This window comes from Neovison vison, chromosome 9, assembly GCF_020171115.1.
Source record: "Neovison vison isolate M4711 chromosome 9, ASM_NN_V1, whole genome shotgun sequence".
NCBI lineage: Eukaryota > Metazoa > Chordata > Mammalia > Carnivora > Mustelidae > Neogale > Neogale vison.
The window spans coordinates 26,218,422-26,290,510 of NC_058099.1; the positions used below are offsets into that span (position 1 = coordinate 26,218,422).

At 36.3% G+C, this 72,089-nt stretch overlaps 1 protein-coding gene across 1 annotated transcript; it reads right to left on the reverse strand.

Annotated features, from left to right (window-relative positions):
• Window positions 1–1,545: 1,545 nt before the first annotated feature.
• Window positions 1,546–57,178, reverse strand: TMEM38B (transmembrane protein 38B). The gene is made up of 6 exons (XM_044265206.1): window positions 56,955–57,178; window positions 46,710–46,866; window positions 33,182–33,366; window positions 32,321–32,408; window positions 28,177–28,294; window positions 1,546–3,483 (listed from the first exon to the last, which is right to left on the reverse strand). Exons 1-6 carry the CDS (start codon window positions 57,064–57,066, stop codon window positions 3,268–3,270), a joined length of 876 nt encoding a protein of 291 aa, XP_044121141.1. The 5' UTR covers window positions 57,067–57,178; the 3' UTR covers window positions 1,546–3,267.
• Between the last annotated feature and the right edge of the window lie 14,911 nt (window positions 57,179–72,089).

The window sequence follows — 72,089 nt, forward strand, 5'->3', positions numbered from 1 at the left end:
AAACATTATGCGGAGTATGAAAGCAGTCTTATGAAAAAGAGAATATATTGCCTGATTCGATTTCTATTCAGAATAGTTTGGGGGGGCAGATTTAACTGGAAGGGATCTTCCCAAGGTGCTGATAATGTTCTATATTTTGATAGAAGTTTGATTAGAATGGATTTGTAAACTATTTAAGTGTATACTTATAATTTGTACACTTCACTGTATGCAAATTTTACTCAAGAGAAAAAAATGCAAAAATAAAAACAAATTAAAAATATTAAAAACCACAAGAGTAAAATCATACTTAAGAAAAACAAATTCAAAAATTTTTAGGAAAAAATACATAATCTAACTCAAGTATGTAAAGAAACCAAATGACCCTCATACTTACCCAGATATCTGCCTGGCCTGCTCCCTCATGTGTTCTTCAGGTCTCTGCTAACAGAAAGGCCTTCTCTAACAATGCTATTTCAGCAAACACCCCCAAGTCCCTTTCTTTTTTTTTTTTTAAAGATTTTATTTATTTATTTGACAGAGAGAGATCACAAGTAGACAGAGAGGCAGGCAGAGAGAGAGGGAAGCAGGCTCCCTGCTGAGCAGAGAGCCCGATGCGGAACTCGATCCCAGGACCCCGAGATCATGACCTGAGCCGAAGGCAGCGGCTTAACCCACTGAGCCACCCAGGCGCCCAGTCCCTGACTTTCTATTCTGTGTCCTCCTTAATATTTATTCATAACGTTTCGTATCACAAGAACACACTTGTTTATTGTGAGACTCTCCACCAGTGGAAAGTAAACTCTAAGAGAACAGTGGGGAGAAGGAAAGTATTCTTGAACACATTATTCCAACATATCACTCAACTGCAATCCATTTGAGCTTTGAGGTAGATTTAAATGGAGTGTCTGGCCTCAAAGAGATGGAAAAGAAATACAGTAGGGAGGAATATCTCCCTCTTCTCTCATATCCACTTTTGGTCTCTGCCTAAAGGGAAGCTGGAATTTCCACTGAAATCCACCTACTCTACATATCTGAGCCCTCTCCTACCCTTACTCTCTCAGCGAAGAAGAGTGACTAATCTGATAAATCAAAGTTTGATATTAATTTGGCCACATTTCACTAGAAGGTGAAACCACTGAGCTAAGCCAGCCCATGTTCTTACCAGCATCTTGTCTCCTGTTACTTAAAGAGAACTACCAGGTCTTGACTTTCTCACTGCTACCTAGGACTGGCCATATGAAACAGGCCCATAGGCCTCACACATGCTACATGTTGGGAAAGAATTTGCTTTGCAAACCTAGTGAATTCTCTAGTCTAGGTAACATGAGTAGATTTGGAGTGGGAGGGTTTCAAGTCTAAGCCATGTTCTCCAGTAGCTTTTTTCTAAGAACCTTGAATTAAAAGTTCCAGGATGCACATCTAAATTAATAGTTTGTGCCAATATTCCATTTAGACAGTAATCAATGGATATATGCTGTATATCAGTCAAAATGCCAGAGGAGTTCTGAACTCCTAACTCAAGAAAAATATAAAACAAAAAAATAAAAATAATGTAATACTCCATTGGTGCTAAATAACTTATTTTAATAAATTTGTCTTTAATACAAGTGTAAAACAACACTCCTACCATTTCAACTATAGTTAAACCCACACTTCAAAGCTAATTCAATAATTAGTACCATGTTAATTCTGAAAAGTTTTTAACTACGAGAGTATCAAATATAATACAAAACCCAAATATTTAATGCTTTCTGATACAATACTGAAAATAAACTTCTTAGCATCCCAAGGCTATCAAAGGTCCTCCCCCTAAAAAATCTTTTTGATTTAACAAGTAAAAGCATAGTACCCTGCTGGTGTTTATATTAAAAAACATTTTTTTAAAAATTTCTAACTTGAGTATGATTTAAGTACTTCTATGCCATCCCCAAATGACTTTATGTACATACTAACTCTTTGCAGGTAGAGTCATTGTCTTGGTTGAAAAAAAAACGTGTTTTTCTCAGTGTTTTAAAACTGTAACTAGATTTTTAAGCTATGAAATAAAGCAAGACAGTTTAACATTACTTAGGACCCTTTCTTCTTTTTTTTTTGCCAGTAAGGACAGACTTAACATCATTCTTCATATGAGGTTTTAGTTTATGTTTCTTCTTGGTTAGCTGGTTAATATCAAATGCTCAAGGACAATTCTCATTAGAACTGAGCATTTCCACATAAGGGTAATTAGTTTCAATTTAAAATAAAATAATATACGTACATGTAGATTAAAATATAACAAACATATGCAAATTAGTAAGAGACATCCAACTAGAAAACTGAAAAGTACCCATTAGAAAGGAGACATAAGGGAAAAGTTTTAAACTGAAATGCTGAATCATTAAAGATACTACCATCAATGTATCCAGACCAGCTAAGAAAAGAAAAAAAGTTAAGAATATGTAAAATGCTGGCAATAATTTCTTTCACAGTTAAAATGAATGTGTTTTAAGAGAGAAAAAAATAAGCTCCTAAAATGAAACTTACAAAGCAAAACATGGGCTTAGTAATTTATTAAAAATTGTACCCCTGATTTTCTCTGGAGAAAGAGGAACACTATAAACAAGGGCATGAAACAGACTTCAGATTGAGACTCATACCAATACTCTGTTCTTGCTGAAAAATACTACTGTTTAAAAAATTAAATAAATTTCAAATATTTTCCACTTTATATGGGCTAAAAATTACAATGTTTATATCTGAAATAAAAACTAGTCATTTATTTTCATTCCTAATATAAAGTGGTTTAGGTAAGGTTTACTTTTCCCAGTTCTCAAAGTTAAATAGAAATTGTATTCCATATCTAGGAATTATAATAGTAATATTAAGTGTAAGTTTAATTTTGCTGAACTAAAGCTCAGATAGATTCAATTAAAAATGTGTATGAAGATACCTAAATAAAACAAAGGCTTTAATTTTTACTATTTTGCAATGATAGTAAGTTTACTTTTTCTAACATTAGGGAAAAAAATCTAGTCCCCTTTATCAATATAAAACTATTAAAATCATCACAACAGAATCTTTTATATATAACTTAGGAAAACAATTTCACATGATATACTCATAACACTAACGAATTACAATCCAGAAAGAGACAATCTCCCTCAAACAGAAAGAAGTTCTTTCTTTTTGTCACCTCCATTCCTTATATATAATCTTTATTTCACATCATTTACATAGAAATTTTATCACAATCAGACAGGTAGGTAAGAAAAAAAAATTTCTGCCTTTAGAGCTCATAAAATAAATTTACTCAGTCTTCTTAGTATGTTTCTTTTTAACAGTATCTGAAGCATCAGCTATAGGTTTTGAGGTCGATGAGCCAGTACCATTAAAAGATGATTTTGTTTCACTTTTCTTTTCACATGATGAAAATTGCTGCTGCCAGCCAAACAGCATCCGACTCACTGTATCCTCGAAAGAAGCAAAAGGCACAGTACCATTCTCTGTAATCATCATGGTTATCTGGAAAAAAAAAGTTCAATTTTGAATTGAAATACAAATGTTTTCTACTTCTCAAAACTGAGAAGAGAATGTAAATTTAAAAAGAGAGAAAGATTAAAAACACATTCTTATTTTTTACTCTTTAAAAAAATTTTTATTGAGTATAATTGACATAGTTCCAGGTGTAAAACATGATTCAATATTTGTATATATTGCAAAGTGATCACCACAGTAGGTCACCATACAGTTACATATTTTTTGTGTGATGAGAACTTTTAGCAGCTTTCAAATATGTGATACACTATTATTAACTATAGTCACTAGGCTGCACATTACATCCCCATGACTTACAACCAGACATTTGTACTTTTTGAGTCCCTTAATCCATTTCACTTCCCCAACCCTCTGCCTCCAATAGATTGGCAGCCACCAATCTATTTCTTATATTTAGTTTTGTCTTGTTTGTTCATTTGTTTTGTTTTTTTAGATTTCACATATAAGTGAAATCATGTAGTATTTGCTGTTCTCTAATTTCACTTAGCTTAATGTCCTCAAGATCCATCCATGTTGTTGCAAATGGCAAGATTTCATTCTTTTTATTGCTGAATATTCCATTGTATAGATATGTATATATATACACACACACATATAAATTACATCTTCTTCATCCATCAACTGACAGGTTGTTTCTATTATCCTGGCTAATATAAATAATACTGCAATGAACATGGGGGGTGCATCCATCTTTTTGAATTAATGTCTTCATTTTCTTCAAATATCCATAATGGAACTGCTAGATCATATGGTAGTTCTATTAATTTTTTTTTAAGATTTTATTTATTTATTTGACAGATAGAGATCACAAGTAGGCAGAGAGGCAGGCAGAGAGAGAGGAGGAAGCAGGCTCCCTGCTCAGCAGAGAGCCCAATGCAGGGCTCGATCCCAGGACCCTGGGATCATGACCTGAGCCGAAAGCAGAGGCTTTAACCCACTGAGCCACCCAGGTGCCCGTTCTATTAATTTTTTTTTAGAAACTTCCATACTGTTTCACACAGCAGTAGCACCAACTTAATACTCTCACTCACAGTGCACAAGGGTTCCCTTTTTTCCACATCCTCATCAACACTGCTACTTCTTGTCTTTTTGATAACAGCCATTCTGACAGGTGTGAGGTGATGTCTCTTTGTGATTTTGATTTGCATTTCCTCATTATCGGTGATGGTGAGCATCTTTTCACATACCTATTGGCCATCTGTATGTCTTTGGAAAAATATCCACTCAGAGCTATCCATTTTTTAATAGGATTGTTTGTTCTTTTGCTATTCAGTTGTATAAGTTCTTTATGTATTCTGGATATTAACCACTTATCAGATATATGATTTGCTAATATTTTCTCCCATTCAATAGGTTGCCCTTTCATATTGCTAACAGTTTCCTTTCCTTTGCAGTACAGTTATTTTTTTTTTAATTTGCTGTGCAGTTTTTTTTAGCTTAATGTAGTTCCACTTGTTTATTTTTGCTTTTGATGTCTTTGCTTTAGGCATCAGATCCAAGAAATAGCCAAGACTGATGTCAAGGAGCTTACCACCTATACTTTCTTCTAGGAGTTTTATGGTTTTGGTTCTTCAATCCATTTTGAGTTAATTTTTGTGTATGATGTAAGACAGTAGTCCAATTTCATCCCTTTGTATGTGGCTCTCCAGTTTTCCCAGCACCATTTATTGAAGAAACCATCCTTCCTCCATGATGTATTCTTGACCCATTTGTCACAAATTAATTGACTATATATGCATGGATTTATTTCTTAGAGAAAATACATTCTTTAATCTTTTGGAGAAACAAACTCAGCTAGATTCTAGAAAATCTCTGTTCTCTACAGAGATTTGGTTATACTTAACCAAAGCAAAAGAATATAACTCATTAATAATAATAATAAAAGGTACCATATTTTGGGGTGCCAAATGAGCAGTATAACCACAAAAATACATTTAGCATTCAAAGGAAACAGGAAGATAAAATAACATCTACAGTCTATACAAAACAACCAATAACAGCAACCACTACTATGCTCTTAACATGTGCCAGAACTTTGATAAGTGTTCTATATGATCTATCCTCTATATGATCTTATCCTCTTTAAACTTAACCCAACAATTATTCTACTATTACTCTCAGCATAGAGATGTGAACCAAGGCTGATAGGTTCAGTAACTTGCCCAAAGTCATAGAACTAATAAGCAGTAAAGCAGTTTGGAACACCCAGATTTTGAGCTCAATCACTAAATACAATGCATTCTATCATTATTTAAGGTCACAGACTTTCAGTAAATTGTAGAATACTACCCTTAGGAGGGAGAGTAGAAAGTCTCTAATCATCCAATATTTTCCACATGTATATACAAAGCATGAAGACATAAGAGGATGGAACATAAAGTGCTACCAATTTTTTTTTTCTAACAACTTTATTTATTTATTTGACAGAGAGAGAAAGATCACAAGTAGGCAGAGAGGCAGGCAGAGAGAGAGGAGGAAGCAGGCTCCCCTCCAGCAGAGAGCCCAGTGTGGGCCTCGATCCCAGGACCCTGAGACCATGACCTGAAGGCATGACCATGCTGAAGGCAGAGGCTTAACCCACTGAGCCACCTAGGTGCCCAGTGCGACCAATTCTTTATCTGGCAAAATGCACAGTGTTTAGAGATGTTCAGATTTACTCAAAAAATTAGACTGGTACCAAAATGGATCTGAGGGGAGAAGGTTAAAGACTAGAATGGTTCCGAAAAGCCCAAGAATTTCCAAAAGACAATTCCTCCAGCAAATCTAAGATAATGAATCAAATTAGAAATTTTTGGAATCAAATCTCCACAAGAGGACCCTACCGAATCCATTTGGTTGAGGAAAATGGAATCAAGAACAAAGTTCTTACTGAGGCCCCTGGGTTGCTTAGTCATTAAGCATCTGCCTTCCGCTCAGGTCAAGATCCCAGGGTACTGGGATCTAGTCACACATTGGGCTCCCTGCTCAGTGGCAAGCCTGCTTCTTCCTCTCCCACTCCCCCTACTTATGTTCCCTCTTTCACTGTGTCTCTCTCAAATAAATAAATAAAATCTTAAAAAAAAAAAAAAGAATAAAGTTCTTACTAACTGCAATACTGTCTAGTAGTGAGGAATTGGGAGACAGGTGTCCACCAAGAACACGTAAGTGAAATGTATACTGTGCAACTGTTAAAAGAAATACATAGAAAAGTAATACAGAAAAATTCTTAAAAATACTGTTAAGTGAAAATGAGACAAAGAACAAGAGCTATAATGTACTATCATTTAGATAAATTAAAAATGCACAACACACAACATTGTGGATGTACAAAATGTCACAGAATTGTATACTATGAATAGTTCATTTTGTTTTGTAACTTTGCTCTCAATAAAAACAAAATAACAAACTTTTTAAAAGATGCATGCTCATGGGGCCCAAGCCAGCCATCACTTTAAAAAATGCCTTCTATCAAACAAACCCAGTCTCTCACCAAAATCAATATAGAAAACAAATACACAAAACAACCATTAAAAAGGCAGTGGAGAATAACAAATCAGGTCAAACCTAATAGGGCTATGATTCCCCCTAAGAGAAAGTTAATTGAGTAAGATGAGGTCCACATTCAACCTTTTTTCTTTTTAATGATATGTGTCAATTCACAGCAAACCCAAGTCCAAAATGGGCTAAGGAGACAAAGGCCGCAGTGTGAGGAGGCCAAAGCATCTGGGACTTGAGGGCAATACAGCTCAAAGAGAAGAGAACCACAAAAAAGCCCAAAGATCCACACATAACTTGCCCTGGAGAAGTTCACCAATCCTAAACTACGCAAACACGGAAAGATTTCAAAAACCCAGCAGACAGCAACATATGGAAGCCTTAAAGTAGATCAGACACTTCAGCAGCCAGCTTAAGGTTGGAGTTCAAGACCAGCCAAAGTGGAACTGCCTAGGGATATACCTCAAGTTTAAACTGAGACCCCAAAAGGGTCACAATCTAGAAGGGCAAACCCAAAACAGAACAGCATGAACAAAACCTAAAAGCAACTACTGACAGGATTAAAATAATCTGCTTGTTCATTATACCTGGCTGCCAGAAAAAGACTGAATGTAGTCCCTGCCCTGAAAGCCCTTACACAGTAGTCAGAGGCTGGTCAGAGACAGAGTAAACCAGTAATTACAGAACATAAAAGAATAAATGCAGTGATGGAGATCTGGTCACAAATATTTAAGTATGAGATACAGATTGGAAGTCATTTCCAGATAAGTAAAAGGTAAGGGCATGAATATGAATGTGGTCACCTGGAGAGAGAAAGAAGAATCTAAATAGGGGTGCCTGGTGGCTCAGGCTTAGTTGTTAAGCATCTGCCTTCCGCTCAGGTCATGATCCCAGGATCCTGAGACTGAGCCCAGCATGGGTTCCTTGCTCAGCAGGAAACCTGCTTCTCCCTCTCCTACTCCCCCTGCCTATGTTCCCTCTCTGTGTCTCTCTCTCTCTCTCTGCCAAATACATAAATAAAATCTTAAAAAAAAAAAAAGAGTCCAAATATCATCTACAAATTTATGTCATTATTGGGTAAGATCTAAGAAGAACTTCTTTATATTAAATTATTCTTTAGAATAATTACAATAAGGTATACTAGCATGATAACCTTGGTCATAGCTTGACTTCATGGACTGCCAATAACAAATAAAAAAATTCCAAAAAACCACTGTCCACTGTCAGGAAAACAGCAAAGTCTTTTTACAAACACTAAAAGAGAAGACTGCCAGGATCTAAAGTATTTCCTGAGAACATGAACTACGGTATTTTTCAAAGTCGAGTGTTTTAATAGAATCTCCCCTCCCAGTAGACTCATCACTCAGCTGAGAAGAATTGCTGGCATCAGAAATTACCGCTGAGATAGACTTATGAGGTTCAAGGACAAACTTCTGTGAATTCAGCTTCTTATCAGGTCTTGATTCAGCAAGGTGACACAAATATAATGGTAACAAATGGAATGAACCTTTATTCTTTTACAAATAAAATATAAAACTGTCTCCTTATTTAGCAAACTATTAACAGAAAAAGCATAATCCCTAAATTAAATAGCATTTGATTTCCCAGTCTATTGCTTAAAAAGGGAAAGAAGGAAAAGAAAGTAGAAACCCTAAAGACAATCTCATATATACAACATATCCTAAAATATAAACTAATTCAAGTTAAAAAAAAAAAAACTATTAAAAGCTCTTCCACATTCTTTATGTAATATCTCATGTTACAGAATTTCAAAGATGCCCAGAAAAATGTGACATACAGTCTAAGTTCTTTAAGGACACAAACAGTACTTAATGTACTTCTAGATCCTCTACAGAGCCTAGCACAGAGTACAATGAATAAACCTAATTTCTACCTCACATGAACTGAATGAATCTATATAAGCAAAATTTGCACTATTACTCTCTCTTCACCCAGAACATACTTCTTCTTGTCTCTGAGTCCCCAGATCCAATTATTTGCAGGGCAACTCCTATGTCTACTCCATTAAGCCCTGAACAACCTCCAATAAAAGTCTCCTTGCCCTTGAATGAACTCCCAATGGCAAGTGGCATATTCAACCATGTTTTCTGGTCATCTATGCTTTCTTCATTGGTGATGTCATTCACTTAGGCATCAGTAATTTTTAACCTGATGATGTAAATTAACAATTTAAGATTTCAATTTTTGTAAATGTCCTTTTCAATAAACTGGGTAAATAAATTGTTCATTTCTGGTAGTACAATCTTAGATAAGTATGGAAGAATTCAATACAGAGAGACCTCTAAAAGAAGCTTTTGACCATTTATCAGTCACTCAAATATATATTTGAAATCTACTTGGGGCACCTGGGTGGCTCAGTGGGTTAAGCCTCTGTCTTCAGCTCAGTTCATGATCTTAGGGTCCTGGGATGGAGCCCCGCATTGGGCTCTCTGGTCAGCAGGGAGCCTGCTTCCTCCTCTCTCTCTCTGCCTACCTTTCTGCCTACTTGTGTCTCTGTCAAATAAATAGATAAATTAATTTTAAAAAATAATTTAAATAAATAAATAAATAAGTAAAATCTACTAAAATACTAAACAAACTGCCAGGAATACAGTGATAAATGAAACAAATGTGATCCCTATCCTCAAAGTTTAAAAGTACAATGTAGGGGCGCCTGAGTGGCTCAGTGGGTTAAGCCTCTGCCTTTGGCTCAGGTCATGATCTCAGGGCCCTGGGATCAAGCCCCGGATCCAGGTCTCTGCTTGGCAGGGAGCCTGCTTCCCTTCTCTCTTTCTGACTGCCTCTCTGCCTACTTGTGATCTCTGTCAAATAAATAAATAAAATCTTTTAAAAAAATAAAAGTAGAGTGTGTGTGTCTCATATTTCTCTTCATAATAGCTTAAGGATAGAGTCTGGGTCTTATTCCAAGTTGATATGCCCATATGTATCCCTCAAAGGGCCTAATAACACTGTCCCTCATTCATGTTTTCATTAACATACTATCTGAATACACCTCTCAACAGCATTCAACACAACTCACTAGAGTCTATTATTCCTAAAACTGTATCTTGGTTTTCCCCTTGTCTAACAACTTCTTTCCGGTTTCCCATTCTGAATCTTCCTTCTCGAAGTATTAAAGAATCTCATAGCTCTGTCCTCATTCGTCTCACTCTGTTTCTCTCTCTATGTAATATAACTGCCTTAATTTATAAATTAAATACAATCTCAATTTAAAAAATGCCAACAAGTTTTTTATAGAGTTAAGACAAATTACTATTTTTTTAGAAATTTATTTATTTATTTATTTGACAGACAGAGATCACAAATAGGCAGAGAGGCAGGCAGAAAGAGAGGAGGAAGCAGGCTCCCCGCTGAGCAGAGAGCCCGATGTGGGGCTCCATCCCAGGACCCTGGGATCATGACCTGAGCTGAAGGCAGAGGCCCCAACCCACTAAGTCACCCAGGCATCCCAAGACAAATTGCTATTAAATTTCATACTGATATGCAAAAATAGCTGGAAAAAAAGTGAAGAGAAAAACAAACATGAAAGAATATCCAAAAACACTGAAAGTGAAAAATTCCAAAAGTACCTGATTCTCCATAGCATTACAGATAGAACACAGAGCCAGACTTTTTAAATTTTGCCAGCCAGATAAATGAGAAATGATATCTGAGTGTTATTTTAATTAATTTCTCAAATGATGAGTGTTGCATATCTTTTCACATGTTTGAAAGATATCATATCTTCTCTGTGTGAATTGTCTGTTGACAGCTTCCTTTTAATCCTTCTATCAGGTTTTTGGCCATGTATCCCTTAATTTTTAAGAAGTTGTTATTATTACATAGATAAGCCTCTGTGATATATGTCACAAGTACTTCCATCACAATTTGACAGCTGTATTTTTTACTTTGTCCATGGTGCTTTCTTCCATGCAACTTTTTCAAAAAGTGTTGGAGTCAAACTTATCAACCTTTTGTTTATAGAAAAAGAATAAAGAAAGCCCAGAGTAAGTAAAAGGAAGGACATACTATAGACCTGAAATTGTGAAATATCAAACAGAAAACAATGACACCAAAGGCTGGGTCTTTCCAACAAACAATGAAATTGATGAACACTTAGTAGGACTGATTTAAAAAGAAGATACAAATGACCAATACCAGGAACTAAAGCAAGGACATTACTACAAATTCTACAGACATTAAAAGGGTAACAAAGAAGTGCCAGGAAAATTTCATGCCAATAAAATAAAAAATTTAAGCAAAATGGCAAATTCCTTAAAAAATACAACTTGCCAAGTGAACACAATAAAACAGAAAATAGTCTTATATCAAACACTGAACCAAGAAACAGTATCAAACCTACATAAATGCTTTCAGAGAATAGACAACTGAACACTTCTCAACTTATTTAATAAGCCAAATGTTACGCTGATATAAAAATCAGACAAAGAAATTACAAAGAAATCTGCAAACCAATATCTTTCATGAACACACTGGAAAAAAGTCTTTTCAAAGTATCAGCAAATTGAATCTAGCAATATATAAAATGGATACATCATAGCTAAATGGGGTTTTTCACAGAAATGAAAGGTTGATACAACATTTTTTAAAATCAACATCATCTAATATATTAACAGAATACAGGAGAAAAAAACATATAATCACCTCAACCAATCCAGAACAAAGCATTTAACAAAATTCCAAACCAATTCGTGATAAAAATTCTCACCAAATTAAGAATATAAAGTAATTTCCTCAACCTGATGAAGTATATTGATAAGAACTTACAGCTCACATCAATATTAATGTATGATGAATGTCTTCCCACTAAGGTTAGGAACAAGACAAAGATGTCTACTCTCACTAACCATTTCCATTCACCATTGTACTGGAGGTTCTAGCCAGGACAATAAGGCAATAAAAAGAAATAAACAGGGACACCTAGGTGGCTCAGTTGGTTGGACAACTGCCTTCGGCTCAGGTCCTGATCCCGGAGTCCCGGGATCGAGTCCCGCATCGGGCTCCCAGCTCCATGGGGAGTCTGCTTCTCCCTCTGACCTTCTCCTAGCTCATGCTCTCTCTCACTGTCTCTCTCTCAAATAAATAAATAAAATCTTTAAAAAAAAAAAAAAAGAAAGAAAGAAATAAACAGCATCAATTAAAAAGGAAAAGTAAAAAATTATACACAAGATTGCATTTGTAGACAATACTAAGAAATCGACACAAAATATACCAGAATTAATGCGTAAATTTAGAAAGGTCACAGGATACAAGAAAAACAACAATCAATCATAAATCTATATATAAACAATGTAAACTGTAAAACTGAACATTTTTAAATTACTATTTATAAAGGCATCCAAAAATATTAACTACTTCAGGATAAGTTTAACAAAATATATGTAAAACAATGAAAACACAAAAATTTAAGAAGACCTAAATAAATAGAGAAATATATCATATTGATAGACTGGCAGGTTCAATATTTTTAAGATACTATTTTTCCCAAATGGATCTATAAACACAACACAAGTCCAATCACAATCCTAGAAGCCTTGTTGGGTTTTTTTTGTATAAAGTGACATGCTAATCGTAACACTTAGATGAAAATGTAAAACACCTAAAATATACAAAGAAATCTTGAGAAAGAATAAATTTGAAGTACTTACACTATTTGATTTCAAGACTTATTATAAAATTATAGTTATATAAGATAATTTGGTATTGGTTAAAGATAGACATATAAATCAGTGGAACAGAATATAGTCCAGAAATAGACCCACACATAAAAGGGCAACTGATATTCAACAAAGGTGCCAAGATAATTCAATGAGGGAAAAGAGAGTCTTTTCAACAAATAGTCCTGGAACAAATTCATGTTCACATGGAAAAAATAAATCTGATCCTTATCTTAAACTAATCATAAAACTTAATTTGAAATGGATCATATACCTAAATATAAGGGCAAAACTGAATGAAGAAAATACAGGTGAAAAATCCTCACAACCCTGGGGTAGGTATGGAAGAATTACTTACATAGTACACCAAAAAGCAGGGCCATAAAAGGAAAATTTCCTAAGTTGAACTTCATCAAAATTAAAAACCTCTTTTCTAAAGACAATCTTAATGAAATGAAAAAGAAAGCTACCAACTAGGAGGAAAATATTTGCAATTCATGTATGTCATAAAGGATTGGCATCCTAAATATACAGAGAACTGTTACAATTCAATAAGAAGACAAACCATCTAAATTTCAAAAATGCGCAAAGACTAAACAAACACTGGTTAACAATAATAATATAAATGGCCAATAAGCACAAGAAAAGATGCTCAAATTTCTATCAGAGAACTGTAAAAAAAACAAAAACAAAAAAACCTACAGGGAGATACCACCACATATATTGGAAACAGCTAAAGACTGACAGTAACCAATATTGGCAAGGATGTAGAACAACTGGAACTCTCATACACTGCTGGTAGTAATGCTTGATGGGTACAACCATTTTGGAAAACAGTGTGTCAGTTTCTTTAAACATTAAACAAAACATATGCTTTCCATATGACCCAGTAATTCCACTCCTAGTTATTTATCCAAGAGAAATGAAAATACATGTCCACATGAAGTACATGTGTTCATAGCAACTTTATTCATAATAACCTTATTGGAAAAATAAAAAACTAGAAACAATCCAAAATCTGTCAACAGATAACTGGATAAACAAACTGGGGTGTATAATGCTACTCAGCAATACAAAGGAATATCCAACAATATCCAAATCTCAAAAATATTACGCTGAAGACGGGCACCTGGGTGGTTCAGTTGGTTAAAAGGCCAACTCTTGATTTTGGCTAGGTCATAATCTCAGGGTCCTGGGGTCAAACCCCATGTTGGGCTCCCCACTAAGTGGGGAGTCTGCCTGTCCCTCTGCCCCTCCTCCCTACTTGAGTTTGTGCTCTCTCTCTCTTAAATAAAATCTTAAAAAAATATATTATGCCCAACAAAAGAAGCCAGACACAAAAGATACACAGTTTATGATTCCATTTATATGAAACTTGAAAAAAAGATTAATCTATAGTGACAGAAACCAGGTAAGTGGTACCCTGGAGCTACAAGCAATAGTTGGGATTTACTGGAGTAATATGCAAGGACCTTTCTGAAGTAACGGACATACTCTGTATCTTGATTGTGATGATTACACATGTACATAAATTTGTCAAACTCATCAAAATGTAATCTTAGAATCAGTATATTTTATTGTATGAAAATTTAGTAAGTTAGGTTTTTAAAATTTTTTTTAAAGAGCTTATTCCTAAGTTTTTGATAAATGTAACAGCCCTTTGAAGTCATCCTTTGTATTTCTGGAAAACATACTGTCAATCAGTCAGATTAATTTTCTCTATAAGATCCTTTAGCCCAATTTTTTTCATATTTGACACCTTGAATAAAAGACCACATATAATAAGGATGAGAAATCAGAGTACACAAAAGAATGAGTTGGTGGCTTGGGTATTAGACGGATCTGAAAGAAAAAAAATGCTACTTTGCTAAAACATTTTCTAACAGAGATACTGATGAAGTTGGGCTCTGTACCACACACTGGGAGACCTATTGCTGTAGGTTATACCGAGTAAAGGAATGAACAGGTCACAAGATATGTGACTCTTCAGCTTTGTCAGATATTGGCAAACTGCTCTCCCAAGCTACTTCTATTTATACTCTCTCCAAATCCCTTTAAAATAGTTTATATGCTTTGTCTTCAATTCCTCTTATTCACCTCAGTCTATTATAATCACTTTTCTATTCTCTACTAGTCCACTGAAACTGCTTTAACCAAGGTCACCAAATACCTCTTCATTTCAAAATCCAACAGCCTCTTTTCAGTTTTAATCACTCTTAACCACTCAAGCCTCCCTGTGTTTTATTTCACAATAACACTATTTCACCATAACTCCTTATACCAAGGAGCCAAAAGATAATCCATGCCTCTCAAAATTTCTCTAATCATCTCTTGTGAAAGAAAAAGTGAACCTGGCAGGGCTCAAAACAAAGGCATGCCAAATATAAAACGTCGGATTTATCTCATCTTTAAAAATGTGACTTTGGGGGGCACCTGGGCGGCTCAGTAGATTTAAGCCTCTGCCTTCGGCTCAGGTCATGATCTCAGGGTCCTGGGATCCAGCCCCGCATCAGGCTCTCTGCTCAGCGGGGAGCCTGCTTCCCCCTCTATCTCTGCCTACTTGTGATCTCTATCTGTCAAACAGATAAAAAATCTTTAAAAAAAAAATGTGACTTGGGGCGCCTGGGTGGCTCAGTGGGTTAAGCCGCTGCCTTCGGCTCAGGTCATGATCTCAAGGTCCTAGGATCAAGTCCCGCATCAGGCTCTCTGCTCAGCAGGGAGCCTGCTTCCCTCTATCTCCCTCTCTGCCTGCCTCTCCATCTGCTTGTGATCTCTCTCTCTGTCAAATAAATAAATAAATAAATAATCTTTAAAAAAAAAAATGTGACTTTTGAATTCTATCCCATAATATATTCCTGTTTAACTTAAAAATGTTTATAATAAGGGCGCCTGGGTGGCTCAGTGGGTTAAGCCGCTGCCTTCGGCTCAGGTCATGATCTCAGGGTCCTGGGATCGAGTCCCACATCGGGCTCTACTCAGCAGGGAGCCTGCTTCCTCCTCTCTCTCTCTGCCTGCCTCTCTGCCTACTTGTGATCTCTCTCTGTCAAATAAATAAATAAAATCTTAAAAAAAAATGTTTATAATAATTAACACTGAGATCAACCAGTGGTACATAATATATCACATTTATAATGTGACTGTGTACAGTTACTGCCCCAAAAGCCATAGATCCCTTAGAATATGTATAACTCTAGCTTAAGAAACATAAATGACTTGCTCAAAATTGCGAAACCTGGATTTCACATGCTCATTCCAAAGCCCATGTGATTTTCCTTACATCAACAGTCTTAATTGGCATCTATTTCTTTAATCTGAGACTTGATTTTAACAAACATTAATGACTTGTGAAAGCTGGCAAAGTAGAGCTGAGTTCTCCTTGAATGAAATGAGGACCCTACAAGGGCTGAATATCATTGAATATTCAGTTTGCTTGGGCTATGGAATAAAGGAAAGGAAGGTAAGAGAGAGGGAAAGAGACAAGAAGAGGAGGAGGAAGAAGTTTAACACATTTCTCTCAGGAAGAAAGAAAATTAATAGATCAGACTGAAAAATATTAGTTGCTATATATTTGAAACATAATGAACAAGCATATGTATAGATATATGCAGGCTCCTTATACCTCCAAAATAAAGAATATACTTACTTTTCATATATACAAATAATTATAAAATCTCATCAATATTGAAAGGAAATGAAGTCTCAACAAACACAGTAACAGACAGACCCACATATACCATCTATAATGCAGTTAAAGAAAAGTTTTTAAAAGTTTAAAAGATTTTTTTTAATTTCTGAAATTTTAAAATACACTCTTAAACATTTTTGGTGAAAGAAGAAATTCTAATTGTAAGTTAAGAGGAATTTAAACTGGGGTGCCTGAGTGACGCAGTCAGTTAAGTGTCTATAAGTTTTGGCTCAGGTCATGATCTCAGGGTCTTGGAATTGAGCCCTGCATCATGCTCCTTCTTCAGTGAGGAATCTGCTGAAGTATATCTTACCCTCTCCCTCTACCTCTCCCCATACTTGCTTGCTCTCGTATAAACAGATAAATCTTAAAAAAAAAAAAAAAAAAAAAGGGAATTTAAACTGAATGACAGTAAAAGCACATACGTGAAAACTTGTGATGTGAGACACAGCAATGTAAAACAGTATGATTGAGAGGAACAACAAAACCAAAAATTGGTCCTCTGAAAAGATTGACAATACACAAAAACCTTTGACAAGACCGATCAAATAGATCCTTGATGACAGAATAATTGGTTCTAGACTCCAGGCATAAAAACCATAAACCTGACCAAAAAAAGAGGTAAGTACTTTTACGATCTGACAACAGAGAGTATAAGACTGATCATGAAAAGAGAGTAACTGATGAAGTGATCCATACATGTACCTCATTTCTGCCTCAGGACAGGTCTCAAGCAGAAAGCTTGAAGTGAAATTGAGGTGGCAGAGACTGATCTCAGTGAAGCTAAACAGACTTGGATCTGCAAGGCCACATATCAAATGGGAGGAAAATGAGTTAAGCACGGCGCAGGGGGGGCAGAAAAGACTTCAGATATCTGTATGGGATGGTGCCACAAGTCCTTGGCTTAGGGCTAGCCTGCATATGTCAAGAGAGAAACTTCCTGTGGCCTATCACAGATTGGCTGCTAGTGGGTTGAGATATCAAAAGATACACCACAGATTGAGCAATGGTAGGGGAAATTTACTTTCTGTTTCTCTTACAGAACACACAATTTAAATACTTGTGTTATAGCTTTCTATGTGTTTGTTTTACTTTTGTGGAGTTATTCTCTTTGAAAAGAGAAATCATATTTATTAGCATCTCTCTATACCAAAACACTAGATTATCCAAAACAGACTGCACATTTCCTGACTATACAAACAATACAGGAAAAGAGCAAAGCAAAGAAAAATAAATAATTACTGCCAAATTTTTCCCTATATATTCTATCAATTCATTTTTTTATATCTAAGAAATGAAAAACTACAGTAGCTACTCAGAAACAAATGAAAAGCCATTTAAAAATCGATATAAATCTAAATGGAATTTAGGCAAAAATATGGGTTAAAATGCACATTCTATTTAGAAATTGGTGGATAATTAGGAAAATGCTGGGAAATATTATGAGACAAGTTCAATACTGTATGTTATTATCACATTGCAATATGGTATTTAAGATTACGTTTTATATTAAAGAACTCCATGTCCAGCAATTATTGTAACAAAAACTCATTTTTATTGAACAAATTAAGCCTTCAACAAAAACTAATGCTTGTAATTAAAAAGTTCAAGATATGGGCACCTGGGTGGCTCAGTGGTTTAAGCCGCTGCCTTCGGCTCAGGTCATGATCTCAGGGTCCTGGGATCGAGTCCTGCATCAGGCTCTCTGCTCAGCAGGGAGCCTGCTTCCTCCTCTCTCTCTCTGCCTGCCTCTCTGCCTACTTGTGATCTCTCTCTGTCAAATAAATAAATAAAATCTTTAAAAAAATAAAATAAATTAAATTAAAAGTTCAAGATAATGGTTTACTAATTAGCCCATAATACACGTTCATTTTCTTTAAAGTTAGAAAATCTCAGAAACTATACAGTTCCCAACACTCTTTCAGGATGAAAACACTCAACATGTGAGGAATAGAAGGGAACTAACTTCCTCAATCTGATAAAGGGTAACAGTGAAAGACCCACAGTTAATATCATACTTAATAGTGAAAGACTAAATGGCAACTGAGGGTTGCCAGGGGGAGGGGAGGGTGGTGGGGTTATGGACATTGGGGTGGGTATGTGCTATGCTGAGTGCTGTGAAGTGTGTAAACCTGGCAATTCACAGACCTGTACCCCTGGGGCTAATAATACATTATACGTTTATAAAAAATTTAAAAATTATAAAAAAAAAAAAGACTAAATGGCTTCACCTTAAGATCCAGGAAAAAGACAAGGATGGTCATTCTATTTCTACTAAACACTGTATTAGATTGTCTAGTCAGGGCAACTACACAAGAAAATTAGATAGAAAACATGCAGATTGGAAAGAAAGAAGCAGGGGCTCCTAGGTGGTTCAGTCAGTTAAGCAGCCAACTGTTGACTTTGGCTCAGATCCTGGGATCAAGCCCTGCGTCTGACTCTGTGCTCAGCTGCAAGCCTGCCTGAGGATTCTCTCTCTCCCACTCCTTCTGCCTCTCTCCCACTCCTCTTCCTCTCTCCCTGCCTCAAATAAATAAATCTTTAAAAAAAAAAAAGAAGTAATACCTTCTCTATCTGAGGTTAACATGATCTTAAATATATAAAATCCTACAGAATCCACACCAAAAAAACCCACAAAACCTATTAGGGCTAACAAACAAATTTATTTGCAAGATTACAGAACACAAGATCAAAAATCAATTTTATTTCTACACATTTACAATGTACAACCTGGAAAACTAAAAAGCAATTACATTTACTACTGCATTAAAAACAACAGGAAGAAATTTAACAAAAGGAGTGTACAACTCGTACACTGAAAACATTTTGAAAAAAATATTTTAAAAGACCTAATAAAAAGGGGAAGGAGTCAAGATGGCGGAGAAGTAGGAGTCTGAGATGACATCAGGTAGCAGGAGATCAGCTAGATAGGTATCAAACCATTCCAAACACCTACAAATCCAACAGGAGATGGAAGAGAAGAAGAGCAGCAATTCTAGAAGCAGAAAATCGACCACTTTTTGAAAGGTAGGGCCTGAGAAGAAGTGAATCCGAAGCAACAGGAAGATAAGACTGGGGGGGGGCAGCTCCTGGCAGGCGGCAGAACAACGGAGCACAAAATCAGAACTTTTAGAAGTCTGCTCCACTGAGGGACATCACTCCAGAGGCTAAGCAGGGGTGGAGCCCTCACAGGGACAGTGTAGTCTCAAGTCCGGAAGGATCAAAGAAGGATCGGGGGTGTCTGAGTATAACAGAGCTTACAGGTATTAGAGCGGGGAAGCCGGCTACAGAGACAGAGCAGAGGAGTGAGCTCTTAGCTCCAGGTTACCTTAAACTGTGATCCGTGGCACAGTCAGGCCACTGCTCTTTGAGCAGGGACCGCACAAGTGGCATATCTGGGGAGACACCCCTGGAAGAGCTGCAGGGATCTACTGGGTTTGGGGACTCCAAACGAGGCTGTGTGCCAGAGACAGAAACGCTCCATCACAGGCCCGGTGAGCTCAGAGTGTAGGTGGAGACCAGGGAGATGAGAGTGATTGAGTGCTTTCTCTGAGGGTGCACTGAGGAGTGGGGCCCCGAGCTCTAGACTCCACTGAACCAGAGATTGGGAGGACACCATTTTCATTTCCATCCTCCAGAGCACTACAGAAACCGTTCAAAGAACAAAAGCTCCCGAGCGAACCAGAGTAGATTACTTAGCCCAGCCCCTGGCAAGGGCAGTGCAATTCCGCTTCAGGCAAAGACACTTGAGATTCACTATAATATGCCCCTCCCCCAGGAGATCAGCAAGAACATCCAACCAAGATCAAGCTCACTGATCAAGGAGAACAGTGGAATGCCAGAAAAGGGGAAAGCAAAGCACGGAATTCACGGCTTTCTCCCCATGATTCTTCAGTCTTGCAAAGTTAATTAAATTTTTTAAAAAATTTTTTTATTCTAATTTTTTTAACTTTTACTCTTTCCTCTTTTAATGTTTTTTTTATCTAGTTTATCTTAACAACACCTTTCTTTAAAAAAATCTTTTTGAACCTTTATTATTATAGTCATATTTTATCCTTCATTGTATCTAACTTTATCTTTTGTATATACATAAGGTTTATTCTTCTAAAAAATTTTGGGATACATATTCTTCTAATAGATCAAAATACACCCTAAATCTAGCACAGCCTGAGCAGTCTCCAGCCTGAGCAAATTCTCTCCACTTTCTTTTTCTTTCTTTTTCCCAACCAACTTATCTTATCAACTCCTTTTTTAGAATTTTTTTAAAATTTTCATCCTTACCATCATATTCCATCCCTTAATCATGTTTAACCTTATTTTTGTGTGTGTATATATATATATATACACACATATGTATATATATATATATATATATATATATATATATATATATATGTTTTTCTTTCTTTAAAATTTTGGGAGGTAGTTTCTTCTAAGAGACCAAAAAACTCCCAAAATCAAGTGGGTCGCTCTGTTCTAATCACCAGTCTAACATATATATTTTCTCTTTTCTTTCTCTTTTTTTTTTTTTAATTTCTTTTTTTAACTTCTTTTTACCCCCTTTCTTCTCCCCACAATTTGGGGTTTCTTCTGATTTGGTTAACGCACATTTTTCGGGGACTTGGTTACCCTTTTAGTATTTTATTCTCTCGTTCATATATTCTTATCTGGGTAAAATGACAAGGCAGAAAAACTCACCACAAAAAAAAAAAAAAAAAAAAAAAAAAGAACAAGAGGCAGTACCAAAGGCTAGGGACCTAATCAATATGGACATTGTAACATGTCAGATCTAGAGTTCAGAATGATGATTCTCAAGGTGCTAGCTAGGCTCAAAAAAGGCATAGAAGATATTAGAGAAACTCTGTCTGGGGAAATAAAAGCCCTTTCTGGAAAAATAAAAGAACTAAAATCTAACCAAGCTGAAATTAAAAAAGCCATTAATGAGATGCAATATAAAATGGAGGCTCTTCTGCTAGGATAAATGAGGCAGAAGAGAGAATTAGTGATATAGAAGACCAAATGACAGAGAATAAAGAAGCTGAGCAAAAGAGAAACAAACAACTACTGGACCACAAGGGGAGAATTCAAGAAAGAAGCGATACCATAAGACAAAACAATATTAGAATAATTGGGATTCCAGAAGAAGAAGAAAGAGAGAGGGTATATTGGAGCAAATTATTGTAGATATTTCCCTAATATGGCAAAGGGAACAAGCATCAAAATCCAGGAGGCACAGAGAACCCCCCTCAAAATCAATAAGAATAGGTCCACACCCCATCATCTAATAATAAAACTTACAAGTCTTAGTGACAAAGAGAAAATCCTGAAAGCAGCTCAGGACAAGAAGTCTGTAACACACAATGGTAAAAATATTAGACTGGCAGCAGACTTATCCACAGAGACCTGGCAGGCCAGAAAGAATTGGCATGATATATTCAGAGCACTAAATGAGAAAAACATGCAGCCAAGAATACTATATCCAGCTAGATTATCACTGAAAATAGAAGGAGAGATAAAAAGTTTTCAGGACAAATAAAAACTAAAAGAGTTTATAAACACCAAAGCAATTCTACAGGAAATATTGAAAGGGGCCCTCTAAGCAAAGAGAGAGCCTAAATGGTACATAGACCCGAAAGGAACAGAGAAAATATACAGTAAGAGTCACCTTACAGGTAATAAAATCACACTAAATTTATATCTTTCTATAGTTACTCCGAATATAAGTGGGCTAAATGCCCCAGTCAAAAGACACAGCGTATAAGATCAGATTTTAAAAAAACAAGAGGAAAATATATAGCAATACAAGCCTTTCTCAAGAAACAAGAAAGGTCTCAAATACACAACCTAATCCTACCACTAAAGGAGCTAGAGAAAGAACAACAAAGAAAGCCTAAACCCAGCAGGAGAAGAGAAATCATCAAGATCAGAGCAGAAATCAATGAAATAGAAACCAAAAAAACAATAGAACAAATCAACGAAACTAGGAGTTGGCGCTTTGAAAGAATTAATAAGATTGATAAAACCCTGGCCAGACTTGTCAAAAAGAAAAGAGAAAGGACCCAAATAAATAAAATCATGGATGAAAGAGGGGAGATTACAACCAACACCAAAGAAATACAAACCATTTAAGAACATATTATGAGCAACTATTTGCCAGCAAATTTGACAATCTGGAAGAAATGGATGCATTCCTAGAGACACAGAAACTACCACAACTGAACCAGGATGAAATTGAAAACCAGTACCATAACAAGGAAGGAGATTTAAACAGTCATCAAAAATCTCCCAACAAACAAGCGCCCAGGGCCAAACGGCTTCCAAGGGGAATTCTATCAAATATTTAAAGAAGAATTAATAACTGTTCTTCTGAAACTGTTCCAAAAAATAGAAATGGAAGGTAAACTTCCAAACTCATTTTATGAGGCCAGCATTACCTTGATCCCAAACCAGACAAAGACCCCTTCAAAAAAAAGAGATTTACAGACCAATTTTCTTGATGAACACAGGTGCAAAAACTGTCACCAAAATACTAGCCAATAGGATCCAACAATACATTATAAGGATTATTCACCACGACCAAGTGGGATTTATTCCTGGGCTGCAAGGTTGGTTCAACATCCGCAAATCAATGTGATATAATACATTAATAAAAGAAAGAACAAGAACCATATGATATTCCAGTAGATGGTGAACAAGCATTTGACAAAGTACAGCATCCCTTACTGATCAAAACTCTTCAAAGTGTAGGGATAGAGGGCACATAACTCAATATCATCAAAGCCATCTATGAAAAACCCACCACAAATATCATTCTCAATGAAGAAAAACTGAGAGCTTTTCCACTAAGGTCAGGAACATGGCAGGGATGTCCATCATCATCACTGCTATTCAACATAGTACTAGAAGTCCTAGCCTCAGTAATCAGACAACAAAAAGAAATTAAAGGCATCCAAATTGGCAAAGAAGAAGTCAGACTATCACTCTTTTCAGATGATATGATACTATATGTGGAAAGCCCAAAAGGCTCTACTCCAAATCTGTTAGAACTTCTACAGGAATTCAGTAAAGTGTCAGGATATAAAATCAATGCACAGAAATCAGTTGCATTTCTATACACCAACAGCAAGACAGAAGAAGGAGATGGCAGTCAGTGCCATTTACAATTGCATCCAAAACCATAAGATACCTAGGAATAAACCTAACCAAAGAGGCTAAGAATCTGTACTCAGAAAACTATAAAGTACTCATGAAAGAAACTGAGGAAGACACAAAGAAATGGGAAAATGTTCCACGCTCATGGATCGGAAGAACAACTATTATGAAAATGCCTATGCTACCTAAAGCAATCTACACATTTAATGCAATCCCTATCAAAATCCCATCCATTTTTTTTCAAAGAAATGGAACAACTAATCCTAAAATTTATATGGAACCAGAAAAGACCTTGAATAGCCAGAGGAATGTTGAAAAAGAAAGCCAAAGTTGGTGGCACTACAATTCCGGACTTCAAGCTCTATTACAAAGCTGTCATCATCAAGACAGTATGGTATTGGCACAAAAACAGACACATAGATCAGTGGAACAGAATAGAGAGCCCAGAAATGGACCCGCAACTCTATGGTCAACTAATCTTTGACAAACCAGGAAAGAATGTCCAATGGAAGAAAGACAGCCTCTTTAACAGTGTTGGGAAAATTGGACAGCCACATGCAGAATGAAATTGGACCATTTCCTTACACCACACACAAAAATAGACTCAAAATGGAAGAAAGATCTCAATGTGATAAAGGAATCCATCAAAATCTTTGAGGAGAACACAGGTGGCATCTGACCTCAGCCGTAGCAAATTCTTCCTAGAAACATCGCCAAAGGCAAGGGAAACAAGGACAAAAATGAACTATTGGGACTTCATCCAGATCAAAAGCTTTTGCACAGTAAAGGAAACAGTCAACAAAACCAAAAGCCAACTGACAGAATGGGAGAAGATATTCGCAAATGATGTATCAGATAAAGGACTAGTATCCAAAATCTATAAAGAACTTATCAAACTCAACATCCAAAGAACAAATAATCCAATCAAGAAATGGGCAGGGGGGGCGCCTGGGTGGCTCAGTGGGTTAAAGCCTCTGCCTTCAGCTCAGGTCATGATCCCAGTGTCCTGGGATCGAGCCCCACATCGGGCTCTCTGCTCAGCAGGGAGCCTGCTTCCTCCTTTCTCTGCCTGCCTCTCTGCCTACTTGTGATCTCTGTCTGTCAAATAAATAAATAAAATCTTTTAAAAAAAAAAAAAAGAAAAGAAAAAGAAATGGGCAGAGGACATGAACAGTCATTTCTGCAAAGAAGACATCCAGATGGCCAACAGACACATGAAAAAATGCTCCAGATCACTCGGCATCAAGGAAATACAAATCAAAACCACAATGAGATACCACCTCACACCAGTCAGAATGACTAAAATTAACAAGTCAGGAAATGACAGATGCTGGTGAGGATGCAGAAAAAGGGGAAACCTCCTACACTGTTGGTGGGAATAAAAGCTGGTGCAGCCACTCTGGAAAACAGCATGGAGGTTACCCTATGACCCAGCAATCACACTACTGGGTATTTTACCCTAAAGATACAAAGGTAGTGATTCGAAGGGGCACATGCACCTGAATGTTTATAGCAGCAATGTCTACAGTAGCCAAACTACGGAAAGAACCTAGATGTCCATCAACAGATGAATGGATAAAGAAGATGTGGCATATATATATATATATATATTACATTTCCATTATATATATTATATTATATATATGATATATATATTTTATATATATATATATAATGGAAAACTATGCAGCCATCAAAAGAAATGAAATCTTGCCATTTGTGACCTGGATGGAACTAGTAGGTATTATGCTGAGCAAAATAAGTCAATCAGAGAAAGGCAATTATCATATGATCTCCCTGATATGAGGAAGTTAAGAAGCAAAGTAGGGTTTTGGGGGGGTAAGGAAGGAAAAAATGAAACAAGATGGGATCAGGAGGGAGACAAACCGTAAGAGACTCTTAATCTCACAAAACAAACCGAGGGTTGCCGGGGGGCAGGTATAGGGAAAAGACCTAATAAATAGAAAGACATCTGTGTTGACAGATTGATAGCCTTAACAGTGTTAGGGTGATAATACTCCCAAACTTCCTTGCAGATTCAATGCAATCTCTAAGAAAATAAGAGCTGGCCTTGTTTGCAGAAATTATGACATTAAACCTAAAATTTATATGGAGATCCAAGTGACCCAGAATGGTCAAAACAATGCTTAGGAAGAATAAATTCAGAGGATTCACACTTCTCAATTTCAAAACTAAGTATGAAGCTAAATGAATTAAGACAGTATGGTATGAGTAGAATGGTGAGCAAATAGATGAAGGGAAGAAAAGTGAGGGAGAAAAAAATCCAGAAAATACCCTCACATTTACAGCTGATTTTCAGCAAGGGTGCCAAGACAATTCAATGAGGGAAAGAATAGTCCTTTCAACACATAATACTAGGATGACAAGATATCCGCAGAACCTGAATTTGAATGTAATGAATATGCATGTAAAATAATGAATGTAATGAATATGTATGTTAAAATACATATCCACAGAATAAAAGAATGAAGTTGAATTGAGTCCTTCCTCATACCATACTCAAAAATTAACTCAAAATAGATCATAGAGCTAAATATTAGAGATAAAACTTTAAAACTCACAGAAGAAAACATAGAGGTAATCTTTTTAACCTTAAATTTAGCAATAGTTTCTTAGATATGACAGCAAAAGCATAGACAACAAAAGAGTAAATAGGTAAACTGGACTTCATCAAAATTTTAGAAATCAGTGCTTCTAAAACATGACCAAGGAAGTGAAAGATAATCCACAGAATGGGAAAAAACATCTGCACATCAGAAATCTAGTAAGGGTCTAGGATGCAAAATATATGAGGAATTCTTACAACTCAACATTAAAAAGACAAATGGAAACAATTGAAAATGGGCAAGTAATCTGAAGAGACATTTTCCCAAAGAAGATCTATAAGGAACCTTATGAAAAGATGCTCAACATCATCAGTCATCAGGGAAATGTAAGTCAAAATCACAATGAGATGCTCCTTCACCCCCACTAGAATGGCTCTAATAAAAAAGACAAGAGTTGATGATGGTATACGAAATGAGAATTTTCATACACTACTGGTAGGAATGTAAAATGATGAAAACACCATGGAAAACAGTCTGTTAGTTCCCCAAAGGCTAAACACAGAATTATGATTATCTAGTCCATTTCTACATCACATACCCAAAAGAAATGAAATACATATCCACATTAAAAAAGTGCAATAATGCTCATGGCTCATTATTCCTACTAACCAAAATATAAAACAACCCAAATATCCATCAAATGATGGATAAATATGTGGTATATCCATATGATGGATAATTACTTGGCAATAAAAAAGGAGTAACATACTGATACATACTATACCATGGATGAACCTCAAAAACATTACAGAGAATGAAAGAAACATGTCACAATGCCACGTATTTATGATACCAACTACATGAAATCTTAGAACAGGAAAATTTATAAACAAAAACACTAGAGAATAGAACAGTGGTTGCCCACAGTTGGGGGGCTGAGGGAAAATGTGGGACTGTTAATGGGCATGATGGGTTTTTTTGGAATGCTGAAAATGTTTTAATACTGATTATGATGACAGCTGCACAATTCTGTGACTACACAAAAACAAAACATTGAAATGTACACTTAAATGGATGAATTTTATGGTATGTAACATATATCTCAATAAGCTGTTACAAAAAATACATACAGCTCAAAATGTGAGGACTGGAAGAGAAGGACACATATGAGAGAAACTGCCTCAGATATTTGCAGTACTTAAAATACAGCCACAGATCACATCCACTGCAGAAACTACTGGAACAAAAGGAAATGACCGCTGTAACAACTTGACTAAGATATAAATTTATATAATACATAATGTTTTCCTTTTAAGAATTCCATGGGTAAATTTTTAACCAAAAATACCTATAGAATTCCTCTACACTTAAATAATAATCTTATTTTAAAACCAACCATCTACTTTTGAATAGTGAACAATATCTAATAATGGTAAGAATAACAATAATCAGAATTAGCCTCATGATGCAAATAAAATTCGTAAGATATGTCACAGTGATAAGAAGGATATGCACCATCTCCAATCCTCTCAACAATCATACAATGAAGATGAGGAAATCAGGATTCAGAGATATTAAGTGACTTGCCTTATTCAGCAAAGCTAGGATTTGAACTTAAGACTACCTGTATCCAAAACCTATGATCTTACACCACACTATCTTCTATCATCAAGATGGAATAAAGCTTCCAACGAGGCAGTAATAATACAAGAGACTAAGCACAAGTATGTCCTACTATAAAATTTTGTAATGTTAAAGCTTAAAGGTACCTCAGAGAACATCTACCCCAAGTACCTAATTTTACAAATGAGACAATGCTATTTGCAGTCTCTGATCAGCTAGAGCTATTTCTCTACTCTCTGGTGTCCAATATACTATTAGACTATCTGCAAATCTTTCTTGATAGCCTGGCATAAGTCAAATGAGGAGTCAAACAAGAGCTGTGTTTCAGACGCTCATGGATGCACTGAATAAATAAGCCAAAATTTACCTTTTTAGACGGTAATAGTATTTAAAAATGTATGTTCCTGTTACTTGCGAAGTATGCAGTATTCTGGTCATACAGAATTTAGAATACTGATTTAAAGCTACTTTGAATTCTTACCTTTGTGGCCACAAGAAACATGGTATAAAGGAACATAAGGTTATGCCTTGATACCGCCAGATGCTTCGTGTGCTGGAAAGTGAAGATAACTGACCCCAGTAGGGTTACCTTCGCAGGGCTGAAAATAAAACACATTATAAGTCAGTAAGTAACAAACATGATCCATCTCTATATTTCTCAAAGAAATATAGAGATGGATCATGTCCAGATCACTCAGGAAAATATTAATTTAATGAGTTATTAACAGACAAAAATGAGTTACATAAATATACTTATAAAATTTTAGAAGTGCTAAGCTATATAAAGTATAATTTCACTCTGATAAAATACCAGAGATCTTAGAATGTTCATACATATATGATGACTCTCTGATAAGAGTTCATTTCTATATACAGTATTTCTGAAACACATTTGACCTTATAATAATTTTTCACGAAGATATGAAAGTCCCATGTTTCACAGCATGACTTGAAAAAAGATTAGTCATTATCATACACAACAAGCTCCTTCAGTTAGGTGGGAAAAGAAAAAGAAAGCCCTGATTTATAGTATTTTCACATTTCCATGATATAAATACTCCCATCACAGTAAATTTCAGGCTGCTATGCAGAGTGGAAGAAAAGACAGATACAATCAGCTCTCATATAACAGTATAAGCCAGATCTAGCACATTACTTTGCTAATTCCAGCACAGAATATTAGTGTTCACTAGTATCTTAGTAAATTAATACTGAAATTTTAACGTCTACAGTTAATCTACAAATAACATAACTTTCATATTATACATTTGCTACACATTTAAAGTATATCTTAGCAACAGATCATTATCTAGCTTTTGCTTACAACTAGAAAAGATAAATGATAAACTTTTAGAAGGCCACTTTGCAAAATATGACAAATTGCATTTCATGAAAAATTACCTATTTATTTATTAAAAGCTGAGGACTGAGTTCAAAACAGGATTAGCTTTGGGCAATGGGTATAGACCTTGTGTAACAGCTGACTGGGCAGCACACATGTTTTAGAACAGTGGTTTCTAAAATTTTTCACTGTGCATCTCTATTGGTACAAAAAAAAGTGTTTTAAGACACTAATATGTGTTTATCAATTAATTTATAAGTTATATATATGTACAACTGTATTATAAAAATGTACACCAAATTGACATTTTTAAAGGATGAGATTGGGGCGCCTGAGTGGCTCAGTGGGTTAAGCCTCTGCCTTCGGCTCAGGTCATGATCTCAGGGTCCTGGGACTGAGCCGGGCATCGGGCTCTCTGCTTGGCGGGGAGCCTGCTTCTCCCTCTCTCTCTGCCTGCCTCTCTGCCTACTTGTGATCTCTCTCTCTCTGTCAAATAAATAAAATCTTAAAAAAAAAAAAAAAAAGGATGAGATTAAGAGAAAAAGAAATTAGGCTTATCTTAATGTCATTTTGCTATTCTTTGTTTCTAAGTTTGGGTTCTGTACCACAGTGCCTCATCATGGGTTCCTCTTAGCACACTCACATTCCATTTTGGACTGCATTCCCTTAGAGCATAAATTCAGAGGCACTGAATCTGAAAAGCAAGGATTCTGCAGACAATAAAATGGTGCAGGGAGTTGGAGAAGGACTGAGATTTAGGAAAATGTCCATGAGACTGGTTTGGAAGATCAGGATGCATTTAGAAAATATTCTTATGTTAGTTTCTGATGAAACTAGAAAATGAGCTTATCTGCATCCAAAATACAATAGTAGAATAGGTATATGGTAATAGAGACATTTCCATTCCAAAAGGGAGAAAATGAAAGGTAAGGAGGGAAAAAAGAGATCACTAGTCCTATGCAATTTCAAAATCCAGCAGGGCAAATTCCATTAGGTTTCAAAGTTCCAAGGCCTAGGAATAATCCCCTGTGAAATTAGGCTCCATACTCTTGAGTCCACAGCTCCTATCTCTACACTCATGGCTCTGGACTCTGCACCTGGACTCTAACCTATGAGCCTGGCCTCAGACCTCAGGCCCATGGTTCCCAGCCAAAATTAATTTTTCCTTTTCTTTGAAGGGTAACACACGTTTGCAACTGAGCAGTTTTATCAGCCTGTTTCCTGCCTATAAATTTTTGGGAGTCTGACAGCCTCCTTTTATTTCACCTTATTTCTGTCCCTTTTAGTGAAAGCTAGCAGTGTTTCTACTGATAGAACATTTTCAAAAACCTTGTGAATCTCCAGCACACAACACAGGGATCCATGATATTAGTTAAGATGGTCCCTCATGTATCTTTTCTGGATAATCTCAGGTGTATTCCTGGCTTGTGCTGTGATGGCTGAATGCATCCATGAGTCACACACTTAATTTCTTTAACACTAGCAAAAGTTTTCCAGCCGTACCCTTTAATCTTTACCTTTAGAGTAAGACTTAGAAAGTCTCCACAACAGACTTTACTAAAAATGAATCTCCTAATTTAATCATCTTTTGCAATCTGGATAGGCTGAGTTCTTTCCAAATCGTCATCTTGTTTTCTTTGTTCAGCAGTTATTCCCTAAATTCAACTTTTCCTCTCTCACTTTACTAAAAGCAGAAAGGAAAAACCAGTCCAAACCTTTAACACTGCTTTGAAATCTCCTCAGCTAAATACCCAAGTTCACTGCTCACAATTATGCTTTCCATGTAACTGTAGCAAACAACTCAACTAAGTTTTCTCCCACTATTAACTATATCACATCTCCTCCAATTTCCAATATCATGCTCCTCACTTTCTTCTGAGCCCTCACCTTTAACATTCATAATTCTACCAACATTGTGTTTATGACAATATATGTATTCTCTAAGACCATATGGGCTTTCTCTACTATGCAAAAGTATTTGGTAATACATAAATGGAAATTTCTATATATACACGCATACAAAAAATACCATAACAAACCAGTGATCAATCTCGTCTGACCAACTGATAATTCTTTCATTCATCTAATATTTATTGAGTATCTACTACGTGGTATATTTATTCAAGAATACAGTGCAAATTCCCTGGCTTGCTCAAGGATACAAGCAAAAGAAAGAATAGTAAGAAATGAAGTCAAAGCAAATAGGGTATGGGAGAAAGGTAGATCTTGGGAGGATTTTACAGGCCATCTGGGCAGTCATTCCCAAGGTTTTGAACAAAGGAGAAACAATGTGATTTGGGTTGCAAGAGCCCAAGAAATGTTTTACAAAAGACATTTCAAGGCATATGCTCAAAATGAGAAAAATTTCCCTTGAATCTCATTAATGCCTTACTTACAACTTATCAAAGCCTTATTTGTTCTATTTCTAAACTACCTCATTCACACTTTAAGGGGTACTTTCCTTCTAAGTTAAATTTCCTAGAATTTATTGGTCCACAGAAACATATACGTCATCACAGACTGCTTCTAAACTTCATTTTTAATCTATTCTAATGAGCTTATTTTTAAATGGAGTCTTTCCTTACCTTGCTTACTATGACTACTATTCCCTAAGTACTTTCCTTCTTGAGCTGTGGAAATAGTAATTACATCTCTCTATTTCATTTTCGGGAGCATCAGGGATACATCTGTGAACTTACTTACGAATGAGTAAGTATCTTTAGATAACATTTAATGATCAGATTCTCTTAAATGGATGCAAAAGGTAGTCTCTGCACCCTACAATTATAGAGTGGCTTACTTTCTCTAACCTTATTTTTATGTGTAATTAAGCTCAATTCTCATCTTTAAAGCAACAATGTCTTATGATAACGAACTGATTTGTTCCCATAAGCTTAACATTTTACTACTATGTGAATTTGAAATCTGAGTAATGTAGTCATTAACGAAAATGTCAAGAACCTGCAACTGATTCATTTCCATCCCATGAAGTGTGTTCCTATGTAGTTTTTTCTCCATAAATACACAGTGTTCCCACGATTCTATAAAAATCCGAGAGTTCTGGTTTGGTTTTATTTTCTAAGGGGAGGAACCCACAGAGAAAAGAATCAATATTTATTTTAAAAACTACATTTGAGAGAGCAGACTTTTTGAAAGAGTAAGTTTCCTGATTCTCCTCCCATTATCATGACTATTTTTTTTAAGCTCCATTGCATCCATATTTAGAAATATAGTAAGATCTAAGGATAAAAAGCTGGTCTCAGTATAGATTACACCAACTCACTAGGACATCTTCAGCCATTCATCAGCTTCTGGTTTCCAACCTCCTTTTACCAACTGTTCAAAATTCGTGATAATGCTACCACCTGCACCTAAAAATAAAACAAGAATATTTAGCCAAATTTTATGGAGGAAATATTTGAAACAACCCAAGAAAATCCCAATATAATTTTGAGGAGGAAGAAAATAGTTTTCTTGTATACTTATGGTACTGAAACAATTGTAATGCCTCCCTTCGGTCAGTGTTGCCAACTGTCTATCGTATCACAATTAAGGTTAAAATTAAGGTTAAGGAGCCTCAAGAACAGAGATGTTCCTAAAGGTTTATTTCAGGCCTGAAAACTAAAATTTTCTGCTTTATCATTTCATTCCCTGATACTAGTTTTAGATGCAGTACAATACAATAAAAGATTAGGGAAATTTATTCAATTTCTACACGATACAGAGTAAAGATGAACCCATAATCAATAATATTTACTACTTCTAGTTATTTGGGATGAAAAAAAATTACAAAAAAAGAGCAAACTTTAATATAATCCTTTTACATAATTTCTTAAGTCAACTTATTTTATTTTTGGTGGCACTATACCTTAACTAACTATGAATCTCTCTGGTTCAGAGATACTAATCAAATCAATCAGAAGAATTTTATATTGTAAGGTAGTCAGGCTCAAAATAATGGCTGATAACTAGTGCTAGTGAAAGTGCTAGTTATGAATTAACTTTACTAGCCAAGAGAAGAATTCCTTCTTCCAAAAATACTGTTACTAAAGTATGTAATCCTCATTAATTTTACTAGACAATCCTTCAGTAGCAGTAATATATCAGTAACAGAATATTTACAAACACATAATGTTAATATTACCTCGAGCCCATCCAATAGCTATCATGACTATCCAGCCATTTTTGTAATAGCTATTAGCATGTGTGACTCCACCTACTATTTTCCAAGTTCTGGTCACTTCCTTCATTCCCGCAGCCAAGAGTTGAACAGGTAGGAAAGAATAGCCCTGGGAAACTAGGTCACATGGGCAAAAAAATATAATATACCTGAAATTAAAATTTAAATATTTTAATATATAAAGTATAAATATTTATAATAAAAGTATGTTAATAAATATATTATAAATAAAATGTTAAATATATTAAGTATAATGTGCATTAAGATATAGATATAAATTATTTGATGAATATTTAACATACACTCAATTTAGTTGAGTAAGTTAGTTTTTAAACCATTAAATCGCCGGACGCGTTGGCGCGCACCTGTAGTCCCAGCTACTTGGGAGGCTAAGGCAGGAGGATCGCTTGAGCCCAGGAGTTCTGGGCTGTAGTGCGCTATGCCGATCGGGTGTCTGCACTAAGTTCGGCATCAATATGGTGACCTCCAGGGAGCGGGGGACCACCAGGTTGCCTAAGGACGGGTGAACTGGCCCAGGTCAGAAACGGAGCAGGTCAAAACTCCCGTGCTGATCAGTAAACCATTAAATCACAAGAACAGCTATATAAAAAAATAAAAACCCAGCATATTGGCAATAACAATTTGGCAAAGCACAACGAACTGCATTCTCCATATAAATCAAGAATTTGACTTCAAGAAAACCACAGACTAGGTAGTCAATTTTTCTAAATCACAAAAGACATATATAATAATCTGCCCAAACTACAGGATCAAAGGGGAATTTCATCTCGATTGGATTTCTGAATATTCTATATATGCAGAAAATATTTACTGAGTTCCTAATCTGTGTCTATACTCTTTTAGAAGGTAAGTGCTGAATCCATTCACTAAATAAAGCAAATGTATAAGCCTCCTAGGATAGAGGCTTCTCTAACTGGAGTGTGTTTGTCCTCTAGGAAAAGGAATTAGAGAAGAGCCCTTAGTAGCTGAGAAGGGCTGCATTTCAACCCTTTCAAACATCTTTCCCTGTGCCCTTTTGTGCAGCACATAAACTAGGGCCTAGTTTACACAGAAAGGTGATAACTCTCAAGGAGACAGATTTGTGTTGAGGAAAAATATTTTTACATACAGGTAAAAGAATATGAAAAATGTTCTCTAAATTGTGATACTAGTTTAAAAAGAATTCACTCCCCAGGTAAATTATATTTTGAAACTTAATTTTTTCTCTAAGCATGTGTTCAAACAGTATACCAACTGCATTAACTGGAAAACACACTAGTTTTTTTTTTCTCCCATTTCTAAAATACTCTGGCAGACAATTTCATGCTTAAAGCAGAACATAATCTTCTAATGGAGTGATACAGAATACACCACATGGAAGAAGTATTATATGTCTTCTAAAAGAACTGCAACTCATGATTCATAAAGTCAGAATTCCCAAGAGTATTCATAGAATATGAAATTTATTTGTTAAAATACTACTTCAAAGATCCAATGCAAGATGCAATGGTTTGTTTAAGCTTATTAAGCACCCTTTCTTCATCTCCACTTACCTATTCCTTCCTATTCTTCAAGGTCCCCCTCAAATACTACCATGTATGTCGACATTGGGAGTTTCATTTTAATATTTTCAGTTCAGACTAAATTCTGATGGCTCTGTACAACTAAAACAATCAGTTCTTCTGCCACAACAGCTCTCTTTACATATTTTTCTCTAGGACATATAAAGAGTGTAAAGTTCATAATAAATTATAATAGTCCTTAGATGGCAGTAATCATTCATTTTGTTATCCCCTCATCTAAAACTCAGCATGAGGAAAAGTAGCTCTGAATTAAGCAATATTAGCAGTTAATCAGGAGACAAAATATATCAAATCAAAGAATCAGTTGATAATTAAAGAGTCTGAAAGAAAGGAATAAATTATCTGACAGTAATAAAAAGCATTGTAAAAACTCATATCATTTAAAAATTTTACATGTTCATATATTTTTGAGAGCCCCCTATACACCTTTCTCTTTAAATACAGAATAAGGTAGTCGACTAAGTGTTGGTAGGGGGGAAAGTTAACACTTAAAATAAGCAATTTTTTAAAATATTTTTAAATATAATAAAAATGCTTTGGTATCTACCACAGATCAGATTAAGGAAGGGGAATTAGGTTTCCCTTTAGCAGTAATGAATGCTCAAAAGTAAAATACTCAAAGAAACAACAAAAACTTAACAAATACAGCATAATGACTCCATTTTCATTTCCTACACCAAGACAATCTTTAACATTAGTTAAAAACCTAAACTATTGGAACTTTGACTTTTTAAATTCAACTATGTGACAATGTGACATATAGTCTAAAATTTGTTTATTGCTATTTTTAAATAAACAAGCCTTTATCTTATTTAATCAGATATTGCTAAAGTATACCAATAATCTAACATTTTAAACAGAAAACAATTCTCATTTCAAGTGTTAAATAGCCTCAGGGCAATAAAAAAAAACAATTGTGTATTGTTCTCAGTAGATTCACAAATAAACATATCAGACCAATGGTTCCCTACAGAGTCATTCTTGCTCTATAAGTTAGCTTTTTAAAATTTCCTTAATGAACCACTCAACCAACACTCATTAAACAGTCACCATGTCCCTCCTTTTATAAAGATTATATTTCTCTTCTTAACTAAAATCATCACATCTAAGTCAACCTTAACTTGTAAAGTGTCTAAAGAAAACATACTGGAAAAGAAGAGGAAATGGAAAATATCAGACAAGAAATAGAGAGAGAGGGCAAATGATTTCTCATACATTTTTAAGTCACATAGGTTAAAAGAGAGAAATAAAAAGCAAAGAAAGGTTCAAAATATAGTAGTCTAAAACAGGACACAAACAAGATACCAGGCCACTGACAAATGAAAGCTAAACCAGTTTAAGGAGGAAAGATGAAAGTAAAATTTAGGTTAATACGAAGAACTGAGCAGAGAGAAGCTTCCCACGGTTAGTCAGAAAACCCTTATTTTTACTCCATTATTAATTCTATTCCTCTGACTCCAAAAGACAGTATTACTTAACTAAGCCAAAGCAGAATGACAAATTAAATATACTTCATATTAGTCCAATATGACAACTTTGCTCTTCCTCCTATTACTCTAATAAATTAATAAGTTTATGTATTTTATGTATGCTTTGAAAAAGACTACTGAAGGATGACAGACCTATAAAGCTATACTTTTTCTTGAACTTTTCCTCAAAGTAATACAGTCTCAAAGTATGCAAATGTGCAGTATTTAATAGTTGATACTTGGAAGTTTAAGGAAACCAAAGTGCAGCACAAAACCCAGTACACAGAAAAATTACAAAATACTAATTTCTCCAGGAACAGTTTTCAAAAAGAAAAATCCTATTAAGGTGTACACTGTCTTCCAAACAATACTGTACTATGACACACCAAGCTACTGTTGGCCATTGCCAGTAGATGGTGCTAATATCCACATGTGAGCACTATGTACTATTGTACATAGTGTAATAGTACATAGAGCTATTGTACTAAATAAAGATGGCCTTCCCAATCAGTGCATTCAGAGTCCCGTAGTTTAGCTTGCTAGAGTTTGAAGTACATTCCAAACATAATTTTATCTCTCAAATTAAAATCAAATAAAGATTATAAATTTTTTCTCAACATTAAAACCTTAAAAATAGTAAAATACGCTGTGTCTTTGAACAAGTATCATATTTTATATTTAAAGATCTGAGAGGACAGAAATATTATCTGTATTTCCAGAATCCAAAACAACACACTACATAAGAGCCAACTACAGACAGCCTAGATTTGAATCCTGGCCCCAACTAGTAGATATCTGTGTTATCTTGGGCAAGTTACTTAAACCATCTTGCTCAGTTATATCATCTGCTAAATGAAAAAAAAAAAAAAAGTACCTACCTCAAACAGTTCTTATAAGGTTTAAGGGAGATAATACATATAAAACATTTTAAAGAATGTTTAGGACATAGTGAATACTCTATCAGTGGTTGCTATTATTATTGTTTTGTAACCAATAACAATGATCGTCAACATTATAAATAAAATATAAATATTAATAAATTACAGAGCATAAGAAGGAAGGTACTACAAGAACTTGCAAAAACACAGCTGAATCTTACTAACATAATTTTGACTGAAAATAACAAGTCCTGGGGTCCCTGGGTGGCTCAGTGGGCCAAGTTCTGCCTTTGGCTCAGGTTGTAATCCTAGGATGCTGGGATCAAGCCCCGCATCAGGCTCCCTGCTCAGGGGGGAGTCTGCTTCTAACTCTGCCCCTATACCCACGACCCCACTCTTCTCTCTCTCAAATAAAAAAAAAAAAAAAAAAAAAACCCACATCCCAGAAAACCATATACAGTGTAATACTCCATTTTAAAATAGGGGCAAAAATAAATAAAACTAAAAACTTATTGTGTAGATATTCATATATATTATTTTACACATATGATTATAGATTATACATGTGAATATATATAAGTACATATAATTATATATGATATATATTATTATGCCTTCTTTTTTTAGAAAGGTAAGAATAAACACAAACAGGAAAGAGGTTATCTGCAGGAAAAGTACAGAGAAGTGGGACAGGGGAAAAGAAAGTTATTGGTAAGGTCCAGTTCTTAGGTCGGATCCAATACAATGGAAGTGTAAATTAGTTAACCACTTTGAGAAATGATTTGGCATTACGAAGCATAGTCTAAAAATCACTTCTTCTGTAACTCCGTAAATCTACTCTTAAGCAAATAGCAAGAGAAAATCTTGCTCATGTACACCAGTAAGTATACACAAGAATATTCTTAGCAACACTGTTTGCAATAGAAAAATAACTAGAAACAACTCTGCCAACAGAATAATGAATAAATTATGACAATTAATTCTAGTATGCTGGAAGTGAAAAAAAAAATTACAACCATACACAATAAGACTAAATCTCAAGAACACAGACTGACCAAAAACAGCAAGTTACAGAAAAATATATACACATGATACCATATATACATTGAAAAACTGTATTGCTTAGGGATATAAACATATGCTAAAACTACACAGAAAAGTAAAGGAATGGATAAGCACAAAATTAAGAGTAATGGTTACCTCTGAGAAAGGAAGAAAGGAGATGGGATCGAGCAGGCGGCGGGATGGTAGCATACAAAGGATAAAGAAACTAAGGGCAAGGCTTTAGTGAAAATGGTAGCAGCTCTGGCTGCACAGACTTTGATCTCTTCAAATCCCAACATAAAAACAGGGCAACTAGAAAGCAAAACCAAATCCCATCCAAAACACTTAAAATTATGTGACAAGGTATCCCTCCAAACCCCAAAAGGCAAAAGGGCTGAGACAATTCTCTACACGCAAGACCTCTACTTTTTGGAAGGAAGAAAGCAACAAAGTGGCAACTAATGAACCTAAGAACAAAACAACTCCAAAACAGCAAATGAGTATTCACTGGCAAGTACAAGAGGCCAATTTGGAAACAATAATAACGGCTGAAACTGGGAGAGACTCTGGCATTCTCCAATACCAGGTGAGACAAAGGGTCCATAGTTAAAAGGTCTAAGGGGTTAAAGTAGCTTAGTCCCCATGAACTTTCAAAACAGATCCACCTAAACTGTCTCCCAAAACAAGCCCCATGTGAAGAAAACACTAGTATACAATCAAAACTGAGCAGTACAGAGAAATAGAAGAAATAGAAGGTTCAGACCAAACTGGATTAAGGGGAAAGAGACACAGGAAAACTGAGAAAGGTCTGGTCCTCATCTTCTGAACACTATAAAAACAAAAGAAACAGGAGTTAGCTCTATGAAGTCATAACATCTTTCCTGAATTCCACCTTACCTAAAAAGTTCAAGAAACCTAATTCAACATAAAAATGACCAAAAGAAAGATATCAAGGTCAAATCCCACATAAATTTATTTAAAAAAAAAAAAAAAAGGCAGAATAAATCCCTACAGACAATGAAAGCATTCAGGAAAATGTGTCCACCAAAAAGATCAAAATTCCGACCTACTGTTCAAAATAAGCTAAAGACATTAAGAAAAGTGATACAACATATAAAAGAACATACATCAGAATTAGAAAAACTGAGAACTGAAGATACAATTCTCAGGGGAAAAAAAAATTCTTTAAAGGAAAAGAAATCACTTCAGTATTGAAAACCAAACTAGAATGAAAACAAAGAGAAATAAACATAACAATACCTTGAAAGAAATAGAAGGGGAAACATTCTAAATTTTTAAAAAGAGATTTAAAAAGTCACTGAAGAAAGACAAAGAGCCATATAACAACCATACAAGTCTTGAAGAGTACAAATACTAAAATAACTTGTTCTCAATTAAAAACAAGCAAAAAGTACCTACTAAAAAGAACATAACACATACCTAAAAATATTGACCCAGAAGGACCAACATCAAGACTTATTGTATTTACATTAGTAGGCCTTAACAGGAAAAAAATTATCTTGGACATCTAGAAGAATATGTGACTTATAAGGGAAAGAAAAGAAAGTGATCACTAAACTTTCTCACAGCAATGCTTTATGACATAAGAAATGGAGTAACATTTTAAAATCCTCAAAGATACAAAGTACCATCCAATTTATTTATACCCAGTAAAACTGACTTTCAAGTACAAAAGACACAAACACCAACATATGGGATCAATGATGCATCTCCTAGAGCATAAGCTTCAAACAACTAAAATTACTGAAGAGACACAGACATAAGGACTGGTGATAAGCATTAAACATACAGTTAACTGTAAAACTAAGACTAAATGAGGATTAGGAAGTGAAAAGTAATAGTGTGTAATGGTTGTAAGGCTATGTAGAATAGCACATCTATTTTAAAAATGGGAAGAGAACGAGAAGTGTATATGCAGAAAAATTAATGTAATCCCATCAGCAGTTTAGTACTGTTACTCAAAGCTACTGTGTATTGTGTGTATACTGAAGAATAAAAGAAATGAGTAATGTTGGAATATTCTAATTCTATTACGTCTTGTGCCGTCAAGAAAGAAAATTCTTAGTATAGAACAAAGGATACACACACACACACACATACACACACACGTGCACACACACCACAAATATATTACATATACATTATATATACACACAGAAAGTTTAATGAAGGCTCTATGGTCTTGAATTTGAATTAGAAATAGAATAATTTTCATCCTTATTATTCCTAGTTCTGTCCACTGAAAAGACTTAGAAAGAGTATCAATTCAGTAATAACAAACATCTCTAATGCTCAAATTTTGGTCTTGAAATGCCATTTCTCACTAAGAGAAACCAGAGCTTCTTAGAGAAATGAGTGATTCCAGAAGAAAATTACAAGATGAATCTTAATATTAAGTAGCAAGGAGCTAATCTGTTTGAAGAACCAATCTGAAGACGCTCCCACCAGCCAAAAATGAAAGAATTTGGTCTTCAATAATGACAACTGCAATTTATTGAAACCTATAAAATATGCTTAAATCCATAAGTTCATAATTACTCAAAAAACAATAAAATAGACCATCTTTGGAGGATGACAGAGGATCGATTAATTACCATGAAAGTTGGTACATAAAGATAAAGAATCAAGGATTTATCCTGCTGTTCTTATGTGTTCGTACAACTGGATAACCAAATAATAGATTAGTGGGAAGTATTTATTTATACTACTTCATATAATACACAAGAAAAGATAGAATTAGACTATTAACATTTTGTAATTCCCAGTTAATGAATTCAGTCTTTAAATGTAAGAGTGCTAATGTCAACAAAAAAAGAAAGCAAATCAGATATTTTAGGTCTCTTATGGTCTTGCCAAAGGGATCTAACCTAAATCTGATTTGTATTCTGAGTCAAACTACCAATTTTCAGGAATCCTCTGTATCCTCTGTAGGATACAGAAATATAATGATATGCACCATGAGTACACAATCAGTGTGTTCCAGGCTATGGAAAACTATACATGTCAAATGACTCTGGTTCTTCGAGAGATAAATTATAAGGGAAAAAGGAAATGGAGAGGAAACCTATAAAATGAAAGCAACTTAAGAAACATCAATTTTTTTAATAGGCATGACTAAAGGATAGTGTCTAGGGATGAACATTTGGATGATAAAATTATAAAAATATACAAGTAATTACCATTAAAGTGAAGATAATGGTGTGCTACTATAATGCTTATTTAAGATGAGAAAAGCATTGTGACTGGAATGGGACACACAGAAGGGGGTTTTAGAATGAATGGTTAAGTCTTATCTCTAGACTTGGGTAGTGGATTCAAGGTTATACTTCAGAATAATTCATTAGGCAAAACACTTTTTCGTGGGTCTTCTGAATTTCACTTTATAATAAAAAGATTCTTATTCTACATAATGAAAATGCAGTTTTTATTGTATCACAGTTCTTTACACTTCACATATATTTTATAAATTTTCTTTTGTACCTGTTCAATATTAATTGAAAATTTTTAAAGAAAAAAAATATTGTAATAAATCAATAAATAAAAATAAGACAAAAGATTTGGTCCTAAAAAAAGAAAACTGTTCAAAATGAACATTTATCTAAGGGCATCTGGGTGGCTCAGCTGGTTAAATGTGTCTGCCTTTGGCTGAGGTCATGATCCCAGGATCCTGGGACAGAGCCCCACATCCGGCTCCCTGCTCAGCGGGAAGTCTGTTTCTCCCCCTTCCTCTGACCCTCTGCCTGCTTGTGTGTATGCTCTCTCTCTCTCCACCACCCCACTGAATAAATAAATAAATAAATAAATCTTAAGGAAAAAAAGAAAACTCATCTTGGTTAAGATCATAATCCAAGAGGATGTGGAGAAAGGGGAACCCTCTTACACTGTTGGTGGGAATGCAAGTTGGTGCAGCCTCTTTGGAGAACAGTGTGGAGATTCCTCAAGAAATTAAAAATAGAGCTTCCCTATGACCCTGCAATTGCACTCCTGGGTATTTACCCCAAAGACACAGATGTCGTGAAAAGAAGGGCCATCTGTACCCCAATGTTTATAGCAGCAATGGCCACAGTCGCTAAACTACGGAAAGAACCAAGATGCCCTTCAATGGATGAATGGATAAGGAAGATGTGGTCCATATACACTATGGAGTATTATGCCTCCATCAGAAAGGATGAATACCCAACTTTTGTAGCAACATGGACGGGACTGGAAGAGATTATGCTGAGTGAAATAAGACAAGCAGAGAGAGTCAATTATCCTATGGTTTCACTTATTTGTGGAGCATAACAAATAGCATGGAGGACAAGGGGCGTTAGAGAGGAGTAGGGAATTTGGGTAAATTGGAAGGGGAGGTGAATCATGAGAGACTATGGACTCTGAAAAACAATCTGAGGGGTCTGAAGTGGCGGGGGGGTGGGAGGTTGGGGTACCTGGTGGTGGGTATTATAGAGGGCACGGCTTGCATGGAGCACTGGGTGTGGTGAAAAAATAATGAATAATGTTTTTCTGAAAATAAATAAATTGAAAAAAAAAAATCATAGTCCAAATGCTAAGTTGAATTCAGGCCCCGCCATTCACCAATTTCCTAAGCCTCAATTTCCTCCTATACAAAAATGGGATAATAAAAGTTCTGAGGATAACAAATAATATTTTTATAATATTATTTTTATGTTATTTATAATATTCATATATTATTATTATATTATTAATTCACCATGTAAAAATGCATTTATTTTCCATTTCTAACATACCTTTTAATTTAATCCAAGAAAGCATCCATTTATAGAAAAGCAATTTTATGTCATTTAAGGGATCAAATAATCAAGATCTAGAATTCCTTACTACTCAAGTACAGAAATCCCTTATAACAATACATAGCAGTCCATTTCTTTAGCAATGTATTTATTGAACACAGAAAAGTACTTATCACACAGTTCACAAAACAAAGTCCCTGTTCTCATAAGCTATTATTCTAGTAGAATGACACAGACCAAGATAAAAAGAAATAAACAGATAACAGATCAGATAGTAATAAGCCTAAGAAGAAAAATAAAGAAGGATGATGTGATACTCATGGGAGAGGAGGTACTATTTCAGTCAGGGAGACCTCTCTGAAAGAAAATTAATTAATTAATTAATTAATTAAAAATATATATATATATGCCTTCTGGGGAAACGGCATTAGAGAGAAGACTGCAAGCACAAAAGTACTGAGGTAGAAAAATACCCTATGTGTTCAAGAAATGATAAAACCAATGGTGGCTAAAACAGAATGAATAAGAATACAGTAGAAAGACATTACATAAGAAAGAATGAAAGGGAAGATATTGTAGGGTTTTATAGGCCATTGTAAAGAGTTTTAGATTTTGTTCTTAATCAGATTAAGAAACTACTAAGCATAGGAGTAATATATTCTTTTTTTATTTTTTTTTTATTTTTTAAGTAGGGTCTATAACCAGCATGAGCCCCACATAGGGCTTGAACTCATGACCCTGAGATTGAGACCTGAGCTGAGATCAAGAGTTGGACACTTAATCTACTGAGCCACCCAGGCACCCCTCTAACTTATTTTTATTACTCACTTTGTCCATGCAAAAAAGAGTGGTGGTTAGTATACAGGAGCAGAAGTAGAAATGACAGTAAGTGTCAGACTCTGGCTATCCTACCTTTTATATAGTCTCAGCATTATTAAAATTGTAGTAAATTAAATTATAAGAATTATAATAAATGCTAAACTAATATCTTTTTAAAATATGGTTATAAAAATAAAAGTCCTTGAGAAAGGCTTTTAAACATAGCATTATACCCTTGAGGGGCACCCATGTTGTTGTAAATAGCAAGAGGCATTCTTTTTTATAGCTAAATAATATTCCATTGTATGTATATACCATATTTTTTTATACATTTATCTATGGATGGACACAAGTTGCTTCATATCTTGGCTATTATAAATGATGCTACAATAAACACAGAGGTGCATGTATCTTTTCAAATTAGGATTTTCATTTTCATTTTACCCAGTAGTGGAATTACTAGATCAAATAGAAATTCTGTTTTTAATTTTTTTTTTTTAAAGATTTTATTTATCCATTTGACAGAGAGAGATCACAAGCAGGCAGAGAGGCAGGCAGAGAGAGAGAGAGATGAGGAAGCAGGCTCCCCGCAGAGCAGAGAGCCCGACGCGGGACTCGATCCCAGGACCCCGAGATCACGACCCGAGCTGAAGGCAGCGGCTTAACCCACTGAGCCACCCAGGCGCCCTGTTTTTAATTTTTTAAGGAACCCTCATTCTGTTTTCCACAATGGTTGTATCAATTTGCGTTCCTAGCAACAGTGCACAAGGGTTCCTTTTTCTCCACATCCAGGCCAACACTTGCTATTTCTTGTGTTTTTCACTTTAGACATTCTGACAGGTGTGAGGTAATATCTCATTGTACCTTTGGTTTGCATTTTCCTGATAATTAGTGATTGGTCCTAAAAAAAGAAATGCTAGATGGTATAATGCTAAATAACATAAGTCAGTCAGAGAAGACAAATACAATGATTTCCCTTACACATGGAATTTAAGAAGCAAAACAAACAAACAAACAAATAAAAAAAGAGATGAAGTGCCCCTGGGTGGCTCAGTTGTTAAGTGTCTGCCTTTGGCTCAGGTCATGATCAGGTCATTATCCCAGAATCCTGGAATCAAGCCCTACACAGGGCTCCCCAAACAGCAGGAAGCCTGCTTCTCCCTCTCCACTCCACCTGCTTGAGTTCCCTCTCTCGCTGTGTCTCTCTGTGTCAAATAAATAAATAAAATCTTAGGAAGGAAGGAAGGAAAAAAGGAAGGAAAGAAGGGAGAGAGGGAGGGAGGGAGGAAGAAAGGAAGAAAAGAGAGACCAAAACACTCTTAAATACAGAGAACAAACTGCTGGTTGCCAAAGGGCAGATGGTAGGGTGATGGATGAAATAGATAAAGGAGTTTAAGAGTACACTTATCATTATGGGCACTGAAATGTATAGAATTCTTGAAACATTATACTGTACACCAAAACTAATATAACATTATATGTTAATTGTACTTCAAAAAAAGAAAGAAAACACATAACCAATGGAAGACTATGCTTCTATAAGAGGTGGTTAAACAAATCTATGAGAAATAGGGACACCTGCCTGGCTCAGTTGGTAAAGCATGCACTATTGATGTCAGGATCATGAGTTTAATCCAACATTGGGAGTAGAGTTTACTTTAAAAAAAAAAAACAAAACTAATTTATGAGAGATAGTGGCTATTAAATGTTAAGGTTCTAAAGTCAAATTTCCTGGTTTTGATCCTAGTTCAATCACTAAACACATAAATTTTAGCAAAGTTTCTCAATACCTCAATTTTCTCATTTGTCAAATGTGAAAAATAATGGTTATAGTACTCATGATTAAAAATGAATATAAGGAATTTAGCTGATATACAGTTAACAACTCAGTAAATATTAGCTATCAAATTTATTATTATTCTACTTCCACTTATTTCCACTGCCACACATTTCCACTATTACTTTTTCACACAGCCATCACTATTTATAATACTCCCCTTTAAGACTGGTTACATACCCATTTAAAAATTATCACCAAAAAAATGAACTTTAAGTATTCTTAACATTACATATTTGATACGGTTTTTATTCAAAAGTATAGTTTCTGCTTCAGACGTAGCAAAGCACTTTGTATTATAGTTTTCTTTTAGCTTTATGGATCACTCTCCTTAAGGATAACTAAATATTTGAATTTGTAAGAAACCAAAGCAATTCCTGCTAACATTTTTTTCTTCACTTCAAAATTAAATTAAAAACAAAATTAGGGGCACCTGGGTGGCTCAGTCGTTAAGCATCTGCCTTCAGGTCAGGTCATGATCCCAGGGTCCTGCGACTGAACCCTGCATCAGGCTCCCTGCTCAGCGGGAAGACTGCTTCTCCCTCTCCCACTCCCCCTGCTTGTGTTCCCTCTCTTGCTGTCTCTCTCTCTCTCTCTCTCTCTGTCAAATAAATAAATAAATAATCTAAAAACAAACACAAAACAAAATCAATGCTACATCCCATAAGGCTCTGAAAAATCCAACAGAGACTATGACAAGAACAATTATTACATACGAATCATAATCACTTGGACTTTTTGTGTAGTTAGTCACATTCTTATTTTATCCTGCTGTATATCTGTCTGTATGAGTTAGTTAGATAAACCGTTTGGGGCCAAATATTTGGTGCCCTTTCACATTTGACAAGCTTCCAACTAAAATACATAAGAAAATGGTAACAATACTTGTCTCTGGGACAGAATATAAGTGAAGGGCGAGAAAGAGACAAACTTTGTACTTAAAAACATTGGCTTAATTTGGGTTCCTTCCTTAGCACATGCATTCACTTTTGGAACATAAAATAGGTTTTAAAGAAAATAAGATTCATTTATTAATAATTTACAAAACAATTTTTAAAATGTCTCATATTTCACCATAATGGCAGCTTACCAGATTGAAGATGCCAGTAATATATTAGTGTTGTTTGCAAGAAACCTCAACGGAGGCTCTGCAAGCAATATACAGGATAAAATTCCTCCACCAAAGCAATGGAGCATAGCAGTAAACCAGCTTGAAAGAGGATTCTTCCATGCCACTGCCGCAGCTCCTGAAATGGTAAAGTAAAAATGTGGTCTGAGATAACTGTATGCTAAACAAATCCTAAGGTACCAATGGCACTAAAGAAATAAACTTCTTAATTTCATAACTTTCGAAAGCTTACATTACTCATAGGTGTGGCAATCATGATCATCATAAACTCTACCTAATATTCTTTAAACCAAGACTGGAAACATTTTAAGACATACATAATTTGGGGCACCTTTAAAATACTCTGTCCGGGCTCTTACTGCCAGTTTCCCAGTAGTACATTATTATAAACAATCTCCCTACCTACTCTCTCCTTTTAGTCCAGCCCTATTTTAAGTACTTCCAGTTGATATGTCAGAGCAAATTTGAAGAAAAATTATCTTAAGCACTTTAAAAAATAAAAGCTGAAATAAATAAACTAAGCTTTTAACATGACAGGCTAGAAACAGAATCACAAAATAAACCCAGAGGTGAAAGGGTGATGAGGAACAGATATACACACAATCTTAAAATGCTTCCTAACAAGGCACTTATTAATTACAGAGGGAAATAGTAATTTTAGAGTGGAGAAACCTTGCAGACATTACTATAAGCAAACATCAGGTGACTCTTGTTATGATTCACCAAGAACACATCTTTCTCCTACAGTACTGCTACCAACAATATATAACCTAAACTAACCTAATCAGATACACCCAAACTGAGGGTGCTTCTGGAAAAAAAACCTCGCCTATACTTTAGCAAAGCCAAGTCAAGAAATACAAAAACAAAACAAAGGCTGATGAAATGCTCCAGATTAAATAACATGAAAGAGACAACAACTACATACCGTGCATATTCTAGATCATATCCTGGAGTGGGAAAGAATATTTATAAATGACCTTTTTGGACAACTGATGAACTCTAAATATGGACCCTGGCCTAATAATGGTGTTGTATCACTGTTAAACTTTCTGATTTTAGTAACTGTTTTGTGGTTCGTAAATATTAACACACCTAAGTAATTTGATGTAACTGGGCAAATGCTTCCAATTTACATTCAAGTGGCTCTGAAAAAATAATATGCATAAATAAAAACATTCAAAGAGATGCTAAAGTACAAACTTCTAGTTATAAATAAATTCTGGGGATCTAATGTACAGCATAGTGACTACAGTTATTAATACTGTATTGTACACTTAAAATTTGCTAAGGCAGTCAATCTCAAGTCACTACCACCAATTTAAAAAAAAAAAAAAGTAACCATGTGAGATAATGGGTGTGCTAATTAACTTGAGAATCATTTAACAATCCATATGCATATCAAACCATTAAATTGTACACTTTGAAGATATATAATTTTATCAATTATACCTCAATAAAGCTGGAAAAAAATAAATGGGGCAAAATGTAAATGGTTGGTGAATCTGAGTAAAATATATGAGAATTCCTTGACCTATTCTGGCAATTCTGTAAGTATGAAATATCAAAGGGAAAGTACAAAAAATAAAATAAAAAATAAACTCAGCCAGAAAAATAGAAGCAATTTATAAAAATAAAAGTAGAAACCCATTAAACAGAAGCTAGAATAGGGAGATGAAGATGGGCAACCAAAAAGCCAACCCAAAGTTATTACTGGAAAAGACCAATAAAACAGACCATTGTTCAACAAGTCTAAGAAAGGAGCAGGGGTAGAAACAAAAATAATGCAAAACATTAGAAGGAAAAATAAGGAAATAGTTTTATAGAGTTTTTTTTAATTATAGGAAAGCAACATACATTTAATCTAATAAATTTGAAGATCCAGTTGAAATGGACAGTATAAATCAGCCAAAATTCCCTTAAGAATAGACAGAAACTTGAGCCTACATATAACTATGGGGAAAAAAAAACTACAGGGCAAAGATCTATCTTAAGAAAGGTGCTAACCTCAATAAATTAATGTAAAACATTTACCAAATATTTTTAGATTACTCATTTTTATTCTATATAACCATTATGGAATATAGCAAAGGAGAAAAACTTAAATCATTCTATGAAACATACTCCCAACATCAAAAATTATAAATAAAGAAAAAAGAGACAGTGAGAGAGGAAGGAGGAAAGGAAAAAGATAGGAAGGGAGGGAGGAAGAAAAGAAAGGAAGAAGATACACTATAATTCTTAGAAGTATAATAAATTGAAATCAGTAGTTTTTTGAAAAGATAATAAATCATGACCAAGTAGATTTTATCCAAAGAATTAAAAAGGATTCAATATTTAAAAATTCATTTAAATCATTCACCATACTAACAAATTATCATCTCCCCTTTAGAGAGAGTAAAAGACCTAAAAATTCAATGTTCCTGATTTTCAAAAAAATCTAGCAATCTATTGGGAAAAAAAAAAAAAATCTAGCAATCTAAGAACAGAAGGAAAAGTACTTAACCTGAATTAAGCTATAAAGGGAAAAACTTTTTTGACCCCACTAAAATTTAAAATCTCTATATGAAAAAGGTCTGGAACAGTGTTTTTCAAATTACATAAGGCAAATTTCAGTAAATCAACAAAAAAAGACAACAAACACAAGAGAAAAATGAGCAAGTCACAAAGTGGGAAATATAAATGATAATAAACATACCAAAATAAGAAAGTCCTCCCTTAAGTCATCAGTAATCAAGAAAAAACAAAATTTAAAAAGATGTTATATTTCTCACACATCCAATTGGCAAAAAAATTTACAGCTTAATATTCATTAACTTATTAGTCAGCAAAGGTCTGAAGAAATTCATATACTCCTATGAGAGTATTAAAAAGTCATTCTGAAAAATAATTTGGGAGTATAAGTTTAAAAATAAAAATTTTTGATTTAAAACTGACTCAGTACCCAAGAAATGTCATACAAGAATATTAAAGCAGTATGTTTATAATACTGTGAAAAAAATGAAAAAAAAAATCTAAAGAACCATCATTAGAGAACAGTTAAACCATGATCATTTGTGCTATGGAATATTATACAGGAGCAATAAAGAGTGTGATAAAGCAGTATCAACATGGGATATTGTTATTCAGCAAAAACAAAGAACCAAATACAATTATGTAGAACAGCAGTATTACAGCATGGAATCATTTACTTTTTAAATTTTTTTAGAATCATTTATGAGCAAAAATGCAAACATGATACATTTCTCTAGGTACCTCCATATACATGGAATGCAAAGAATAGGGTCTGCAATACACCAACATGTTAACTGTTACTGTCTCTTGAGGAAGCCTAGGATTTGGGAGGATGCTCAAAGGGGATTTAAATTTATTTAATTATACCGAGTATATTATTTAACCATATTGGGATTCTTTTAAATAAAATGTTCATTTACTAAATGTATAATTAAACAAAATTTTAACAAATTATGTCACACCCAATCTGTGGAATACAATGCATCTATTTAAAAGAATGTAGCAGCTTTATAAGTACTGATGTGACCAAAAAAATCATATGTGTATACATAATATATACAGTAAGAAATTATTTACAGGGAAAAAACAGAAAACCATTTATTCTATCAGAATATTATACAAGTAATAAATAAAATAAGGTCTGCAAGAATTTATAACCAAACAGTTAACTGTTGTTATCGCTTAGGATGTATGTGTGAGTTCAGTAGAGTAACATCATCATACTTGTATTAACATGGGAATTCGGGGTGCCTGGGTGGCTCAGTGGGTTGGGCCTCTGCCTTTGGCTTAGGTCATGGTCTCAGGGTCCTGGGATCAAGCCCCACATCAGGCTCTCTGCTCAGCAGAGAGCCTGCTTCCCCCTCTCTCTCTCTGCCTGCCTCTCTGCCTACTTGTGCTCTCTCTCTCTCTCTGTCAAATAAATAATTTTTTTTTAAATGGGAATTCATCTGTGTGTGCTCAAGAAAAAAAGCAAAAGGAGGACATAAAAGTCAAATAGTGCAACCCACCATTCCATACAACAAAATGTGCCCAAGAGTGAACATGAGTTGGCAGATGTGCATTTTCTGTGGTGTACACATCCTGTCAAGTGAAGTGATGCCAAGATTTAATGATATGCATCTGGTGATAACTCAAGAAATGGTGACCTGTTCCAATCTGGAAGAAAAATCAGTTATGAGAAATGTACTAAAAGACAGGGTATCAATCTTCAGTGTAGCAATTTCCCCTAAGCTTTGTTTGATAATACATGATCATGCTCTTTAAAGCCCAAGTCCCACAAAAGATGTGATACCAATATGTCTCTACCTAAATATTATGAACTACCTAAATATGTGTACAGGCAATACAGCACCACACAATGATGACTGATTATAACATTGGTCAGTCAGCCTAATAAATGAGTATAATCTTTTCTTTAGGTAATGGTCACTAGCTCCCATACTGCACCATCTTCATATTGAAAAGCTATAGAGAGGGGCACCTGGGTGGGTCAGTCAGTTAAGCATCTGTCAGCCTTGAGCTCAGGTCATGATCCCAGAGTCCTGGATAGAGCCCCACAGAAGGATCCCTGCTCAGTGGGGAGTCTGCTTCTCCCTCTCCCTTTGCCCCTCCCCCCACTTGCCTGCACCTGTCTCTCTCTTTCTCTCTCTAATAAATAAAATCTTTAAAAAGAAAAAAATATAGAGTGCTTAAGGGTACAGACTCTAGAGTTTAGCTGCTCAGGTATAAATCCTGGCACCAGCACTTACTCCTTGTGTGAATGCAACAAGTTAATTGTTTGCTTTCACACATCTTTTTTTTTTTTTTTTAAAGATTTTATTTATTTATTTGACAGACAGAGATCACAAGTAGGTAGAGAGGCAGGCAGAGAGAGAAGGGGAAGCAGGCTCCCCGCTGAGCAGAGAGCCCGATGTGGGGCTCGATCCCAGGACTCTGGAACCATGACCCAAGCCGAAAGCAGAGGCTTAACCCACTGAGCCACTCAGGCGCCCCCACACATCTTAAACACACACACACACACACACACACATAGAAGAAGCAAAGAAAAAAGAAACCTACATCACAGGGTTGTTGTAAGGATCAACTAAGGATCAACTACAAGTGAGTACTTTGAAATCACTTAGAATGGGGGCCTAGCACATAGTAAGCAACTAAGTATTAGCCAATCACTATTATTACCTAAGTAAATAAAAATAAAAAGCAAAATTACTCTCTCCTCTCTATTTCTGCCATTCCATCACACTCCTATTCTGAGTTGTCTGAGGCAACTTTGAGGCTTTTTTCCCTATGCTTATTTACACACATACACCCCTTTCCCCCTTACTCTTAACTCTCTTCCAACCCTACTGTGTGTGTGTATCCCTCTCTCTTTCTCACAGGCATACCCTGGTTAGCTCTGGAAATGCATTCTGGAAATGGGAGTTCTCACTGCAGGACAGCCATAATGGGCCCATCACAGCACAGTCACTATGAAGAACACATTCTAAGGTAACTGATTACTTTGAATAAACACACAATTAGAAACACTCACTGGTGTCTGTCCTCTACGTTCCTTAGTATTACTCTAATGCAGATTTAGCATTACCTTCATCCACCTGATACTCACCACTCACTGACAACCAAATTCAAATGTACCCAGGTTTTCCTTTGCAAAACAATCCAAATCAAATTTACTAAATGATTTCATATTAATGATTTGTTCATATAACATTCATTTCTGATTACATTTGTCAAAATAACTTTCCTTTTTCCTCAACTTGCACATTTTACATATAAGCATTAGCTCCATTTATAAAGTTCTTATTATTAAAATTCTAAGAGACTTTTGTATAGAGTAGGTGCTCTATAAATGTACTGAATGACAGAAAAGTATATGTGAAATTTTTCAAGAGGTCAAATATTATGATTTCACTACCATGAATTTACCTTTGTATTGTACAAATCAAAGAGGCAGCTATAATTACATACCAGTTTTGTGACATCTTTGTAGGACCACTAAGCCCTCTTAGCTTAAGTTTTAACTTTCATAAAATGGGAGTAATACATAACTTATAAGGATTAAAATAAAGAAATATACATAAAAACACACTTACTAACTAGTACATGGCAGACGCTTTGTTGACTTACCTACTGAATGGACTGATCATGACCCACAGATAAAGTAGGCAAAATGTGACCTCAGGCTGCTTTTAATCTCTGAGCCCAAGATCTAATTCTTTTGAGTTCTTATTGCAAGGCTGGGACAAAAACAACACACCACAGCTCTAAAAAAGTACTCATAACCCTAAGAGACTTAAATCAGCAATACTAAGATTTTATTAGAGAAAAAAAGAAAAGAACTGAATTAAAGGGTTTCCCTCACATCAATCTTTTCTGCCTAATTCTCAAAATTACATCAGCTGGAAAAACTTCCCTAAATCAAACTGGCCTTTCTATAATGCTTTCTTCAGTATGCACACTATGGTAACACATTTTATAGTTATGAGGCAACCCTATGACAAATTTTCTTAGGTGTTATGTTCCTTTGTATATATCATAACAGTAAAAGAATTAGTTTACCGTGAAGTTAAACAGTGAAAATACAGAAAGTTAACCAGAAACAGCCTGTGTATCTTTCCAACATAAAATAATTTTCAATAGGAAAAAACAGTTAATATGATAGCTTTAATTTTTTTCTCAGTTTTAAAACAAAGATATATTCCTTTAGCTTAGGAACAAGCTGTGGTAATTAAGATGTGGGTTTTTTTTTTAATTTTTAACATGCTGATATTTAAAAGACAAAAAGTTCTCTGTCCTACCTTGAGTTAAGATATTTGTGATATGCTAGCAATGGAATTATTTTCCCCAAAACTCTTAGCAAAATTTGTCACACTGAAGCCTTACTCTAATTCAAAGTATATGAGTTTTGAAGCACTCATAACCACCTATGGACTTGAAGATCAAAATAGTTTATTATGAAATGAAAGCTAGAAAATGAAGTCATATTCTACTTCCAGTTTTGGATCAAGTTTGAATCGTAGTGGGCCAAGTAAATCCACAGACCCACCCTGTGGTTATTTCCCCAGTTCCTTAATGTATAACTAGAACAGACATAGTTGGCAACTGACGCAAAGCCCATGTTGATCCTCTGATCTATGGAGTAAGGATTAGTAGATGGTAGAAACATTCAAGTAAAATCTCCTAGAGTTTCTTCTCCTCCTTAAGGTATTTTTAAAAAGCAATACCACAGAGATGGGTGCTATAACCAAAAACATCAAAGCTGAAAAGGTGGTGATACCGATCACATCCCATTTAACATGCTTATTTGGTCTATATGTAAAGCAGATGGATCTTGGAAAATGTGGATTATCATAATTGTAGACAGGTAGTGACTCCAATTGCAGCTCGTGTTCAAGATGAAGTACTTAAGTACTTCTACTGAAACAAAGCAACATAACCCCTATAACCTGGTAAGCAAATCCTTTTTCTCCATATTAATTTGCAAGGAACCCCAGAACCTAAATACTGCAGTCTTGCCTTAATTCTATGTCAACTTTCCTGCTCTCCGACAAAGTCCACAGAGATTTTGATCATACTGGGAATCCAAACTACATTACACTGACCCTAAAATACACTACACTGATGACGTTATACTGACTGGATCTACGGGCAGGAAGTAGCCAGTACTTTGGATATCCTAACATGACATAACCAAACCAAAAGTTTAACCAAAAGTTAAACTCCACTGCTAGGAATCTGTACCTGTCAGAATCCAGTCAGGAAAGAGAAAATACATGGTTATTTTAACAGAGAGAATTTACTCTAAAAACATTAAATATAAAATTGTTAAGTAATTGTTGAAAAGGTAAAAAGTTAAATACTATGGTATCACAGAGGTATCAACTACAGAAAGCAGTTTACCATTGCTGGGGAAACAAAGGATGGGCTGAAATTATTTAAATTTAAAAACACGAACAAACATCTCTTTAGAACCAAAACTGAGACTCCTAAGCAGGGAACATTAACACTGCTCAGTCATTGTTCTAGTCCAGCCTACTTACTCTACAAATGAAATACTGGGTTTTAAGTTCTTATCCCAAACTACCCAGTTAGTGATAGAGTTTTAACACTGGTCCCCTGATTTTATGAGCTCTTTCTACCAAACCGCATCCCCTGACCAATATTTTATGTCATGTCAATCAAGTATTCTTTCACTTATAAATTAAAGACATTTAAGTAAGATTCTCTAAACTAGTAGAAGTAAATTACAGTCTTTTGTAGGAATTTTATCATTTTTACCTGTTTACAAGCACTGCTACCGGAATATAAAATATTTTTCACACCATGTGTAATACTGTTTAAGCATTCAGTTGGTCCAGTGCTTCTCACATTTTTTGGTCTCGGGACTCCTTGTGCCCCTAAAAATTAGTGAGCAGATGAACAGTTGCAAGGACTGGGGGAGGGCTGACTATAAAGGGGCAGGAGGGAATCGGGGGTGAGTGAGGAAACTATCATATATCTTGATAATGCTGGTCATCACATATCTTTATGTGTTCTCCAAAATCATAAACTTTATTATTAAAAAGGGTGAATATAATATATGCAAATTAAGCCTTTAAAAAAAATCAGGCCTGAAGAAAAAGTCTTGAAGACCCCAAAGAATATTTATTGAGTTACAGGTATCAATATTTAACACATTAGAAACTGAGAAAATTTTAAAGTAGTACTTAATGTTTTCACTTTTAAAATAGTAACTGTACTAAATGTTAACATAAATTATGTATTATTTACAAAAAATAACTTTTCCAAAGCAAAAAACATTCAGTGAGAAAAGTCCCACTGTTTATATGCTAGCAAATCCCTTTTAATGTCTGGCTTCAAAGAGAAAACAGCTGGACTCTCATTCTGTTTCTGTATTCAATCTGTTCCATATCATAGGTCATGTAGCTTCTGGAAAACTCCACTGCACACTTATGAGAAAATTAGTGTAAAAAAGACAACATCTGCATATTATTATGAAAATAACTTCGACCTGGAAGTGTCCGGAACCCTAAGGGTTCCTGGACCACACTTTGAGAACTTGATTTAGCCTTTACAAGAAAATTTCAAATATTGAATATGGCAGAATAATGTACTTCTTTTCAAATCAGGGAAGCACTTTCTTATGCAGATTATCTGTCCTGCTTTAATACCATATTCACCTTTCCCAGGTCAAAAGGTCTACCAAACAATGCTTTAGACTGAGCTACAAACACCAATGTAAATGAAAGATATTTCCGAGACCAAACAGTTTAAAAAACAAACAAGCAATTGTCAATAAGAGGTACAGCACCTCCTCAAGCCCTCACTCTCTCTGTAGGACCAGGCAGCACGAACAGGGAGAAAGTAGAAAAAGAAAATAAATGCCTGAACTCAAAGAAGAGATCCATTAAAACCAAAAGGCAAAGAGAATAACTGCAAACATCAAGCAGCACAAGAGCAAACATACACTGAATGTAAAATACAAGAAAATACAAATATTGCTTCTTGGCCATATACAAAAAAAAAAAAAAAAAAACCTCAAAATGCTGTATCCAGACTCTATCCTCAGTCTACACATACTGAGTCTTGGACGGTGTCGGTCAGACGACGGAAAGGGGGGATGGAAAGGGGGGATCCAGTGTTTTCCAGCGACCACTTCAGCCAGAACGCTAAGCAAGGTGACAGAGCGCTGCGTGAAGGAGAAGAGTGGTGTGCCTGCTTGAGGCTTTTTAAGTGTTGATACAACTTTCAGGACCGCGGAACAGTCCAGAACTACTCACTATTCCAAGCGACCGAGTCCCACTTGCAGTCCCCGGGACCTGGGTCCCCAGGTGACTTTTAAATACTGTACTTTCCAAGGAAGTGGCGGCACCACCGGGAGACGGCGCACATCCTGGGTGGACGCAGGCAGGACCCGGGCTCCCGAATGCCCCCGCGGCTTCCCTGTCCCTTGCCCCTGACGCGGTATCTCGGACCCGAGGTTGTGCCTCCTTGGACGAGTACCGGCGCCACCTCTCTTCCCTGCCTGTTTCAACACCTGCGCCCGAGGGGTCGGAAGGGTCGCCTCGCGGCGCCCCTCCAGCTCAACTATAGGACTCTGGGACAGAAGCAACTCGGCCGTTCAGGCGGCCCAGGCCGTCCTCTCGGTGAGAGGTACCCTGAGGGGGACCGTCTGCGTCTCCCCGCACTCACCCGGCTGACGCTTCAGCGCCATCACGGACACCAGGTAGTGGGCGATATCAAAAAAGGGGAACATTGACGTGCGAGAAAAGGCAAGGGTCAGCTCATCCCACGGAGAATCCATCACGACGACGGACCGCAGCAGGCGAAGCCGACCGGGCGACGGGTTCCTGCGGTGCGCGGCGAAAAGTGGGGGAGGGGGACCGCCGCGGCCGCGCGCCCTTTTGCGCGGCCTGGAGGAGCCCTGCGCGTGCGCCCTGGGACCCTCGCCGGCGCGCTTTGGGGGCGGGGCCGCGCGTCCCGGGAGTGGGCGGAGCGAGCGGTTCCCTGGTGTTCCGGCGGGAAATGCATTACTTAGTTAACATTGAGCACCTTTATTATTTTAAAACGAATACGTGAAGGACTGTTTTAAATTTTCCTGTTATAACTTCTTGAGAACTGTTTTTGGGTCCTCAAGAAATTTTTTTACGTCAGCTTTAAGGGTTTAATTTACATACATTTGATTCAACCTTTTTAATATAAAGTTCTATGATTTTGGATAAACCTATGCAGTCCAGAAGGGTAGAGTTTCAGAGTGAGATAAGTTTCTTTAAATTGTTTCACCTAACATTTCTCAAGCAACCATAATGCGCAAGTCACACCGTGAGTCAGTGAAGGTATAAAAAAAAATACAATAGGGGCGCCTGGGTGGCTCAGTGGGTTAAGCCACTGCCTTCGGCTCAGGTCATGATCTCAGGGTCCTGGGATCGAGCCCCACATCGGGCTCTCTGCTCTGCAGGGAGTCTGCTTTCTCCCTCTGCCTGCCTCTCTGCCTACTTGTGATCTCTGTCTGTCAAATAAATAAATAAAATCTTAAAAAAAAAAAATACAATAATATCCTGCCCTCAGTAAGTTTGTGTTTTCCCAAGAGATTAAAAACATTTTTGAAGGCACATGTAATTTGTACAAAGCTGGTAGTGAGAAGTGTAGATGCCGTGCTAGAGCAGTTCTAAGAAGAGGGAAGACTGTTTCAGGGATGTGAAAGGTGAACTGACCTTAAAGGCTAGATGAGAGATAGACTACAAAGTGAGAAATGAGGTTGGAAAAAAAATCTTTGAAAGTCATACCATAAACTATGTGGTCTGGCTTCAGAATCTAAGCTCTTGATCACTACATTATGCTCAGACAAACCAGAGCCAGAATCCGTTCTCTTCACTGTTACACTAAACTGGGTTTTTTCCTTTTCGATGGAGGTAGGGTGTAAGTGTCACCAACTAGTAAGGTTAGGAATAGATTAATGAGAAGAGACTAAGATAAGGAAAACCAAAGCGTATTCACTGGTCCAAACAAATGGTTGGAGAGGCTGAGGACAACAGGAGCAGGGACCGATGGGAAACATAAAGTAGAGGCAGAATAAGCCGGATGTCAATTCAACCTGTCAAAGAAGGTTATGGGGACTGGGTGAGGAAGAGGATTATAGTTACCTTCAAAGAAATAGGAAACAAGGAGGAGCAGGTTTAGGTAAGAAAAACACAAGTCTAGTTTGGCACACTTTTTCTTTTTTTTTTTTTTTTTAAAGCTTTTATTTATTTATTTGACAGAGAGAGATCACAAGTAGGCAGAGAGGCAGGCAGAGAGAGAGAGGAGGAAGCAGGCTCCCTGCTGAGCAGAGAGCCCGATGCGGGACTCGATCCCAGGACCCTGAGATCATGACCTGAGCCGAAGGCAGCGGCTTAACCCACTGAGCCACCCAGGCGCCCGGCACACTTTTTAATTTGATATGTCAACAGGTCATGCTGGCACCAGGAAACTGGAAATACATAATGAGCCGCTAGATAGTTAGAGCCCTATGAGAGTGTGCACTGACCAAGAGAGACTTAAATTGATTTTTTAAAAGTCTGAAGATTTGTCTGTTTTGATTCATTTGTCAAATGTTCTTTGGGTGTCTGCTATGGACCAGGCATTTTGCTGGATGTTAGAGGCCCCTTCTTAAACACTAAGTGTTCAAAAGGTGGGAAAATTGTAGTGAATGTCTACATTTTATTACTTATCAGGAAAGAACATGGGGCACCTAGGTGGCTCAGTCAGGTAAGTGTCTGCCTTTGGCTAAGGTCATGATCCCAGGGTCCTGGGATCCATCCCCACATGGGGTTCCCGGATCAGCAGGGAGTCACATTTCCCTCTTCCCCTGCCCCTCTGCCCTGCTGGTGCTCTCTCAGCTCGCTCTCTCTCCGTCAAATGAATAAATGAAAAATTTGAAAGAAAAGATAAGAAAGGAAAGGAAAAGAGGGGAAGGAAAGGAAAGGAAGGAAAGAAAGAACAGACTTGCTAAAAAAAAACTTTTCATATGTGGTTTTCTAAGGAAGTACTTTCCAGAGAGAAAGGTCTTTAAAACTCTTGCAGAACTAAAGAAAAAAAAAAAAAAAACCTGTGATTATTTACACTTCCATGTTTCAGTTGATTCCTTTCATACTTTTTATACATTCCTTTATCTTTGGAATTGTAGTATTGTGAATTTAGGGGCAGAAGTTGGATATTGTTTCCCAAAAAGTTTTACATTTGACAGTCTTAAATTTCACAAAATATGTTTTGTCTTTAGATTTTAAAAAAATAGTATTTTTGTAGTCATCTTTACAAAATCTGTAACAATACTCTATGCCACTATCATTCTGAGATGTAATTAAATCAATTATTAGTACCAATAGGACAACATAAAAAGCATCAGAGATTTTTTTTTTAAGGCAGATAAATCAAACATTTTACATACCCGAAGCAAACTAATTCCAACAAAAAGAAATGAATCTCTTCAGGCTCTCCTAGTAATCTAAAACTTTTTTCATTTTAAAAACTGAGAATAGGGTGGCTCAGTGGGTTAAAGCCTCCGCCTTCGACTCGGGTCATGATCCCGGGGTCCTGGGATCAAGCCCCAAGTCAGGCTCTCTGCTCAGTGGAGAGCCTACTTCCCCTGCTCTCTCTCTCTGCCTGCCTCTCTGCCTACTTACTATTTCTGTCTGTCAAAAAACAAAAACAAAAACAAAACTGAGGGGTGCCTGGGTGGCTCAGTGGGTTAAAGCCTCTGCCTTCAGCTCAGGTCATGATCCCAGGGTCATGGGATCGAGACCCGCATCCAGCTCTCTGCTGGGCCAGGAGCCTGCTTCCTCCTCTCTCTCTGCCTGCCTCTCTGCCTACTTGTGACCTCTCTCTCTCTGTCAAATAAATAAATAAAATCTTAAAAAAAAAAAAAAAACAGAATAAACTGGGTCTCCATCTGCCTAGCGTCTAAAGAAAAAAAAAAGTTTAAATCCAAGGGATTATAAAATTATAATCTTATAAAAAGACAAGTTCTATCCAAAATTTAAATATGCTATATTTAAAATTATAATTATATTTGCTTCTGGTCAGTGCTTCAGTTATTTAGTCCAATAAAATAATCTAGAATAGAAGGAAATGAGCAATGAAAGGAAGAAAGGCATTGAATTGGTAACAGAGAAAGGCAAGATTGGGGGAAATTGTGTGTGAAAATTCAAACTTTTCCTGACTTTTGGAAGCAGTTTACAAAGTTAAATGATCACTTCATATTAAAATGAATCTGTTACTATAAAGTATTGCTTATCTATTAGAAAGTAAAGCTGGTCTCACTGTATGAACATCTAGAAGAGTCTTGACTAAAAAGCAAGAATTTGAGTTCAAAAACGTATGAAACTAATTTTTATAAACTAGCTTTCTCAACAACAATACTATTGAGAGTTCTTTCTTGTGGGGACTGTCTTGTGCATTATAGGATGTTTAACAGTATTCCTGGCTTCTACCCAATAGATGCCACTAACACACACACACCAAAAATGTCTTCAGAGGCGCCTGGGTGGCTCAGTCGTTAAGCATCTGCCTTCAGCTAAGGTCATGATCCTAGGGTCCTGGAATCGAGCCCTGCATCAGGCTGCCTACTCAGTGGGGCACCTGTTTCTTGGTCTCCCACTCACCCTGTTTGTATTCTCTCTCTCTCTATCTCTCTGTCAAATAAATAAATAAAATCTTAAAGAAAAAAAAAGTATCCAGATATTGCCAGATGTCCCAGTGGAAGGCTGTGGTGAAAATGCCCCTCCTTCAGAACTACCGTTATAAATAAATAAATAAATAATTTTTCCCCCCTGTCTGTGCTTCTGTTTGTGCAAACATTACTGTCATGCCACTAATATTAATCATTAAGTTAATTCTAGAACAACTCACATAGCCCTCCTTAGCCTCAACTTGCTCACCCATCCCTGCAGGTCAAGTTGGCAAAATCCCAAAAATGAGTACCTCAAAATGTAATCCTAGCTATTTCTTCTCTGCAATACTGCTTCCAATCCACTGAGTGGCATGCCTTTCACTTTGGGAAATCAATAACAGTAACTTTTTAAAGACCCATAAAGAGTCCATAGTTAGGAGGTTTCATATTAAAGTGGCTAATAACACTTCTAAACCTTGGTATTCCAGTTAAACATTTTCACTCTGAAGTTATTTTGATAGGTATTTGATAACTATGCCATATCAAATTATAGTGTAATAGTATATGACATTTACAACAAAATATGCTTAATTTGAATTCAACTTTTTTAATACCCAGCATTATCTGGGAGAATTAACTAAAAAACATCAATTGCCCTCAAAATACCTACAGCATTCAATCAGTTCAATGAGATGCTGGTGCATAAGGTTTAAGTGATAAACCAATTTGAGTATACATTCAACTTTATAGATTCAGTGGGTATCTAATAATAGTACCTTCTGATATGGTGACTTGTAAAATATGACTTGGTTCACCTATTTCTTACACTGGAAGCTAATTCTTTTCTATAAACATCACATATACCTCTAATATAAACTATCAAATTAAAAACGTTCTCCTCGTGTAACAAATGCAAATATACCTAATTAAAAGTCTGGTGTAATTAGAAGGAATATCCTGGGGCACCTGGGTGGCTCAGTGGGTTAAGCTTCTGCCTTCGGCTCAGGTCATGATCTCAGGGTCCTGGGATCAAGCCTCGCATGAGGCTCTGTGCTCAGCGGGGAGCCTGCTTTCCTTTCTCTCTCTGCCTGCCTCTCTGCCTACTTGTGATCTCTGTCTGTCAAATAAATAAATAAAAACTTTTAAATAAATAAATAAAATAAAATAAAAGGAATATCCCTAGAATTCATCCGTGTAAGGACTACCAAAACAGAAGTCACTCACAAGTGCATAGCTGCCGGGTGTCTGTGGTTACCAGCACCCAATGTTACAACTCATCTCTGTTCAAGATTAACAGGCACTATTAAATAAAAAATGATAACGTTGTAGAAGTTGAATAAACCCTTTAAAAAAATTTCCTTGGATTGCAAGTCATAGAAAACAGTTTGGGGGCAGCTTTAAAAAAATGAGGGATTTACTGAAAAACTACCAGGAATCTCATGAAAGCCAAGGTTAAGCCATTTAACCCCAAGAAGAGCAAGAAACTGGACATTTCTGAGGCCAGCAGCAGCAGGTGGGGGTGGGTAGCTCTTAGTTACTAATGACAGTCAGTGTCAGTTTCGTTCCATCTCTGTGTCCCCCTATTCAATACTGCAGAAAAGAGAACCTGCCTGGCCTGAGACAGATATCCTCTCCTGCTTAACCAGCTCTGAAAGGAGGCTGGGTCATAGGGACCCAGAGCATCCTTAGGTATCAGAGGCAAGAACAAAGAGAGCTAGGCAACAATCACAAGCGGTGTCTATTACGATCATTTTCTTCAGCCCACTTATTTCAGAGTAGGAAACCTAGGGCTACAGAGAGATCACAAAGGCAGTCAGTGGTAAACCAGGATTTCTTATCTTGTTTCAATCTCTCCTAAGTACTGCTCCTCGGCTTTCCCCTGTCCTGCAGACACCAAATATTCCTCCAAAAGTTGTCCTTTAGTAACAGATTCAGCACCCCTACAGCAACGAAAAGGCTACTAGATAGGAACAAGGAAGACTTACTAGGAGTCAGTCAGTGGGTCAACAGTCAGGATTAAAGGAGTTGGTAGTTTCTGAGGGCCTGAACCTCAAGGAACATAATCAGGAAGTGAATTTATCTTCCTTCAGACAAAACCCCCAACTATCACCCTATATCAGATCTCCCTACCCCATCCTTTAACATTATCTCATCAGATCCCATTGCTTCTTATCATTAAAGATACTAAAAAATAAAATTAAATGATAATGTTAAGTCTACTGTGGTTAAATTGTCAGTCGTGCACCTAATTCAGAGCTTCTCATGTTCCATCATCTTGGTCAGTGTAGCCCAGAAACTTGGTATGGAAGAAAGGGGCAAGAGGTCTTTCACTTTTCTTCATCTTCTGCCCCCTCCATCTTCTGTACCCTCCAAAGTCAAGGTAGAAGGTAGGGAAATTATAGAAAAGAAACAAAGGCCTTCTAGTTAACAAGTGTTGGTTATAGTTTTTGGTTTTGTTTTGGCTATTGATTTTTTTTTATGACAGGATTCTGGTGCTGATTTATTCATGGGGTACATTTGTGGGTTCCGCAGTGATATCACGGACTTCTGCATAGGATGTTTTCCCAACATCTATAGTTACGGCAGACACCATCAGATGGCTAACACAACAGGTATGTCCAACATTACACGTTGAATTAAAACATTAAATATAGCTTTCACAGCCTCTCAGCAAGGGGTGGCCATGTATTAGAATACTGGCAAATGAAAATGAAGAGGGAGTCTGTTGAAGTGCTTTAAACCAAAGTGAAGAGGAGTCAAGATGGCGGAGAAGTAGCAGGCTGAGACGATATCAGGTAGCAGGAAATCAGCTAGATAGTTTATCAAACCATTCTGAACACCTACAAATCCAACAGGAGATCGAAGAGAAGAAGAGCAGCAAATCTAGAAACAGAAAATGAACCACTTTCTGAAATATTACATGCAGTAAAGATTCTTTCATGCTACTTGGCACATAGTAGTATTCAATAAACAATAGTTATAATTATTAAAAAAAATGAAGAACATAGTTGGTGGACTGACGCTGCTTGCTCAACCCTAAGACTTACTGTACAACTACAGTAATCAAGACAGTGTGATATTGGTAAAAGAAGAGATGAACAGATCAATGAAAACAATGTGGGTTCTCTTACAAAGGTAACCTATGCCCTTGAGATGGGCCTTCTTTTCTTTCTGCCTTGAGCTGGAGCAGCTGTTTTGTGACCATGGGAGAAGGTCAAGGAAATAGCAGATAACTGAAGATATCAGCTATCTCTCTCAAGCTTACTGTTACATGAGAAAAAGTAATCCTTTATCTGTTTAAATAGAGTCTGAATTGGCTTGGGGGAGAGCTATATACCTCCTTCCTCACAGAGAGAGGAGTAGAAAAGTAACACTCCAAACCTTTGAATTCCCTTCTATGAATTTCCTTTCAAATTGTTGACATCTTGGGGTATTGGGAGTAAAGGTCTCTAGACCAGTTGTTATCTTTAATTAAGTCCCAGTTAGATGGTTTACCTCCTCTCTTTAGAATATGAAGGTAAGTAACATCTTTTGTCTTAGGGGCGGTAGCTGGAGTTCCAAGATAATAACTCCCAATTAACATCTTGTTACACCATAAAATAGGCAAGAGAGAGATTAGAAAATGAGATCGATGAGGGAGGTTTGAAAGAAAATGCATGTAGCTAAAGCTAAGAACTCACAAAATGTAAGTGATCTGTGTGGATGGGTTGATTAAACCAAAACATTAGGAATAAGAACATAATATGCACCTGACATTTGGGCAAACCAAAGGAATCCTAACTAGACTTTCAGAAGCGTGACCAAATAACAGGGAACAAATGGTGAAAAGGGTCCTGAAGTATAGATGGAGAGGATAAATGCAGGGGGTCTCTGTCCAGTAACAATCACTGAGGCAAATTAATCCAGTAAAGCTGCTCTAATAGGACAGTTGACAATAAATACATATTCCATTGCTTGAGCCCAAACCTGTCTAGCTTTCATATAGAATGGATCTACATTACATATCTCCCAAGTCTATTTCTAAAGTGCCTGTCAAGTAGTGGAATTGTATATGTTTCTGGGGACAGAACTTCCAGGGATTGAAGCATCAATCACTGGATGTTCTTTAAGCACCTGTAAATCTGTGTAAATCATGTTAGATATAAAATCTATAAAAATGTAAAGATCTATTAATATTTATTATCTATGTTCTTATGGTTTTGCATAGAAAAATTAGTAACAAGTTTCCTTAGTCTGAAAAAAAAAAAGAAAAGCTAAAGAGAATATTTTTTAAAAGACTTATTTCCTTATTTTAGAGAGAGAGCATGCATATGCAAGTGGTGGTGCAGGGCAGGGAGCAGTGGGAAAGGGAGAGAGAGAGATAATCTCGGGCAAACTCCCCATTGAGTGTGGCACCGACCAGGTACCCAATCTCATGACCCCTGAGATCATGACCTGAGCCAAAATCAAGAGCCCAATGGTTAATCAATTGAACCACTCAGGTGCCTCAAGAGCACATTTTTTTTTAAAGATTTAAAAGATTTATTTATTTATTTGACAGACAGCGATCACAAGTAGGCAGAAAAACATGCAGAGAGAGTAGGAAGCAGGGTCCCAACCGAGCAGAGAGCCCAGTGCGGGGCTTGATCCCAGGACCCTGAGATCACGACCTAAGCCCAAGGCAGAGGCTTAACCTACTGAGCCACTCAGGTGCCCCTTGAGAGAATATTTTTAATAACAGCACAACTTCTTATGGGCATTATAATTATCTAAAAAGGGAATAATTTCCCAAAGTGTTTTAAACATGGAAATCTACTTTTTTTCCCCTCCAAGCAGTTCATGAAACTAGAAATCCAGCATGGAGAACTCAGTATAATTCTTTTCCTATCTCCAATACATCCAGCTGGACTATCAGATTATTTATAAGGTTCATTCACTCAATAAGTATGTATCTCATCTTTTAAATAGGGCCCATCAAATCATAACAGGATTCCCTCCATCTCTTTAGCGACATCTCTGTTAAGCTTAGCCAGCTAGTAGCAGCATATCAAATTGCATTCTCCATTTTATACGAAGGAGTTCGCTTGGGAAACTCTCAAGCGAACTCCTTCGTATAAAATGTGTGGCATACTGCTTGATAAATCTTACCTATTAGTCTTCTATGATATTCAGATCTCTTGGAAGGACCTTAGATGTTCTTTCATACTGCTTTCTTAACTACTGAAGTTATAGAAATTATACTAATTTTAGAGGCCTAGTGGTTAAGACTACAGGTGCTGAAGCCAGAGATCCTGAATCAAATCCTGGCTCTGCCCCTTGCTAGCTGAACTATCTTAGGAAAGTTTCTCTATGCTTCAGTTTTCTCACTTCTAAAATGGTGAACATAATACTCTGGACCTCATGGGGTTTTGTGAGGATTAAATATATTAATGTGTATAAAGAACAGTGCCTAGCACATAGAAAGCCCTCAATAAATGTCAGTTATTATTCAGAATTTACTTAACCAGCATTATAAGGACTTTAATAATTCTCTCTTATCATGAATATAATTCAATTGGGACCTAATTTCATTTAAAAAATTCTGCCACATAAAAGCTCTCTCAAATTTGTGATCTAGTATATTAACCTAAATAATGAACAAAATCATCTGGGTGCAATAGGAAAGGATACTTAGGTGAGAGACTTTTAGTAAGTTCAGTGAAATCGTCTTTAGCATTCCAAGAAAAAAATATAGGCATTTCTCCTTTATTTGCTGCCTTTTGCTTTTGTGTTTTGTTTTTTTATTCTTAATTTCCTTCTCTTTAACATTGTACATTGTAATAATAATGTGTGCCCCAATAGAAATAACAACAATCCATTCCTTAATACATGAAGATGATGCTATTGCTTTGACTAAAGTCACATTCTTGAGCTTTCTTGTCACATCTTCTTGTCACATTCTTGTCACATCTTATCAGCTAGAAGCCATCTACATTGAAGTCTACCAGTTCAATTCAGAAAAGTCTTTGATAGGGCTTCCAATTCTGTAAATTGACCTAACTTAGAGGTGCTGAAGTAAGGAAAAAAAGTTTAGCCAGAGACTCTAAAGAAGGGCTGGGAACATTCCCTACCAGACAGATGTTAGGACAACTTGGCCAACAGTTGTTGCACATCCATAACTAGGAGAGAGACTGAGGATAAAATTAGATATAGGGACATTGAGATTACCTAATTTAGAAGTGGGTAATTGGCAAGTCTGGTCAGTGAGATCATAGCTGAGACTAAGAAATCCAACCTGAGGACCAAATGAGGTTTAGTCAGCTGGCATTAGCAGGAACATAGCCAAACACATTACCAGAACAAAAATGTCTGGTGGGGAAAAAAAAAAAAAAATCAAGCCAATGAAGAAAGAAACACTTCAGTGACAAGGTCTGGATGACTCACCATTGTAAAACCATTGAGGCTAACACTGGTTAGGAGCCTCACAAGGATTTCTCCCAGGTGGGTGAAGAGTTGCATCAGAAATGATTTGTTATCCTAAAGACACCACTGCAAAAAAAGCTCAGACCATGAAAGAAAAAATTGATGAATAGGATTACATTAACATTAAGAACTTCCAATTATCAAAAGACACCATTAAGAGAATAAAAAGGCTAACACAAAGTGGAAGAAGATACTTGCTATATGTATTTATCTCCAACAGAAAAATCTTACCCCCAAAATATAAAGAATTCACGTAAATTAATAAGTAAAATTCAATTAACTTTTTCAATACAAAACCAAACAAAAACTCAAATATATAATTCACAGAAGAAGATAAACAAATAACCAATAAATATATGAAGAGGAGGGACACCTGGGTGGGTCAGTTGTTAGGCATCTGCCTTCGGCTCAGTTCATAATCCTACGGTCCTGGGATCAAGCCCCGCATCAGGCTCCCTGCTCAGAAGGAAGCCTGCTTCCCTCTCTCCCACTCCCCCTGCTTGTGTTCACTCTCTCACTGTGTTTCCCTCTGTCAAATAAATAAAATCTTAAATATATATATATATATATATATGTAAATATACATATATATATGAAGAGGAGCTCAACTTCAATAGCCATCATGGAAATGCAAATTAAAACTGCTTATTAAAATTTTATAAATTAGGGGCGCCTGGGTGGCTCAGTGGGTTAAGCCGCTGCCTTCGGCTCAGGTCATGATCTCAGGGTCCTGGGATCGAATCCCGCATCGGGCTCTCTGCTCAGCAGGGAGCCTGCTTCCCTCTCTCTCTCTGCCTGCCTCTCCATCTACTTGTGATTTCTCTCTGTCAAATAAATAAATAAAATCTTTAAAAAAAAAAAAAAAGAGACAATACCAAGTGTGAATACACAATACAAGGTGAGACTATAAACCCACTTGAACTCTCATCCATGGCTGGTGAGGGTCTAACATGATACAGCCACTTTGGAAAACTGGTAGTATCTGCTAAAGGTGAACACAGATATCCTCAGACCTACAAATTCCATTCACAAATACGCATAGCACTATTATTTATATATATAATTGCTACACACACATGCACACACAATATTTTTAAAAGTATATTCTGCATGATTCCGTTTAAATGGAGTTCAAAAGCAGGCAAAACTACTCTGTGGAGTTGGGATGAGTGGTTGTTCTCAGAGGCAGGAGAAGGGAGCTTCTGGAGTTTGGGTTCTTTATTATGGTGTTACTATGTTCACTTTATTGAAAATAGTTATACTTTTAGGATTTGTGCATTTCTTTATGTGTTTTTATACTTAAAAAATTTCTTTCAAGTAAAGAGGAGGAATGGCATTTTCTAACAAACTTGCTAGGAAGCTTGGGGCTTGGCAGTCAGTCTGGCCCTGACTGGGTTTTCTGTTTTTCCAGGAAGAGTCCAATCTCTGTGAGAGTAGCATGATAAGCCAAGGCGTAAAAGCCTATCTTAATTCAGTCAAAGGCACTGTTATGTTATCAGCTCAGTTAGAGGTTTCTTTTGGAACTTCGAGAAAAAATAGCTAAACTTCATGTAATTTTCTTAGTTCATATTCTCCTGAAGCCTGTTTCCTAAAGAATTCCCTCCAGAGAGGATGAAGTTAATAATCATCCTGGAGTTAATCTTCAGGTGCCAATAATCTTGGGCCTTAAGAATGGTTGGTCCTTAGGGGCGCCTGGGTGGCTCAGTGGGTTAAGCCTCTGCCTTCAGCTCAGGTCATGGTCTCAGGGTCCTGGGATCGAGCCCCACATCAGGCTCTTTGCTCAGCAGGGAGCTTGCTTCCCCCTCTCTCTCTGCCTGCTTCTCTGCCTAACTGTGATCTCTCTCTGTCAAATAAATAAATAAAATCTTTAAAAAAAAAAAAAAAGAATGGTTGGTCCTTATATCATTTAACTTTTAAATATACATTCAGGGGCAGAGATGCTTAAAAAGTATGAGGCGAGGATCTGATGCCAAGTCCACTGTGGGGCCCTTCAACTATATGGCTCTAGATGCTACAAGAGCTCTCTTCTCCTTCCTGAAAGAGAAGTAATTTCAGCTAAGTAAAGGTAAGATTCTTGTGTCATTGCTTGAACAAATGTATACTATGGGCTCCAGACATACAAATTCTGGTGGGCACTTTGAACTCAGAGCTGGGTGACAAGGAGACCTAAAGCCAGGCTCAAATTTCATTAAGTATCTACTCTCCACCAGGCTGCTAGACCATGAGAACAGCAAGGGTAGGGATGAGAATACATCAACTCCCCTAAAGATTGCCATTCAGAACAAGAAAGGTAAATGGTTCAACAGTTATATGAAAATGACTACCAGCATCCCTGCCTACATTGGATTCTTATGAGATATTTGGGAGGAAATTCCAATAGGCTGGCTCATGCATCTAATCAACTTTATGTGCATATGAAGAACACTCCTGGGCTCTGGGGAGCTTTGCTCTAATTGGCACACAGACAAATGACCAAAAACTGTGAAGCATAATGAGTACTGTAACAGCAGGAAGCACAAGGTACTACGAGAGTCCTCAGAAGATGAACTCATAACCCAAACTTGAGAGGTTAAGAAAGTCTGGGAAATAGCTATTTAGTAAATGCACTTGAGTCATAACCCCATTTTGTACACCACAGTGTTCGCCAGCCATCCCTGGCCATGAAGCAGGGGATTTCCTTCAGGAGGCTCCGAGCCAATCCCATGGCCCCAAATTAAGCCACTGAATAGCAGATATTCTCCCAGATCTTAATTCACAGTGTGTCCTGCTTCCAACTAAAGTAAGAGGCTTGGAACTTGACCAGGACTCTGATCTACAAGTCTAGAATTCGTAACAGCTGTCTCATAGAAACCAAAGCACAAATCCAAGAACTGATGCAACAATTTGTTTAAAGCAGAAAGAGAGTTGTCCTGCAGACAAGTCAGCCACTATTTGATGGACTGTTTTCTAGAGCAATCTATTTCTCTTGCTTCCCTCTTATATACCCACCCACAGAAGCATGTGCCAAGCACTCCACCCACGCATACACACACATACGCACACACACATTCTGTACCATAGTCTCTAAGGCCCACTGCTATGTCCACCGGTACCTCATGTGGCCCTTGTTCCATGACATATTCATCTACCAAAAACTAAGCTCAGAAAGCAGATAATCTTTTGTATCTTTCAGAAGGGCAAAGTGTGCAAGGATTCCCCCCACTCTCAGGGCAATTGCAGAATTTACTGGATGGGGGTTGGAAATTGGGAAAACAGCCATAGTGAAACTGAAAACTTGATGTCAACTTCTGTAATACTTCAAACATATGACATCCTCCCACTACCACCTTACAACAAAGTCCAAAGACTAGCCTCTATTTGGACTGGAGAACTGGAGTTGCAGGAAGGAAAAATGGGGGGGGGGGAATCAGTGTCACATAGGGTCCAGAGAGCTGGGTCATTATGAATAATTAAAGAGTCACAGGGATGGTTCTCTGCATCTGTATAAGAAGCCCCAATACACCAAATCACTAATAACCATGTGATCTTTCCTATTTTAAAAAAAAAAGAAAACAACACTTTATTGAGGTATGACTGACATGAAAAAGCTATACATATTAACATACCCAACTTGGTGAGTTTGGAAATAAGTACACTCCCATGAAATGATCACTATAAGCTGTGCCATAGGCATATCCACCACCTCCAAAAGTGTCCTTCCATCCTCTTTATTTATTATTATTTTGTGTTTACATGTAACAAGATCAGATCTACCCTCTTAACAAATTTTTAAGTGAATAATATATTGTTAACTATAGGCTCTAAACTGTTCAGTAGGTCTCTAGGACTTATTCATCTTGTATAAGTGAAACTTTGTCCTCTTTGACGAACACCTCCCTATTTCCCCCTCCCTCCAGCCCCTGGCAACCACCATTCTACTCTCAGCATCTATAAAGCTATTTTAGATTCCTTATGTTAGCAATATCATGTGGTATTTGTCTTCTGTACCTGGTTTGTTTCAGTTAGCTAGCATAATGTCTTCAAGGTTCAACCATGTTGCAAATGGCAGGATTTTTTCTTTTTTAAGGCTGATAATATTCCATTGTGCATACATACCACATTTTCTTTACTCATTCATGGGAAGTTTTTAGCCATATTTCTTTAAATAATATTTCTGCCCTTTCCCTTTCTTTTTCTTCTGAGACTTCCACAATGCATATATTCATTTCCTTAAAAATATGCCATAAGTCCCATAGGCTTTCTTCACTCTCTTCTATCGTTTTTTCTTTTTGTTCCTCCGACTGGATAATTTTAAATGGCATGGCTTTGAGTGTACTGATTCTTTCTTCTACTTGATTGAGTCTGCTGTTGAAGCTCTCTGGTGAAATTTTCAGGTAAGTCTTTGTACTCTTCTTCAGCTCTAGAATTTCTGTTTTTTTCTTTTTAATGATTTCTATCTCTTTATTGAACTCATCTTGTTCATGTATTGTTTTCCAGATTTTACTTAATGTTTATCTGTGTTCTCTTGTGCTCACTGGGATTCTTTAAGATGATTATTTTGAATTCTTTGCCAAGCAATTCATAGATATCCATTTCTTTGGAGTCAGTTACTGAAGCTTTATTTTGTTCCTTTGGTGGTATTTATTTCCCTGTCTTCACAATCCTTGTACCTTATATTGGTATCTGTACATTTGAAAAAGCAATCACCTTTTCCATTCTTTATAGACTGGCTTTGTTGAGAAAAGGCTTCCACCGGTCAG

Bases quoted from the DNA above. Each gene is read 5' to 3' on its own strand.
- TMEM38B (XM_044265206.1), bottom strand. From the start codon at position 57,066: ATGGATTCTCCGTGGGATGAGCTGACCCTTGCCTTTTCTCGCACGTCA. The intron at 32,409-33,181 runs GTAATATTAACA...TTTTATTTTTAG, and splicing joins AGCTATTGGATGGGCTCGAG to GTGCAGGTGGTAGCATTATC. The intron at 28,295-32,320 runs GTGAGTTGGTGT...TTTTATTTTCAG, and splicing joins GAATGGCTGAAGATGTCCTA to CCCTGCGAAGGTAACCCTAC.